This window comes from Pyrus communis, chromosome 15 (assembly GCF_041283825.1).
Source record: "Pyrus communis isolate YQ-2024b chromosome 15, ASM4128382v1, whole genome shotgun sequence".
In the NCBI taxonomy this organism is placed as follows: Eukaryota; Viridiplantae; Streptophyta; class Magnoliopsida; order Rosales; family Rosaceae; genus Pyrus; species Pyrus communis.
In genome coordinates this window covers 3,463,420-3,533,716 of record NC_142579.1, presented here as the reverse complement: position 1 = coordinate 3,533,716, position 70,297 = coordinate 3,463,420, and the positions used below count along the sequence as shown (strand labels likewise).

At 37.0% G+C, this 70,297-nt stretch overlaps 6 protein-coding genes and 4 pseudogenes across 13 annotated transcripts; 5 read left to right on the top strand and 5 right to left on the bottom strand.

Annotated features, from left to right (window-relative positions):
• Positions 1 to 8,664: 8,664 nt before the first annotated feature.
• On the bottom strand, positions 8,665 to 11,247 carry LOC137741597 (uncharacterized). 4 transcript variants are annotated; one of them, XM_068481293.2, is made up of 3 exons: positions 10,782 to 11,158; positions 10,596 to 10,632; positions 8,665 to 10,262 (listed from the first exon to the last, which is right to left on the bottom strand). In XM_068481293.2, the coding sequence occupies exon 3, from the start codon at positions 10,225 to 10,227 to the stop codon at positions 8,971 to 8,973; it is 1,257 nt and encodes a 418-aa protein (XP_068337394.2). In that variant the 5' UTR covers positions 10,228 to 10,262; positions 10,596 to 10,632; positions 10,782 to 11,158; the 3' UTR covers positions 8,665 to 8,970. The 4 variants fall into 4 exon arrangements, with proteins under 4 accessions (XP_068337394.2, XP_068337403.2, XP_088543018.1 ...); XM_068481302.2 differs by lacking the exon at positions 10,596 to 10,632 and having other exon boundaries at positions 10,782 to 11,247; XM_088686892.1 differs by lacking the exon at positions 10,596 to 10,632 and having other exon boundaries at positions 10,708 to 10,936.
• A 1,885-nt stretch (positions 11,248 to 13,132) lies between these two features.
• On the bottom strand, positions 13,133 to 21,168 carry PFI (tubulin folding cofactor E / Pfifferling (PFI)). The gene is made up of 16 exons (XM_068479503.2): positions 20,627 to 21,168; positions 20,215 to 20,385; positions 19,634 to 19,680; positions 19,148 to 19,294; positions 18,963 to 19,037; positions 18,135 to 18,244; positions 17,065 to 17,207; positions 16,925 to 16,986; positions 16,072 to 16,179; positions 15,958 to 15,992; positions 15,343 to 15,408; positions 14,564 to 14,655; positions 14,406 to 14,482; positions 14,214 to 14,291; positions 13,617 to 13,800; positions 13,133 to 13,468 (listed from the first exon to the last, which is right to left on the bottom strand). Exons 1-15 carry the CDS (start codon positions 20,913 to 20,915, stop codon positions 13,702 to 13,704), a joined length of 1,599 nt encoding a protein of 532 aa, XP_068335604.2. The 5' UTR covers positions 20,916 to 21,168; the 3' UTR covers positions 13,133 to 13,468; positions 13,617 to 13,701.
• A 9,365-nt stretch (positions 21,169 to 30,533) lies between these two features.
• LOC148690378 (uncharacterized) lies at positions 30,534 to 31,620 on the top strand (annotated as a pseudogene).
• A 6,130-nt stretch (positions 31,621 to 37,750) lies between these two features.
• LOC137709678 (uncharacterized) lies at positions 37,751 to 42,361 on the top strand (annotated as a pseudogene). Its single transcript, XR_015957030.1, has 12 exons — positions 37,751 to 38,012; positions 38,128 to 38,212; positions 38,300 to 38,370; positions 38,664 to 38,778; positions 38,875 to 38,954; positions 39,366 to 39,450; positions 39,550 to 39,630; positions 41,062 to 41,156; positions 41,318 to 41,406; positions 41,471 to 41,571; positions 41,677 to 41,754; positions 41,962 to 42,361. The product of XR_015957030.1 is annotated as an uncharacterized LOC137709678 (transcript).
• LOC137709689 (cytochrome c) lies at positions 42,276 to 44,813 on the bottom strand. Of its 2 annotated transcripts, none has more exons than XM_068448676.2 (3): positions 44,454 to 44,813; positions 43,424 to 43,557; positions 42,276 to 42,629 (listed from the first exon to the last, which is right to left on the bottom strand). In XM_068448676.2, the coding sequence occupies exons 1-3, from the start codon at positions 44,563 to 44,565 to the stop codon at positions 42,537 to 42,539; spliced, it is 339 nt and encodes a 112-aa protein (XP_068304777.2). In that variant the 5' UTR covers positions 44,566 to 44,813; the 3' UTR covers positions 42,276 to 42,536. The 2 variants fall into 2 exon arrangements, with proteins under 2 accessions (XP_068304777.2, XP_088542563.1); XM_088686437.1 differs by having other exon boundaries at positions 43,420 to 43,557; positions 44,454 to 44,692.
• Positions 44,814 to 45,130: 317 nt separating this feature from the next.
• LOC148690377 (CST complex subunit TEN1-like) lies at positions 45,131 to 46,083 on the bottom strand (annotated as a pseudogene).
• Positions 46,084 to 49,534: 3,451 nt separating this feature from the next.
• Positions 49,535 to 54,054, bottom strand: LOC137746384 (uncharacterized). 2 transcript variants are annotated; one of them, XM_088686483.1, is made up of 10 exons: positions 53,903 to 54,054; positions 53,650 to 53,786; positions 52,721 to 53,320; positions 51,911 to 52,285; positions 51,770 to 51,828; positions 51,603 to 51,698; positions 51,375 to 51,470; positions 51,151 to 51,244; positions 50,294 to 50,389; positions 49,535 to 50,100 (listed from the first exon to the last, which is right to left on the bottom strand). In XM_088686483.1, the coding sequence occupies exons 2-10, from the start codon at positions 53,707 to 53,709 to the stop codon at positions 50,062 to 50,064; spliced, it is 1,515 nt and encodes a 504-aa protein (XP_088542609.1). In that variant the 5' UTR covers positions 53,710 to 53,786; positions 53,903 to 54,054; the 3' UTR covers positions 49,535 to 50,061. The 2 variants fall into 2 exon arrangements, with proteins under 2 accessions (XP_088542609.1, XP_068342530.2); XM_068486429.2 differs by having other exon boundaries at positions 53,650 to 54,004.
• Positions 54,055 to 60,284: 6,230 nt separating this feature from the next.
• On the top strand, positions 60,285 to 63,803 carry LOC137708311 (pentatricopeptide repeat-containing protein At3g13880). Its single transcript, XM_088686523.1, is given in 5 exon segments — positions 60,285 to 62,192; positions 63,071 to 63,481; positions 63,483 to 63,602; positions 63,604 to 63,672; positions 63,674 to 63,803. Coding segments are annotated over 5 exon segments (2,499 nt in total). The 5' UTR covers positions 60,285 to 60,423.
• A 98-nt stretch (positions 63,804 to 63,901) lies between these two features.
• On the top strand, positions 63,902 to 66,824 carry LOC137709154 (agamous-like MADS-box protein AGL80; annotated as a pseudogene). Its single transcript, XR_015957072.1, has 4 exons — positions 63,902 to 64,040; positions 64,564 to 64,752; positions 65,675 to 66,427; positions 66,573 to 66,824. The product of XR_015957072.1 is annotated as an agamous-like MADS-box protein AGL80 (transcript).
• Positions 66,825 to 68,361: 1,537 nt separating this feature from the next.
• LOC137727632 (uncharacterized) lies at positions 68,362 to 70,064 on the top strand. The gene is made up of 4 exons (XM_088686489.1): positions 68,362 to 69,035; positions 69,615 to 69,661; positions 69,746 to 69,872; positions 69,971 to 70,064. Exons 1-4 carry the CDS (start codon positions 68,368 to 68,370, stop codon positions 70,062 to 70,064), a joined length of 936 nt encoding a protein of 311 aa, XP_088542615.1. The 5' UTR covers positions 68,362 to 68,367.
• The last annotated feature ends 233 nt before the right edge of the window (positions 70,065 to 70,297 follow it).

The following is a 70,297-nucleotide window of genomic DNA, read 5'->3' as shown; positions in this document are numbered from 1 at the left end:
CCTAATTGTGTCATGTAAACAGTTTTAGCGGACTCTGTCGGTAGAAGGCAAAGTAACACACAACTTGATTTTCGACGGATATACAACCATGCGATTATGCATCTTGACGAGCATGAATAATTATCTGCGGTTATAAAACCTCATATGATTGAAATTTGTACAATGCTTGAGTGCCAAGTTAGTGAGCATAAAAGTTTCCCTAGAATTACTTGTTGGTTCAATAAAATCTGTATACTTTATTGGGACCAAATTCAAAAAATCTGTCCACTTAAACTTCTTGTTGTTCCGTGAATGTGGCTCTTTAATTTAAAGACCCTCTTTCTGTAACATTTACTTGAAAACTGCACCATTTCTCGTGTGATATGGAATACAGTCAGCACTAAGATTGGATTGTGGACTTTTCTCACGAGTGACGATCCTCGTCAGATTCTTTTTGTGAGAATTCCGGAGATCCTTTCAATCACATCCGTTTATTGTACATTGTGCAACCAGTTTTTGTTAGGTACTGTTCATATTCAATTTTAAATATAAAAATTTAGAATGATTTATGACTGTACGATGTAAGATGAACATATGTGATTGAAGAATCTGGCGAGGATCCTCCTGGTTTTCTCACGGACCTGGAGACAGGTTGGGATTGTGTTTTGTTTTGTTTTGTGTACCCTAATTCTTTAGGGATAGGTAAAAATTGGCATACTCGGAAGCTTGTCAAATTTATGATCAAAGCCTAATTTAGTTGAACAAAATTTCAAGGGAAGTAAAGAGACTCGAATTTGGGGCCTCTTCCGACACTAGAAGGAGAAATATAACTATTTAGGTAAATTGATATTGCTTCTCAACTTATCCACCTAAACAGATAATTTAATTTGAGTGTGAGGTTTTTATTCTTGAAAATCCCCAAATGTGATTTAAGAAAACCTCCTACTTAAAATAGTACATTATGAAGAATCACTATCATATTAGATAGGTTGTGGGTTTCCATCCATACGTTCTGGATTTAAATCTATGTGTAGAATTAGATTTTTTTTTTTTTTATTTCATTGATTCACAATAGTACAAATATATAATAGTCACTTGACTTGGAGTACAAGTAGTCCTAAGCCCACTAGGATTTCCAAAACCTAGCCCATTACACTAACAGCTACCGCCAAACTTAGCGGTTGTGAAGTGACAAGTTTGGAACGAAAAAGTGAAAGTGTGGCTTGGAAAGGTCTTTGGTGAGAACATCCGCTAGTTGATCAATCGAAGGAATGAAGTGAACTTTGTGAGTGCCCAACTTTACATGAACAAAATGATTATCAAGCTCAATGGGCTACGTTCGAGCATGAAACACCAGATTAGCAGCCATGTAGGTGATACTCAAATCATCACAATACAAAAAGATAATAGTTTCGAATTTTCCCCTTATCCTTGATAATAGTAGGGTAGTGCTATTCACACACAACCTTATTAACTTTTGTCCATTGATCTTCTTCAATTCTTCCGAATCGACGACCGAAAATTGAGAGGAGTGTGTTAGAGGTAAAAATAGGTGTGTGATACTAACTAAATATCACCATCCTAATAGTAAAAAATGTCACTTTTTACTATAGCCAAAAATTATTCTGTTAAAAAGTCGGAGAAGATATCACTTTTTTGGTCCACACAACGAGTGTTTATTAAATATCGCCAAAAATTAACTCTTAATTTCAAAAATGTCACTTTTTATAAAAACTTTCAAATATATCCAAAATTTCATTTAAATAGACACAAATACCCTCAAATTTAACAATTAAATAAATTAAAGGTTTTTAAGCTACTGTCGCCTCAAGCTCGAGTCCAATTTTCCCTTCACTTCCACACTCCACCACCATAACCCTATCCCCTTCGACCCCTTCATCACCGACATTGAGTGCCGCCGCGGTTACCGCAAGTAGGAGCAGCAGAATTTCAATCATGCCTTCAACGCCTTTTTTCTTACTAATATCATTTTTAGTTATAAATATAAAAATAATTTTTAAAGTTAATCCACATGTCGTTATATGATTGTATTTGTGAGACCCACGTGGTGCCACATCATCACACTAATAGAGCAATTGACAGAATTTTCACGAAAAAAAAAAAATGATCACGATGGACAAATTCAAAGAAAGAATAAAATGATTCACGATAGACAAATTTAAGAACACTACTATTGATTATCATTAATTATTTAGGAACAGATTATGGAGTTATGTCAATGTCACGAATCATTTTGGCTAAAAAGCCTTTAATTTATTTGATTGTTAAATTTGAGGGTATTTGTGTCTATTTAGGTGGAATTTTGGATATATTTGAAAGATTTTATAAAAAGTGACATTTTTGAAATTAAGGATTAATTTTTAGCTATATTTGATAAATACACCCACACAACTCATAACACTAGCAAGTGGTAACTCAACTTGTTTGTTCTATTTTCTTTCTAATCAAAGTGGATTGGATGTGCTCTGGTTTTTGTTTGTTGTCGTTACTTTGGTTACATCCCATTCTTGTCTCTTGATATAGAACAAATGGCCAAATGAATTGAAGATGAAATGAAGTAAAGAAAGACAAAGGAATACAACGGGAATTTCCAAATTTGGTGCCCGAGTTCCAATTTGGGCTTACTATACCTTTCCAAAAAGAAAACGACGTCCTATTTCAAACACACTATTTTGCAGTGATAAAAAAGGGATGTTAGCTATTTGAGGCCATTTAGGCTTCCAAAAATGCATTTTAAGTTTTGTAATAAAAATCGAACTTTTCATTCCCGTCCAATTATTGTCGTTGTTTATTCCAAAGAATCTTGACCCTTTCCAAGGCTGAGTTTATATCTTTATAAGTGTGTTCAGTGTAAGAATTGCACACAACATATAATTATATAATTGGAGGCACACTTAAAAAAAATTCACGATTTATATAATAACAAGTAGCTACTACTTTGTGTTCTGAACACACTGAATAATCTCTCCTCCACAAGCATTTTTAAATAGCAGGTAAAATATCTCCAATGCACGTAAGATTTAAAACTCATATTTGAGTTTTGAGCTAAAGTTGGATTTAAATTTCCTAATTGTTGTAGGAGTTTGACACTCTCTTGTCTCACATTGGTCAACAGTATTTTTTCACTAGCTTTTATATAGGCTTATTCCTTTTTCTTAGTAATTAGAATTTGGACCATTTGGAAATTGATTGAAGGCTTGGGCCTTATGGTTGTGTGGATTAGGCTTGATGATTATACTATAAAGGGCCTTGGGCCTTGGGGCACTTGGGGCCAAGAAATTAAAATTAATCTGATCAATTAGTTTTAATTTCGAATTAAGTTTTTAATTAAATTAATTAAAAATGTTTTGATTAATAGACACAACTCTTTGGAAAGAGGTGTATCTCTTTGGAAAGAGTTGTATAACTTCAGATACATCCAAAAGGTGTATGAAGAGGTATGAAAGAGCCTATATAACTGGAGTCCTCAGTTCCATCAAAAATCATATTTTTCTTCCCCCTTGTCTTCTGTACAAAATTTCCAGAGAGTAAACACACAAAGCAATTCGCTAGAGTTCTATAATCCAGTGCGGGTTGTAGAATTAGGTAGTTGTATCCTGGTCGAGCAGACGTTGTAAAACCACAAGCACACGAGTGGGACGGAAATACTGCTCGAAGGACATAGCGTTTTCGCTAGCCTCTACCTTCAATTCATTCAAGTTAGTATCATTTTAATTGTTTGTATTTATTGTGTAATTGCATTCTGTATTACAAGTATTTTTGAATAATAAAGTATAAGTATTTCGGTTCTGTATTTCTATTATTTATTGTTTCTAAATTGTTCTCCAACAATTGTGTCATGTAAACAGTTTTAGCAGACTTTGTTGGTAGGAGGCAAAGTAACACACAAGTTAATTTTCGACGGATATATGACTATGCGATTATGCATCCTGACGAGTATGAATCATTTTCCACGATTATAAAACCTCATATGGTTGAAATTTGTACAATGCTTGTGTGCCAAGTTAGTGAGCATAAAAGTTTCCCTAGAATTACTTGTTGGTTCAACAAAATCCGTATACTTTATTGGGACTAAATTAAAAAAATCTGTCCACTTAAACTTGACGTTGTTCCGTGAATGTGGCTCTTCAATTTATAGACCCTCTTTCTGTAACATTTACTTGAAAACTGCACTATTTCTCGTGTCAGCACTAAGATAGGATTGTGGACTTTTCTCACGGACCTGGAGACAGGCTACTCTTTCACCCGCTCATGTCTGGGATTGTGTTTTCTTTTGTTTTGTGTACCCTAATTCTTTAGGGATAGGTAAAAATTGACATACTCGGAATGTAGTATCCCACATCGCCCGTGAGGGCGTGGTCTTTGGGCCTTATATATCCATTGCCAACCTTAAGTTTCAACTAGGCCTTTTGTGGACTCCCTGAGGGGAGAGCAGGCGCTGGCTACGGCTGAGTACCGGTCCACAGAAACAAAACCGTGCGGTAGCTCTGTCTTCGGGCAGGGAATGCCAAAGGGGACAATATAGTTGGAGCTGCGGGTTGGGATGTGACAATTTGGTATCAGAGCCAGACTCACGGTCGTGGTGTGCCGACGAGGACGTCGGGCTCCCTAAGGGGGGTGGATTGTAGTATCCCACATCGCCCGTGAGGGCGTGGTCTTTGGGCCTTATATATCCATTGCCAACCTTAAGTTTCAACTAGGCCTTTTGTGGACTCCCTGAGGGGAGAGCAGGCGCTGGCTACGGCTGAGTACCGGTCCACAGAAACAAAACCGTGCGGTAGCTCTGTCTTCGGGCAGGGAATGCCAAAGCGGACAATATAGTTGGAGCTGAGTCCAGTTATCTAATTATATGTTTTTATTTCTTTTATACTCATTTTATATTTTCTAAAAATATTAAAAATCAATTAAAATCTTCTAATATTATGCATTTTCCAACTCCAAAAAAAAATATTTAATATCTTATAACAAAAAAACTAATATACTAACATAAATTTATCTGCAAAGCATTCTATCCTAACTCAAGTAACAAATATATGAATGTATATAATACCTATATGTGAGATATGAAACCTAATTAAAAGGTAGAAAAAAACATAACATACCTACAAGCAAGACACATTAATCTGTGACAGGTTGATTATAAAAAAAGAATATGTCATATAGGTAGATAAATATAATTAACCTGTTATATAGGTTGATTATAAAAATTAAAAATAAAATCTATAAATGGGGTTTAAAGCCGGAGGAAGAACGAGAAATAACAAAAAGATAAATAAAAAGAAATAAGCAAAGAGATAATTGGGAAGAAATTTGATTTTTATAATAAATCTTATTATTGAACAGATAACTATTGATAATTAAATAATTAAATATAACAAATTGGACTTATTTTAATAAACTGGACTATTCCTCCTATTGGCTCAAAAAATTGGACTTATATCAAGTTTCCCCTCTTGAAAATCCCCAAATGTGATTTAAGAACTCCTACTAAAAATAGTCAAGTGTGAACAATCACTATCATAGTAGATAGGTTGTGGGTTTCCATTCATGCATTCTGGGTTAGGTTCGAATCTTTGTGTAGAATTATAATTTTTTTTTGGGAATTGTTATTGACATTCCAAATTTCTCATTATACACTCCAAACTTTCTATATTTAGAAAGAAAAATACATTTGTGAGTGTAGAATGAGATTTTTGGAGTGCCAATAACACTTCCCTTTTTTTTATTTCATTGATTCACAATAGTACAAATATATAGTAGTCAATTGACTTGGAGTACAAGTAGTCCTAAGCCCACAGAGATTTACAAAACCTAGCCCTTATACTAACAACAACCGTTTGGAACGAAAAAATGAAGTGTGGCTTGGAAAGGTCTTTGGTGAGAATATCCGCTAGTTGATCAATCGAAGGAATGAACTAAACTTTGTGAGTGCCTAACTTTACATGAACAAAATGATTATCAAGCTCAATGGGCTTCATTCGCGCATGAAACACCGGATTAGCAGCTATGTAGTTGATAATCAAATCATCACAAACAAAAAGATAATAGTTTCGAATTTTCCTCTTATCCTTGATAATAGTAGGGTAGTGCTATTCACACTCAACCTTATTAATTTTTATCTATTGATCTTCTTTAATTCTTCCGAATCGATTGCTGAAAATTGAAAGGAGTGTGTTAGAAGTAAAAATAGGTGTGTGGATACTAAATAGCACCATCCTAATAGTAAATTGAAAGAAAAAAAATCTTATCACTTATGGAAATATTATTTTTGGTCCACACAAGTCATAACACTAGCAAGTGACAACTCAACTTGTTTGTTCTATTCTCTTTCTAATCAGAGTGGATTGGACGTGCACTAGATTTTGTTTGTTGTCGTTACTTTGGTTACATCCCATTCCCGTCTCTTGATGTAGAACAAATGACCAAATGAATTGAAGATGAAATGAAGTAAAGAAAGACAAAGGAATACAACGGGAATTTCTAAATTTGGTGCCCGAGTTCCAATTTGGGCTCACTATGCCTTCCCAAAATGAAAACGACGTCCCAGTTCAAACACACTGCTTTGCAACGATGAACAAGGGATTTTAGTCATTCAAGGCCATTTAGGCTTCCAAAAATGCATTTTAACTTCTGTAATAAAAATGGAACTTTTCGTTTCCCGTCCAATTATTGTTGTTGTTTGTTCCAAAGAACCTTGACCCTTTCCAAGGCTAAGTTTATATCTTTATAAGTGTTCGCTCCCAATGTAAACTCAACATTCAACAATTAATCAAAATACCTTTGAGATTTCTCTCTAAACTGGTGCTCTAAAACTTTGTTCTTCAAGAAATCACGCTTGTAATTTTTTTTAGTTTCGTGTTGCTTCAGGACTAATGTGGAATCACATGTGATTTATCAAATAACTATATATCAAAATCTAACTCTTTAAAAACCCATGATGAGTCAATATAATATTATATATTTTACCCTATTCTTAGTATAATTTGATAATTATTTTGGTAGAATTTTGATAACTTGCTTTATATTTGTAATGTAGGACATTCGAATTCCTCTAGAGCAAAACGTGACCAAACGGACGAATTTTGGAGTGATTCAAATTGGAAGACGTTCGTGTGTCTCTTGGCTTGTTCGTGGAAAAATTTGGGATTTTTCTACAGAGCGGTTATTTTCTGACGATTTATTAAAGAAGCAGTGTGCATTGTTGGAAAGTGACAGTTCTGGGCTTGAATTGCGTTTTTGGAGCCCAAGATGACCTCGGATGGGTTCGTGGCTATCTGAAGAAATGTTCAGAATAGTTCAAGCTTTAAATCTAGCTATATTGGACCAATTTTGGAGCTGTTATGGGTCCAATACGTGGTTGTGCAAATTTTTGGGCGAATTTACCAAGTTAATTTAGGATTATATTTCCTAATTTATTTCAATTCATTAGGTTTCCTAGTCGTATTCTAAGACTTTTTACTAGCAGGATTTTATTTAGAGTAGTATAAATAAGCCTTTTGGCCGGCCCTAGGGTTCTTCTTCTATGTATGCAAGATTGGAGAGAAGAATTTAGGCAGAGCTTAGAGATTTTCATTCTTTTTCTTTTTCAATAAAGACTGTGTGATTTTTATTATGAGTATGCGTAGCTAATTTTCTTTTGCTAGGGTGAAGCCTTGAGCCTTAGCATGAATATGTAGTTTTTATTTAATTGCTTATGATATTATGCATGCATGCTTTGAATTATTATTAATCACTGTGTTTTAAACTGTCTTTGGTCTTAATGATTCGCAACCATTAGGATGTTTAGATAAATAATCAGATGCAATTTGATCGAAATGCCACAGGGGAATTGAGTATTGCTTCTTGTGATTAATAGTTGTAATTTCACCTATGGCAAATGCCACGTTTTAGGGGTTGCATGGTTTTTCAAAGGGTTTTCACAAAGCGTAATGAGCATGTTTATATTTGATCTGAACGCCACGTACGGATTGCATGTTTGATATACGTTTTAACTGGAATGCCACAAGTAGAATATGCATTAGGAAAACCTAATATTCAAAGTTGCATGGATAATTCATAAGTAATTAATAAATCTATTTATGATTGTTAAAGGGATGGCGGAACCCTAGTGCTTTTCCAAATTTGTTTCTCAAAACCTTTTCCTTTTGATTTGTTTCATTTTTAATTGGTTATTAGTTGCTTTCCCTAAATTACTTTTATTAAAATTCGTTTTTATTACTTTTAAATTCAAAATCAACCCTTTCCAATCTTTGTTTGCAAATAATCAACTAAGATTTTGGTTTTTCATTAATTGTTTTAAATAATCCCAACGGAAAACGACCTTGCTTGAGCCGTTTATATTACAACTACCTTATTCTCTTACAAGTATTTTGTGTGATTTTAACCTCTTTGAGCAGGTACCTATAAATCCTATCAACCCACAAAATATTAGTCCACAATACATCAGGTGTAGCTACAATGCCATGTATCATTCAATGCTACACGTGTTTTGGCCGTTAAATTTAATCTCCGCGATTGTTTAGATCTTCTATTTCTGATCTCCGCCATTCATTTCCCGTATCATTCAATACGGTGAAGTATTAAAGAAAAATCCAATCCAACAACCAAGTCGAAGTAAGTAACAAGGGAAGCTGGAATAGTAGCCCACAAGGCTCTCAAATATAGAAGCAGTAATCAGAGTGTCGAATTCCTACTAACTTAAAGCTACAAAGTCTAATTTCTGGAAGATCATATAATATAACATTCACTTTCCATCATTCAGTGGATACATTTCACTTGTTCTTGGTTCTAATCTGCTTAAACTTATTGCCATGATTCCTGATTAATTTATATCTTCATATCATCTACGCATCGGTGAAAGATGTTATATACAGTTGCTCATCTACCTTACCGGCATGTATGCTATGGAAAAGGAACACCCGAGCGGAAAACCTGAACTTGTTCGCCACAAACCATCACTCAGCTGCACCTTCAATATTGTTTGCTCCAGGTCTGACGATCTCCGCTAAAGTTTCCAGCATTCGAAGAATGGGATTCATTAACTTCAATTTGTACAGCACCAACATTTTCATTGGTTTCCAGTGCCATTAAGCTTCCCACTGATCTCTCCACCCTACCATATGCATTAGACTTCACATTGCCAACTTCATCATCTTTCTTACTGGTACTTCTAGGATTAGAGCCTTTCGCGAGCTTGGCAGTTGCTTCCGAAACAACACTTTCAGTTTCGGAACCAGTTGCTGCCACTTCTCGCTTGTTTGCATCTAAATTATCGGTTAAAGAGAGAGTCGTATTGGAACCTGACTGCAGATCCTTGGATTTGGGGCTTAGAAAAGCTTCCAAGTGCCTTTGGCCAGAAGCTTGACTTGCATCGCGATATAACTTTGGCAGCATCTCTGTTCCATTGAGAGAGTCAGCGGTTTCAACCAGTGTCCCCGTTGAATCATTACTCAGTTTTAGTTCTTCAACTGTTTTGACTGATGAATATATTCGAACGTCCAGATTACCACTTTCTTCACCACGCACGGCATTTTTAGCTGCCCCGACAACTTTAAAGTCGAGGATACCATTGGTTTTAATTTCTCTCTCGACTTCAATCTTTTCCGCCTTATATACCTCTTCTTCCTTCACTTTTCGCAAGCTTCCAATTTCAATTTCAGTGCTTAAAGTTTGGGTGTTCTGCTTCACAGCACCGGACGCATCATCAGCCTTGTAATGTTCCTCTCTGATCTCTTCAGTGTTCCTTGTATCTTCACTCCGGGATTGATCATCTAACAATTTGAGATTCTCCCCATCATCCCCCTTGTCTTCATCACTTTCTTGTTCCTCACTCTCCTCTTCCCTCTCCGTATCTTCTTCATCAATTAGATCCTCGACCCCCTCAGACTCTTCCTCGGCTCTCTCCAAATCATGTCCGTCTATTTCATCCAATTTACTCTCGTCCATCTCTTCTTCAGAATCTTCTTTTTCCTTCTGCCTTCCTATATCCGAGGAAGTTTCATCCACTCGGGGATATAGGTCGCGCCTCCCAAGTTTTATTATTGCATTCCCGTCCTGCATCTTTCCTGATATCGTTCCAGAGCTCTGTGCATATGCTTTCTTGTCATGGGAGTTCTTGAGTTGGTATAGCAACCAGATGCAAATGGCAAGCAACAGAGATATCTGAACGGCATGCTTCACCTTGAAGCCTTTTGACCTCTGGTTCCTACTCGGCGATTGCTTCAACATCGTTAATGTCTAAAATGTGTATGAACTCTACCAATCTGTACAAAGGAAAGTAAGAACGATAAGTGCATAACCACGAAACAATCAAGAGTAAACCGAATGACACATACTTTAATATGTCTAAATTGTAAGATTCAGAACCACACTTTGCAAACCAAATAGTTAGCGGGTTGAAAAAAAAGAATCTCCTAGTGTTCTGCCGACAGGCAAAAACAATAGTAAGAAAAGTAATCAAACTCACTGTGCTCACAAATATAACCAAACTTTGTCGGCACGTAAAAACTATTAGTAACAGAGTTTTATTTAGTATTCAGCACACTAAAGCAGAGTTAAAAGTAGAATAACGCTCGAATAAAATTAAAAAAACATACTTAGCACAGCGAGTAGTAAATGCGGAAGATATCGAATCTGCAGACAGAAAACACAGCTGAAAACAATAAACAAGAACCAAATCTAATTCCAATTTCAAGCATATCATATTACCACTGAATGCAAACAGAAACAGCATCATTTATTAGAAATTGCAACAACCCCCGTTGGAAAGAAAAACAACATACATTAGTGGGACTTCTATGTTCACAGCAATCCACAAGGCCAAAGCTCTCACTTGAAAGCTGAGTGGCTAAATTTGAGAAAAAATGAAAAGGGTTTTGAGCATTGGAACTGGCTTCATCTTCCTTACACAGATAGGGAGTTGTACCAATTGAGAAATATTCCTTGTGTTTTAGTTACCGACCCTTTTCTTTGGGTTTTTTTTTTTTTTTTTTTTCTATTGAAATATGTGGCTGGAAAGGAGAGGAGAACAAGGGGTAGTTGGGGGGGTGTGCATAATGTGTCCTCCTCCATAACGCCGAGGGAAAATCCAAACTCACGCACAACACATTTTCAGGTCGAGTGATAGAGGTGACAGATTATACTTTTACTGAGAGAGAGAGAGAGAGAGAGAGAGAGGCAGAGACAGAGACAGAGAGACAGGGAGACAGAGAGGACAAAACCATTTAAATAAACTTTGGACTCGCTGACAGTGTGATGGAGAGGACAAAAGCATTTAAATAAACTTTGGACTCTGCCGAGTTGCTCACTGTATTCTCATTTTTATTCGGAGAAAGTTTTGCATGCAACATGAGGATTTGCATGCTACAGATATTACGATGATATTTTGTGTCAATAATATAAGAATATAAAGAAAAAAAATTAATAAATATCTTTATATTATTAATATGAAATGTCACCGTAGTGATGTACCTATGACATACAATAAACGTCACGCATACAATATCTCTTATGAGACTCCATCGTATTTTGATTTCACCTAATCAAGAGAATAATTTACATAGAACAAGTACATTGCTATAGTGATATCCTATGCTAATGAAATAAAAACAAGTACAACTTTTTGTCTACATACAGGTGTATTTACCATGTAGGTTGTTCTTCCTAATAACGCACGATCTTACCATGTGTGAGAGCTATCCTAAGTGCCTAATCAAGGAGTACTACGGAATATCTTCATTATAAAGGAGAATAATACGTCAAATACGACATGCAAAAACACCTTCAATTACATAAAAAATTTGTTATGCATTTTCTGCCTCTTTTCTCTCAAAATTCGCAAACATGTTTAATCTATCGTGATTAGTCGCATGATAAGAGATTATGTACTTTTGTAGACATTTGGTGACATCCAAAAGTCTTTGCAAGCATATTGTTGGTGGATTTGAATTTGATCAAATGTAAGTGAGCCAATTTGGTTGCTGATTGAAAGTTACACTAATAAAAAACCTGAATGGTGTTGCAAGTGATCTTTTATCGTAATGGTGAAAAGGTATTGAACTCTCGTATTACGACGAACAATCCATAACTTACTACTAAAAACTAGTTAATTCAACCATGTTACAAATCTTGGAGTTATTACTTCTTCCTTTTTTTTTTTTTTTTTTCCCTAAAGCTTGTGGTATCCCACACTTCGAAGAGTAGGACTAATCCTCAATTATGCACGAAAAGACTACACACATTTCGGCCACTCGTGACCACAATCAAATGGCACACATTCTTCCAAAACTTTCAACCAAGGCACCACTTGTGTTACAAATCTCGAAGACAAGTAGCACAATTTTCCTTATAAACAAATATTCTCACATTGCACTCTTTTATTTTAATTTAATTTTTTGTTTATTTATAGAAATTTCAATAGACAAAGGCAACTAAGATGGCAACCCACATTTTCAGCATTCTGCTAACCCAAGGAATCAGGTTACTGTGTTTTTTCATTGCCAAATCCCACACTCCAAATGGTATGATTAAAATCCCAAGTGGGGCCCGAAAAGACTCCCAACCACAATCGACGTCTTCCCAAAATTTTCACCCAAAGAATCACCCGTGTTTTTGAAACCTAAGACCAAAGAACATACCTGACTTTGAATTCTACCGCATTTCAACCGAACCACTTGCCTGGTTCAAAGTAAGGCAAATGTCGAGAACCATATATTCTTCCTATGAAATGAAATGACGTATATACAAACAATTAACGAAGCTTCTAGCCCCTTTCCTAGCAACTTGCCTTATCCCTTGGAGGCTCCAAGTTGGAGCGTCCATTACATTCCTTTTTCATACTCTGCTATAGTTCTTCGACGGAATGAGAAACATATTAAAAAGGAACAGGAAGGGAACACACTTAGCCAAGAGGAACATAAAGCCAAACCCCTCAAAGACAGCAACCTAACAAGCTAACTAGTCTTGCGACTGAAAACAAACAAACTAGTCTATATAGCTAGGAGGCATATTTGAACTTCGAAGATAAGCGCAAAGGACGAGAAATGAAGGGATCATGCTAATCGAAAACAATTATACTGATATTTTTACGAGTTGAACTCTGCTTGATCAAAACTTCAACTCAAGAGGGGCAAACTTTAGGAAAAGAGAAGACCAACAGAGAAACTAATATTCCAAAATATTTGGGTCCACGAAGTAGTGTCGGTAAGCAACATAGGCAACGTTACAGAACAGATCGCCAATGTTACTCAGATATCTGGGCGATTTGAATAATTATCGATTCAGTTATCTTAAACAAAAACCAATTGTAAAACTCAAATCAAGTCACTTACAGCCTGCATAACTGTTTCATGGAGTGACAGCGGCAGTAGATAGTTTTAAAATGCTTCAAATAACACACTGGCAGTAACTATCTTGCTTCTGCAAAGCCCAAAATTTGATCTTGGCCGTTGAGCAGATGCGGCTTGAAAATCTAACAGTAGCAATCCAAGTTGTCAGGTAAATAATCAAAATAGTAGCGAAAATAAAGGCAAGGAACCTAGGGTGTGTCGAAAGTATAATACCATCCATATGAAAATAAATCATTGAAAGTCAGAAAAGATGTATACTTGCACAAGTACCTTAAATTCGCAACAGGTCATATCCTAACTGGTATGGGATTTATAGATCACAAAAACATAAGGAGTTTCGCTGCAGATACTTCTCTTAACTCTCTTCATCTACAAGAATGGTTGATTCATTTCCAATCCCAAGGTCCGTCAAAGTTGCCATTTCATCATCAAGCAATAATGGCAGAGGAGAACCCTGACAATTTAGGTAAATAAATATTTAACGCAGGAGCAAGAAAGTGATCATACTGGCAATAGATTTCGAATTTTTTTGAGCAATGTAGCATGAAAATTTTCAGCTTGAATTATAAATCAGTGGAAGTAGCAACTGGTACATGCATATTACTTTATACTGAGGGTAATTCAGAGTTTCTCTCTTTTGGTTCTAAATATGCTTGAGTATTAGAGTGCTTCATTATTGTTAACGATAAATGTCTCTTTCTCTCTAACAGAGAAGAATGTTCCAGAGTTTTGACAATTTTTCTCTCTATCAAAAGCAACCAGTAGGAATGACAGTCTGATGACATACTATTCTCCGCAATAGGAACTTATCAATCTTCTATAAATCAATAATGACAGAAGATATATTGTGTAATAAGGAGGGCAAACCTTTTCTTCAAGAAACAATTTCAGCTTGATAGACTTCAGCCTGAAAAAGCTTTCACAAAGAACTTTCAACTTTCCAACCTAAAAAAATGTAGAGTTTTAAGGATACAACCAACAAGACAGGTAATTTAGAGAGAGAGAGAGAGAGAGAGAGAGAGAGAGAGAGAGAGAGAGCGAGCATGTGGGACTATTAACTGTTGTGGCGCCTGGCAGTTTCTTCACCAATGATGGTTTCTCACCAATAGATGCTCCCACACATTTGAGAGTAATAGCTGCATAAATTTAAAAATCGGTTTGAATATCATGATTGCTAGTCCACGAAAGAAGAGAATAAAAAGTTATAAAGTTCCTACACAGAAGTCCTGAAGACATTTTCTGAGGGCCTGCTGTTCCAACCAGTGGCCTTTCATCCTCAATTCCATGAAAAACCTTAAGCTCCGCAAACCTGTAACAAAGCATAGGTTTATGAGAAGCGAAGGACTTAACTATTGATTCAAATATCAAGGAATAAGCATTCTTGGTGGTAAAGAATAATGGCATTAATGTCCCAAACCCAAGGCACTTGAATGCACGTATTCAAGGGGGCAGATGAATATCTTGTTGAAAGAGAGATTAGAAAGCGGAGAGATTGGAAAGCAAAGAAATTGGAGTGATTGGGAAAATTGTATTCGCATTCATTCAATTGATTCTGTACAATGAGTATATATATGGTTAAATACAAGAGACCAAATGATGCTGACTCATCATGAAAACAGCTGTAGCAAACTATCCAAAAACCATAACAACATTACAGTACACCCGGTCAATTAAGGAGTTTGGATAATTCAATGGCGTTTGAATTCACAATATCAAAAGACATCCAAAACCAGTCAGTTATGGTAATCCGAAACACTGAAACTCACAATGCAAGCAACAATTGCACAAGAAGTAATATGAGTCCACATAAACTGATATAGCCATTTTGCAAGCAACAATGCTCTTGCACAAGAAGTAAAGGATCTCAGGAACAACATAGAACAGAACAAAGGATCTCAGGAACAACATAGAACAGAACAAATAATTAGGACGCCACTCATGATCTTTTTTTCTTTTAAAACAGAATGTATAAAAGACTTAAAAGAGAACAAGATACCTGGGATGAAGCCACTGGATATCTTTGGTATTTCCTTGCATTTTTGACATAACTAATCGAACATACCTGCACTCCAAAATAATTACAGTTTAAAGAAAAGTAATTCACATATGAATAAATTGCTTTGCACATAGCTTACTGGGGTCCACTGATAACTAAATCATCTATTCCACAATCACCATCAAGACATCATAATTTTTTGAACCAGGATTTTAGTGAATGCTACCCTCCAATAACAACTTACTATACTAGTAAAACTATTGTAATTTTGTAACTGTAAGTTATGCAGTTTATGATCCCTTTATCAGCTATCACCAATGTGTGCATAGTACAATCGAAACCATATTAAGTTACTAACTGACTGTTTTAGTCAACTTTAAAAGAACAAAAGTAATCCATGCCTTTATGATGAAGATAAATATTCAGTCCGAGGCTCTCAGATATGAATCACTGAATACAATAAATAGAACTGACATGCAGAGAGCCTGAACAGGTCCTGACGGCTAAAGAAGCAATCTCCTATCATGAATATGCAGGAAACCTACAGTTCTACATGAAAGTGTGCATTACTGGTGTAACAAAAGCTGAAGGTGACATGAGAAGAATGAGACATACCGAATCTCTGACTCTTTTCTTTCACGAGGACTTACCTGAAAGATATGTTAGACAATCATATCAGATTATTGTATATGCGAAGAAGAAAATCTGCAGCACTACTTCAAGGTCTACCTCACTCCCATTCAGCATTTCAACTTTAGCTAAACGGGCGACCAAAACAAATCTTGGGATACCACCTTGTCCAGGATCGGCCACTGGATTGTCAGAGAGCCTGATATCCTTTGGAAACAGAAAAATAAGCAAACCAGAAAATATGATGAGATAGGAAAGTAGTCAAATTACCCATAACTTAGATTTGTGCGAATTATCTTATGTCAAAGATCAAGAGGAGAAGCAGATTGATTTTACTAACACAAACTCCAATGAAAGAAAACCAGTAATTGATATGAACTAAAAAGTTGCCCATGTTGAAATACGTGCACATCTAGGAGTCGTACCTCTCCTGTGTCTCCCCTTTGTTAAGTGTGAGGTTGTGAGTTCAACTCCTACAAGAATAGGTAGTTGAACCCAACCTAAAGGGAGTATGTTAAGTTGTTCCTATTATTTTTAGTAAAAAATACGACTTTTCTCTTTGGTAGTAAACTTCAAATATTAGGCTCAAGTGGCATGTGAGGAGCAAGAGAAGAAACAATCCTACTATGGCAGCACATAGCTATTTCCTTTTTTTTTCCCCTCAACCTGGTGTAGACCGACCTTGAGTATAAACTAAATACCAATCAAAAGAACCCAATATCTGTACATGGAAATTGAAGGACTTTGGAGGATATAGAATGGTAATGTAGCTAGAGGACATGGAATGAGTAGTGATGTATGTATAATCTACGGTGGCTCATTTTAATTCAATATAGCGAGCACATGCAGGACCAGTTTCAATTTATATTGCAGAAAATGTGCAGCATGCATCTCTGTGAAAGTCACCAGGTCTAATAACACAAATGATGATTGTTCTCATACAAAATCTTACCACTAGTTGTGGGAATGAGTTTAGCGAGTCAACAGAAGCAAGATCCTCAATATTGTTGCCTCCTGAAGCATATAATGAATCAGCAATAAATCACTACATGAAGGTTGCATGAGTGCTATAGAAAAGTTGTGATAAGTTACCAAGAAGAAGGCAACGCAAATTTTGAAATGGCTTATGGTTTTTGTCGGGTGATTCATAACCATTTAGCAGTTCATGCATCAAGCCATCATCAGGATAAAAGACTCGGTTCAAATTGTTATTGCTCAAATGAAGCTGCTCCAAGCTGGATGAAGAAACCACTTTGTGAAAATTGTAAAGAAAATATGGCAACATCAGAACTGAGGAACATTTTGCCCTTGTAGATCTTTTTGTACTTAAAGCTCTATATTCCTCTAGTCTACCAATGAATATAGGTAGCATCGTGTGTGTGTGTGTGTGGGGTTAGGATCTAGGGACAAATGCTTTTGATACACGTTTTTGTGGGGCCCACTCAGTAATGTATTTTGACAATCCAACCGTCTATCTTTTGTCTTACCTCAAAGATCATGTCTACTAAAAATACCAAAATTCAAAATCATATGACCGTTGGATTAAATTTAGTGTGTCTTTGTAGAACCGTCTAATTTTTTGCAAGGATGATCCATGAACGATGTACCAAAATATAGACCGTTCGGATCATTGTAATACATTACGAAGTAGGTTTAATGCTTTCTTGGCAGCCTCTACATTACACCTGAACCACTTTTTTCAAGTTTAAGGACTGTACCCGCTCAGCCACCAGAAGATGACTTTTCCCATTATGATGTGGAGTGAGGAACTAGCCCAGCTAACCCCAAAGTAGCTCATGCATAAACTTTTACTAAAAGGGGATCCTCGAAAAGATGTACATAAATCTATATTTCTCAAGGGGTGTGCTATCCACTCACCCCTTTTTACTTCTCACACACCCCTTGTTAATTTTTGTCCGTTGATCTTCTTCAATTAATCCGATCCGACAGCCGAAAACCAAAAAGGTGTGGGAGAAGTAAAAAGGGGTGTGTGGATATCACACCCCTTTCTCAATCACAAAGCCAAGACATCCTCAAACCTACCTTAAGTCTATATTCTTCATTTGTCAGAACCCGGACCAACCTAAGATTCATTCTCAACCCCAATCCCCCCAATTTTAATATACTTACTGTTGAGGAAGAAACAAGAAATTCTTACTAACCATTTTAGATGGGAAAGTTTCAAGATTTCGTTCCAATCAGCTATACAGTTGTCTTCCAGATTCAGAAGCCGCAAGTGATCAAATCCTTGAACTGCATAAGATGATGCAGGCTGGCAGATAAAGGAATCCAAAAGCAGAGTAATACAGTCAAAATGCATTGAGTTGTTTGAAATTTAAATAAACACAGTAATATAAAATATATATGCAATTAAGGAGAAAAGCTCTTGTAAAAGAAAAAAAATTGAAAGCCCTAAATTTTTTAGAAGAAACAAAATGAATTACTGGCTTAAGATGAACCTACCATGGCATCTTTTCCATTCCTCTTTACAGATTTACCGATTCATTCATAACTTACCATTTCTATTTGATAAAGATTTAACAAGTATTTTATGCTTGATTCGGATTTTGCAAAGCCTGACTGAGCTTGTAATGTATTCAAACGTTTTTTTCATTTTGGTTTTCTTTTCAACTTTTACATTCTGAAAATAGCAGTGTCACATCATACACTATTCTCAGCTAGCTGATACTCAGTGAGTCAGTATACATACATACATCCTTGCATCTATACATACATACATACATACATATATATATAACATAATTATATATATGTATGTATGTATGTGTGTGTATAAATATATATATTTCAAAAAATCACCTGTAGGTGATTTTTCCTCTATACATAGTTATATATATATAACATAATTATAACACTCGTAAAGGATATGACAGCAACATAAAATACATGTATAATAACTTTTCTTTTTGTGCTTTAGATCAAGCTATTAAATGAACATAAAACAAGCATCAAGAGTTCAGATGGCGTACCTCTATGGTGCTTATTTTATTCCCCATAAGATGTAGTTCTTCAATTTCTGGCAAAGAGTGTTTAAGTATTTCAACCTGTGACATTGCACAGACGATATGTAGCTATTGACATAGAAAAGCCAGTAGTAAAAATAAAAACAATAAGAGAAGGAATGGTAAAAGGAGAAATAAACTCAAATAGGCACCTGGGTCCAGTTTATGCCAATGTTGTTTAACACTAAAATGCGAATACATTTTAAATGTGGCAACCCAACAATATCTTGTGCCATTGAATTGTAAGATAAATTGAGGGCAAAAAGATCTGGCAACTGTTCACAGATCGTGCTAACATCCTGCAAGCAAAGATTAACTCAAATACAGTAGGTTAGCCCGGGGCAACTTAAGAAACAAATCTTTTAAAGAAAATACATGCATGCAAACATATACACCAGGGAAAGTCTATTAAGTGAGACTGGAAAAGCATACTAACAACCACGCACATGATCCAACAACAAATTGGCTGATTATCGAAAGAACTTAATAACAAGTCACTCAAATCAGTATAATTGCATTAAATGTATCTGTAAACAAACAAGTTGTATCCTCTTTTCAAAAGAATGTGCTTGCACACCAGAACTGATTTCCATTAAGGGGTAAAAGAAAGCTGGATTTGCATGATATTTTGCATATACCTTCCAATCTGAAATTAGATTTCCAGTCAAGTCAAGCTCCTTCAAATCTGCAATAAAAGCATAAACATCTTTCCAGTAAGTCTACATCTGTTGACGCACCCGCAAAGACAAGTATGCAGTCTGATTGTTTATTAGATTCTATTAAGAAAGAACAACTTAAGAAGATGGGACCAGGCTGGAACAAGAAACATATGGCAAACGGTAATAGGTGCGTGTGTATGGAATATTTCTAGGGAGGAAATAAATGCAAACCATCCGATCACAAGCCAATTTTAGAGAACCACTCATAAATCATGAAATAATTGGGACAAGGGTGGAACTGGAATAACCGGAAATGATGTATTTAGTTGTGGTGAACCTAAACACATAGGACTATTTCAAACCGAAAAACTAAAGCATATATTTTTGTGGAGGTCATATCTCAACCAAAAACAAACTTCCATTTGATTTCATAAGTAATTGGTCAACCAGTTAACCCTACAGTTTTGGGCTCCAAGGCTCCACAACTAATGCATTCGGATAAAGTATAGTTCTCAGTGGATTGAATCGTTAGGTTCACAGTGGATACAACTAAAACTTACTTGGAACATTAGTACGAATATCACACGGGTCTCCAGGAGAGCTAACACCCAGAAAAGATACAGATGCACTCGTCAACTCCTCTAATCGACTTAGCTTGTCTTGAATTTTGTCTTTTCCAACAAGTTGAACATTGACACGCTTGTTGCTCGATGAAAGGACATACATTTCATCTACAACATAACAAGGAACAAAATAATCAGACAGAATTTCGACAGTTTCTGTGAATGCTACCCATTTCGAGCAAACGGCACATAGCAAACATTGTCTCATTACCTATCATATCAACTAAAAATTCGTACTTCCAAAAATCGAGGGATGTTATACGAGTTAACAACTAATGTAATAGCATTAGCCGCTGTTTTCGGAGCAACGGAACAAGTGAGAAACGAAACTGATGAAAGAGAGACATACCCTCTTCTTCTTGAGTGGTGTCACCTCGGTATCGGAGCTGGATAGCTTGCAGCAACGTAATGCCAGAGCTGAGATTCTGGGACCGAACAAAGGACCCGGATCGTTCGGAAGTTGCCTGGAAGTAACGAACCCCGTTGATGGAGCCATCGTGCTTGCCCTCTCCGCTGTCCCAATCGACTCCGACCCATGTGCCCGAATAGCCTTGGACAGGCCCCAAGTACCTGACCGTCCCAATTCGACGGGGATCTCCCGCTGAGTGGACTCGCTGCCCGAGTCTGAAATCGAGCATTTTCTTGTCTATTTTTTTTGCAATGTGTTGTGTTTGTAATCGATCTCGATTTCAATTTTGATACTTGTCTGTCAATGGCTATTCGCTGTTTGGTTTCTAGGAAAGTGAGGAAAAGTGAGGGAAAGTTGAATATCGGGTCCTCGACAAACCAACAAAGTAAGCATAAATTTTTATAATTTTATTAAGTAATCGAAATACGAATACATAGCTTCCGGCCCCCCGGAAGAAATACGACTACGTAACCTAAAAGGTTACATTGTAAATGACTTCTTTTATGAATAAATGCAAGCACCACGTGAAAACTAAAGCAAAACCTAAATCTTTAACGGGTAAGAAACTCTTATATCATTGGTCCACAAGAAAACCTTAAATAATAAAATAAATAACTAATTTCCAACAAACTCATGGCAACACATCATGAATTTGTCTACAAACAGATGCAGATACAAGCTCCGTTAAGCGAACACTGCAAAACAAGCAAGCGAGCAAGTAAACAAGCGAGTGAGCAATTCAAGCGAGTAAACAAGTGACCAATTCTAGCAAATAGGCAATCCAACTTATAATCAAGTACACAACGTCACTCGAACAGTCACAGTATAAGCACTCGAGTGATCGTAATTGACTTTCTAATAAAAAAGTGTAGGCTTCAACCCAACAATGTAGACACAGTCCAACAGTAGGCCCATGTGGGCCTCAGTCATAACCAAATCGAATGTCTTATTTTCCTCATTTTTCTTTCCCTTATCCTTTTTTTTTTTTTGGAGAAACTTGAAATGCATTCCACAACAAGGCAAAAGCCAGAGTACAACAGTAAAGCCATAAAAGGCTAACAAGATTAACAAAATAAACAGGAGTAGAGAACACAAGGAGACGCTAACACGCCCGTCCCCAATATCCTCTAGACACCAGGGTAAGCATGTGTTGGCCGACATCCGAAGGTAATGAAGCCATACTAACATGCATGAGAACTATAAAGAAAGAACAAACATAAATAAAACTTGTAAATTTAACTATAATGAATATGCAATTATGGAACGTGTTCAGAGCATATAGCTAAACTAGACCATTGAAGAAGGAATAATATACAAATGTACGAACAAAGGAAATAGGTCCCACATCGAGAGGACTCGAAGCTACCAATACGGGAGTGCCTTGACGCCAGAATTGTACGCCTCGATTATAAGTTCTAAGGGGCGCAAAACAAAACATGAGTGGACCAATTTATATATATGTAATACTAAAACAGTTAACCTCCAGTTTAAAAAACTCATATAGCATAATAAGTAATAAGTTATTCGAAAACCCTAGCATTTCGTAAAACATATATCATATATAATGTGCTTAGTAGTAGTATCTCAAAGGCATATATATATATATATATATATATATATATATATCCCAAAGGCTCTTCATTTTCCGCCCGTAGGCATATATAAATATCTTCCTTCTTTATTCGCCCGAAGGCCCTACATTACCCGACCAAAAGCCATTCATAAGTATCATTAGCCCATAGGCCTTACATCACCCGACCAAAGCCATTTAATAATATCATTCGCCCGTAGGCATATATATAAGCATAGAAAATCATGAACATAATATTTCCAACATATATCTCATCGGAGCTTAATAGCTAAAACGTCATATCATAAATCATATTCATAGTATATAATCATAAATCTTCCAAAGTACTTAAATATGATAAAGCATGATATTTCAATAATCATAAATCCAATTTACTCAGAAACGTTTCTTAAAACATAATCATAAAATCATACTTTTCATGTATGCATTTCTAGTAGTAAAATAATGCATTTTGGAAGGGGTCTACTCACAGATATTCCGTCGTCGAGGAGCTATGCAACTAGCGAGGACGGAAACGCCACAAACAAATGCACCTAAGCACATAAAGGGGTCGATTAATAAAACTAAGGGGGGACCTGAGGTCCCCTCAAGTGCCGCCATACACGCCGCCACTGGGCATTGGCCCGGGAGGCCACGCGTCACCGTACCCGCCACCGTATGCCGAGTAGAGTCGCCGAAAAGTTGGTAGGAAAAGTCGTCGGCTCTGCCATGGACAACGGAGACGCATATGCTCCACGCGCCAACCATGGAACTGGGTATTCAACTCGGGTCAGGTCGGATCAAGTTAGATCCTGTTTAGATCTGGGTTCTAGGTTGCTGGGTTAGGCCTGGTTTATTGAGTGGGGCCTAGGTTAAAGGGTTGAGCCCGGTTTCTGGGTTTCGGCTTGAAGTTAGGTTTTGGGCTGGGTTCGGATCCGGTTTTGGTTTTGGGTCAGGTCGACCCGGTTTCAGGCTGTGGGTTTGGTCAGAAACTAAGCAACACTTCCCGAGCTTCGTTCAAGCTCATTTCTACACCATTTGCAATGATTTAAAAGCCAAAATGAAGCTTAACATGATAGGAAGAGATTCATACCAATTTGGAGCCGTGTCGTGGCCGGAGTTGGTCAAAAAATGGGCTGCAAGTCACAGCATTCCTCCCTGGAATCTGGGGAAGTCTCCCTGAGTTGTTTTTTGTGTCCAACAGCCACATAAACTACTCAAAATCATCCCAAATGCACTTTTAAACCCAAACCAAGAGATTCTAAGGCTTACCTACATTGAGGGTTAGCCAAAGAAGGAAGTGAATAGTGGCGCAACCACGGTGCAACGAGATACAGGGAGGTTGAGGGTGTCATTCCTTCATTCCAGGTTTCGCGGAACTCGCAGGGCCAAAGGGCGATGGTGGTGAGTGGTTCGTTGTCGTCGTCATATGGGTGTGTGTGTGGTGCTCGGGGGAGGGAGGGTGCAGAGATGAAGCTAAAAGGAAAGAAAAGAGAGAAAGATATAAGAATATTGTGAGATTCTCAAGGAAAGAAAGGAAAAGTGAGAGGGCAAGTGGGCCGGGGGACTAAATTGTAAGGGTAGGCCCTACATGGCACACCAATTAAGACCCAAAAGCAACATAACAAAATATCTCCCAACCAAAGTGAAATTACAACTTTACCTTGTTCCAAAATCTGTAAAATTAGGGATGGGTTGTTACAGATGCCAACGCTACAAACCAAGCGTCATTCCCTACTCCAACAAACTGCCTAAGAAGAAGGACATGGTAATCCATCATTGTTTAAGATTCTAACTAACAAAGATGGTGGTCTGTCAAGCCAACATTTATCACTCATCTCTGTACCATTATAGGTTGCGATGAGATGTACCGCTTCATTCCCTAACCTTGGCAGCCAAAACCAGCTGCAAATCTGGAAAGATTTTCCAATATCCAAAATACGATTGATAATGGGAAAAATCTTCCAACTACAATTTTCTTTTCCTTCATTAAGAGATGAAGTTATTTGTTTTGAGTCAAACTCCACAATTATGCGAGGATAATTCCTTTGCTTTGCACTTAGACAACCTTGAAGCACTGTCATAGCCTTCACCATTAAAGCATTCGAAGCATGGACTTCCTTTCTTTCAATGCTCTAACATCTTCCTTGTGAGTCTCTAATCACAATTCCCATATATCCTTTGTTTCTCTTAGGTTTCCAACTTGCAACAAGTTTCACTTTTATCATTTAAGAAGTGCAAGAAGACCAGGGTGTCACTCGCCTTTGATTTTCCATTCTCAAGGATTGCTGGTCACTAATCAAATCATTCACCTTTCGAAAAATTGTGCTCGCACAAGTGATAACATGAATGGTTTAAGAAGGAGATGGACTTTGATGATTACAAATAGCTTTACACCGAGCTTTCTATATATGCCAATACGTGAAAGCCATTAATGTTATAGCTCTCTTCTTATCCTCTTTTGTTGCATAGTTCTTTTTAGCATTTTCACCAACCAAGCATTGATATTTGTCACAGAACATCTATCAATCTTGTAACCAAGCAGACTTCCAAACCAAACTAGCCATACCCATAGACACGTAAGGAGCATGTGTTCCGCTATCTCCTCATATTCATTGCAAATTGGACATAACAGTGGTGGGGCACACTTCTTCTTGAATAAGTTTGCCTGCGTTGCAATTGCCCATTTTGCTACTCTCCAAAGAAAATTTCTAATTTTTGGCGGAGCCTCAAGACCCCAAATACCCTTCCACACTAAAAGATCAGTCATACACGAAGAGGATGGACACTGACTCTGGAGCCTCATTTTCTTGTTTCTAATCCATCTATATCCCGACTTCACGGAAAAAATTTCCTTTCTTATCCATTGGTCATACCAATCTGCCATTAGTTCCAGAATCCCATGTATTTGTTGCTGTGATTGCCAAGTACTCCTCTTCCGGAATTAAATTTCGAATATAGTCTAAACACCAATTTCTAATGTCTTCCTGAATAATTGATGCCACGGTCTGATTTTTATCAACACAAACTTCATTTAAAGGATTCAGATGTCCATTTGTAATCTCTGGCAACCATTTATCAATCCACAACTTGGTTTGACGTCCACTCATGACCTGCCAATGGGCGTCTTCCAGAAGAATATCCCTACCTTCCAATAAGCTTAACCAAATCCAAGATGCACACCCACCTTCAAGCTTTGTTCTTGGGACTTCCTTCAATCACGGAAACAACCTTACATTTTTTCCCTTTTATTTTATTTTATTTTATTTTATTTTTTTCTGTTTCTTTCTGGGCGAACTGAGTGCAACAATTGTAAGACCAATAACATACAAACAAGAATTTCAAAACTAGCAGAATTAGTAGAACTAAGGCGATTCAATTCTCGATTATGAAGGACAACAGAGACAACGACTACGAATTTAAGTACGGGTGTAAGTGGGTTTAATTCATGGTGCAATGACGTGCAGGTCAAAAACAGTGGCAATGGTCTAAGGTCAAGACAAACTTAATCCAAGTTTGTAGTTCACGGGTTTGGGTTTCGTCAAAACTAGTGGCGGGTCGTGGTCGAGCAGCAACGGTGGTGGATGGTTAAGTTGAGTATGGCCAAATGCGGGAAAGAAGGTGGTGCTTGTGGGGAGGCAAGGTAGTTCTACTAGACGTGAGATGGTGGTGGATTCTAGGGACAGGAACAGCAATGAGTGACGAGACGAGGCAGCAGGCAGGGTCGAATCTGGGTCAACGCGACTTTGGCAGCTTGGTGCAACAAAGCTTCAATTTTTTTTCTTTCAAACTACAAAAACCTAACCTAAGTGACAATGAAAAAAAAACCATAACGAATAAGAGAATGTGATAAGAAAAACAAACTAGTTACCAAGAACAAATTCAACCCCAATTGATCAAACTTGCTTTGATACCAAGTTGAATATCAAAGTGTGCCACTAACAAATGAACAAATTAAGTATACACTAACATAATTTTATTAAGTGAACGAAAGATTGTCATGACGACTACATTACATGAGTGGCTACATTGTATATGACTTCTTTTCATGAACAAATACAAGCACTACTATATATAGTGAAAACTAAAGCAAAACCCTAATCTTTAACGAGTATGAAACTCTAATATCATTGGCCCACAAGAAAACCTTAAATAATAATAATATATATAACTAATTTCCAACATGAAACATTCTACTCTACCTTTTGTTTATTGGAAATGTTTAGATCAATTTGACCGAAATGAACTTTCATAGATAATACAACACAAGTAAAGATTTCTCTTTGCTGATACAACAAAAGAAAAAGGGGTAAATTATACTTTACCCTCTCAGGTTTGAGGTCTATTGCAACCTCATACAACATCTTCGAAAAATTTCACTTTCATACCTCACGTACTATTTTATTTCAATATAATACCTCCGTTACATTTTCCATCCATTGGTACGTTAAGAGGTGACGTGGCAGTAGTGGACCCCACCACGTGGCCCAATTCTCCCTCCAAAACTTGCACACATAGGATTTAATAATCCACATGGACTGACAACATGGAAAATTTAAAATTAAAAAATTTATTGAATTTCTAACCCTCTATTCCCATCCTAGTAACCAACACAACCCCACTATCATCGAGCACACCATTCCCAAACCTAAAATCAAGAAGCTTGAAGTTCTGGTAACCCTAGCCCCGTCGGTGAAACCCTACTTCTGTCGTGAAACCTTATTTCCATTACTCACTAGTCGTTGATTCCCTATCGCCATCGTACCCACTACCCATAACAACTCATAATCCATGACATGCAACCCATAATCCATAACCCACAACCAACCCCTGATTGCATTGATAATCTAGTGCTTTGAAGTGAAGGATTCGAAGGCTGAAAATGACCTAGGAAATGAGGGAGGATGTAATATCCCGAAAATTTTAGTGGTGATTAAGAGTGGATTACTTGTGGCCATTGTTAGAAAAATAAATTTTCCTTATTTGAGTCTTGTATCAATTGGCCTTTGGTCCATTAAATGATCTTTTACTTTTGAGACCAACCCTTAGATAGAAAATAAGAAGTAGAAGAAGGGAAAAGTAAAAAAAAAAGGGATGCTTGCATTAGTAAGTAGAGAAAAAAGGGGAAGAGGCTTTCTAGAAACCCTCTTTCTTACTGCTCTATTCTCCAACCAAGAGTGAGAAGGCTTTTTTAGTTCTTTTGGTTGCCAAATTCTCAAGGAAGAAGAATTTAATATCCGGTTGTTTTGCTTGTGAAGATTAGGACAAGTGAGGATCCTTCCTTTGTCTCCACATAGAGGTATATATTTCTTACTTTTGAAATCTAATTGTTATTTGGGTTGTTAACCCATGAATTAGATTGGATGGGAGTATGAAAATTTAAAGTATCATATTTCATGTTAGTTTTAAAGATGAGCACCAAGTGTTTGGCTAAAGTCCCCAATTAACCTAGAATTAGGATTTGTTGTTTGGTCTTTTGTGTAAGCAGAGTGTGATGATTTTTCTTACTTATAGTTATAGATAAGGAAGAGAAGGACAAGGTGACTACTGAACAAGTCGACGAACATCATGGGAAAGAAGTGAAGCAAATGTTTCTCTATGGTTTGATTTCTAATGATTTTAATCTTCTTTTCTACAACTTTGGTGAGTTTAAAGTAATTGCAAAGGTTTGTCAAGATTTCATTTTTAACATACATGCTTTTTATGTTACTCATTATGAGATTTTGAAGCATGTTGAGATGAACGTTTGATTTTGAAAGTAGATGGAAAGTAGTATAATACCTATGCAGTTAAGAAGGTTGAGAAATGTATGAATGGGCACAATGACCCAATGTTCCCCAGGGAAAAGCTCCATGTGTGGGCTACAAGAATGAGTTATCAAGTGATAAATACATGTGATATGTATATTGGCCAGGTATATTATGGATCTTTCCAATCTGCTGTCACTTGTTTAGGATAAAAGAAAATCTTCGTGATTAGTTATGCTATTGTTTCTTTAAATGATAATGGCTATGTTGTCCTTATGACAAAAAAGTGCTTTTGAACTGTGTGTTGTACCGTGTTGCTATCAAAACTATTAATGCTCTGAAACTTTGGTTTTCCTACCATATGTTACTTCAAAGCATTTTTTAGCATAATTCTGTTGTTGGATTACATAGTAGTGGATGTAAATGGTTTTGAATCACTCTTATCATTTCTCGGCATGCACAGAAATTTTAAATGACTACGGACTTATCGAAAAAACCTACTAGGCATTTTTCTGCTCACCTGTTTTTCTAAAAATGTATTTTCAGGTGGTGTAGGGTTAACTAGCTGAATTTCGAGTTGCAGCTCTAATGTGGACTAGTAGAAGGGAGTCCAGACGTATAACTTTGGGGTGAGCTGCCAAAGTATTTGTATAGTTAGTCTTAGTCTGTAAATGATCCTTTTGTTGCGTAGTAGACTAAGAAGACCTAGGCCTCAATGGGTTGGTGTTTCTACTTACCTAGGCAATGAAAACCATGTATTTATGATCACTTGTCTTTTGTCTTGTATAAATTATGCTTATGTGCACTTTCATCTAATGACCTGAACATGTTTTTCTTGTACCCAAGAAGCCTTGAAGTTCTTTCGTGAACTCTTTATGATCTATAAGGCTTAACGAATTGCCTTTGAAGGACCATTATGGACTTGGTTGTATTTAAATCTGGGGGTGTTTATTTACTACTTAGGTTGCATCTTGCAAAATTTCAAAATTTTACCCTTTGGAACATAACTTTATTTCCAAAGTGACTTGATACTGCTGAAATTTGTTTGTTTTTTTTAAAAAAAAAACAGCAGCATGCCTGTTTTAGATTTAAATTTTCCTATACTTCCCGAACTCGAAAATACATGAAATTTTTAACACAACTTAGTTTTATGTGTCTACTTTTGATCTGGAAATTTTCATATTTTTTGGTTAAACAAGTTATTTTCAGTGAATTTTACGGTACAGGTTGTTTCTGCAGTTTGTATTACCACAATAAGTCTTTGACTAAATCCTAAGCTAATATTTGTTTTACACCCTTAAACAACCACTTTGTTCTATTTATTTCTCTTAATTTCACACCTCGAGATTTGGGGCATGATACAGGATCCGTTGGATCCATTCCCAACATACGGTCAATGCTTTTTGGTTTCTTTATTTTGTGTTGTTTGATAATGCTTGGACTGTTCGAAAATGTTGGGGACCTGAAATTGTTTGTACTTTGTAATTTTGGATCTATATTTCCTATTTTTAAACTGCTTTGTTTGAAAATGGTGGGGAACTGAAAATTGTTTGTTGTTGTCGGTTAATGGAGGACTTTTGTCTTTGTTTAATCATGTTGGAAAAAAGTTTGTGGGTTATGTACGTTTGGCAGTGCTTTGTTTATACCTTTATCTGTGCCTTTTGTGTATGATGCTTTATTTATGCCTCTATCTGTGCCTTTATTTGGGACACTACATTGTCATTTGTGGTGTGCCTTTATTTGTGAATTGTTTTGTGGTCTTGGGTCTTAAATTTTGGGTTTCATCACTTTAAAATAGGATTTTTTTATGCAGAAATTTGGGTTTCATCAATTTATAATAGGGTTTTCTTATGCTGCAATTTCAGGGAACAATGAACTATTCACAATCAAAATATATCATGGTGGAGAACTCATTGACGACTTCTATGTTGAAGGGAAGGTGGATTTCTTTGACTTCTATGACAATGATTTCATGTCATTGGTCGAGGTTGACAATATGGTTGAGCAACTGGGATATGAAAATGTCATCATGAGTTACTAGTATAGGATCCCAAGGATGGAAATTCGAAATGGGTTGAAGCCTTTGATGACAAATTTCGATGTTATCAACATGTGCAAATTTGTGCCAAACCACACTGTGATTGATGTGTATATTGAGAAGACAACAACTGAATAATGTGCCTCTTAAGAGATGAAGTTTATTGAGTCATTTGAACCAGTTGATCAAAGTAGTGTAGTTATTGAAGAAATTAATGGTGATGAGGATGACCAGTGCAAGTTAATAGAGGAAATGCCAGTGCAAGTGAATAGAGGAAAAGCTAAGCTAGCCTTAGAATATCCAGTCAGTGGCCTTGGTGGTGATTTTAGTGTGCCTTCCCAATGTGTGACTTAAATTGTTGGAGCGGCTGAAGGTCCACTAAGTGTGGTTGCTAACGAAATAGTTAGTGATGATTTTGTGGCTGATGAAGGAATGGGCGAATGAGTGCTTGATGAAAAGGTGGCTGATAAAGGAGTGCCTGATGAAAGGGTGAAGGATGAAGGAGTGGATGATGAAGGAGTGCCTGATGAAAGGGTGACTGATGAAGGAATGGATGATGAAGGGGTGGATGATGAAGAAATGGCTGATGTGGGTGATGAATGAGCTAAAGAAGAAGATGAGAATGATAGTGACTTTATAAAAAAAGAATTTCCTGCTGATGAAGATCACTTAGAGTTTATGAAGTTTGTAGATGATCATGTGGATGCACATGAGGATGCAATGTTGGCTGGCATTAGGGAACAAAATAACCCACAGTTAGGGGAGGGATCTCGACAATAAAGGGAATGATTTGAAGAAAAGATTGATGTAAATGTTGTTGGTGAGCCAAATTACAATTCGGATGGCCTTCATAGTGTGCATGAAGATGAAGACGGTGGTCCAAGCAATAATGAGCAGTATCTTGAGTTTAATGAGAAGACTGACATGAAGAACCCACAATTGCCATTAGGGTTGATATTTAGGGATGCTACACAGCTCAGAAAAACAGTAGTTATGCACTCTATAATAAATGGGTATGTGGATGTCCATTTTCCACGAAATGAAAAGTTCAAGGTTGATGCAGCTTGTAAAGAAAGTTGTTCGTGGTTTGTCAAGTGTGGGAAGATGTGCAATTCAAACAACATGCAGATCAAGAAGATTTTAGATCATCACACGTATGGTAGATTATGGATGAATAGGAATATGAAATAGTCTTGGCTTATTGAGCAGTACTTGGAAATGATCTAACTTAATCCAACATGATATGTTGCTTCTTTTATGAACATCATTGAAGCTGAATGGAAACATGGTTGCTCGAAGATGAAAGCTTGTAGGGCAATGATTTCTGCTATGAAGATTATTGAGGGTAAACATGCTGAGCAATACACAAAATTGTGGGATTTTGCCGAGGAAATCAATAAGACAAACCCAGTGAGCACTGTGAAAATTATGTTGGATGAAGGAAGGTTTCAAAGGATGTATGTTTGTTTGGGTGCATGCAAGGAAGGTTTCAAGTATGGTTACAGAACCTTGATTGATTTAGATAGTTGTCATTTGAAGTCTCAGCATGTCGGTTAATTGTTGGTTGTTGTGCCGATAGATCCCAATGATGAAACTTGGGTGATAGCTTACCAGTTATTAAGATGGAGAACAAAGATTCCTAGATTTGGTTCTTGGAGATTCTAGCCGAGGATATTAGGATTATAAATTAGTATGGTTGGACATTTATTAGTGACAAGCAAAAGGGTTTAATTCCTGCATTCTTGACGATTCTTCCAGATTGTCACCACAGGTTTTATGTGCGGCATTTGAACACAAACTACAGAGAACAATTTAAGGATAAGGCATTGAAGGATGCTTTATGGGTTATTACCAAGACCACTACAATTCCACACTTTAGAAGAGCCATAGAGGAGATTAGATTGTTGAACGAAGATCCATATGATTGGCTCATGAAGAGACTTGTCATTCATTGACGTAGGTCTTATTTTCAAACGCATACCAAGTGTGAAATGTTGTTGGACAACTTGTGTGAAAGTTTCAATGTCGTGATATGAAGGCAAGATCCAAGCCAATTGTAACCATGCTTCAGATCCTTCATACCATGTTGATGAAAATGATTCAAATGAGAAGAGACATTATGGTGAGACAACCTCGAGATTTGTGCCCTAAGAATAAGGGGAGGATGCAAAAATGAACAGTGGTTGATGCATTGCTCAATGGTCTGGTGGGACTAAATTCCAAGTGGATGCTAGAGGAGGTAACCAATATGTTGTTAACTTAACTGAACGTACATGATCATGTCAGAGATATAACTTCACCAGAATTTCATGCAACCATGTCATTGATGCCATTAATTACAAGAGGGAAAAGTTAGAAGACTATGTGGATGTTTGTTATTCCAAGGTCATGTACTTGGAAATATATGGACGCTTAATCCAGCCAATGATTAGGATGTCGATGTGGGATGTCACTGAAAATCCACCTATCCAGACTCCTCTATATACTAGACAACCTGGAAGACCCAAGAAGAAGAGAAACAAATAGGCTGCAGAAATGGAGAAAAAAGCTAATCCTAGACAAAGTGAAGCCACTAACAAAAGTGGAGATATTCCACAGACACAACAGCTTTCAAGGAAAAGCCAAGGGACCCTTAAATATGAAATTTCTAAAAAATAGGGCCACAATACCAGGATCATCACAGACATCTTCCTACAAGACAAGAGGTGAAATATAACCCTTTACAAAGTTATGATTTCTAAGTTGATTTAAGACTTTGTTAATCCTAAAATCCTTTAATTTGTTTTAGGCATCAAGTTCTACACATGGAGCATCTAGTAATCCAGGTGGTGTACCAAGGAAGTGGGGAAGGAAACTCAAGATAAGAATTGTTCCACTTGTTTGATTGAGTTAGGATTTGTAAATGAACTTGTGGCCTATATTGTGATAACTTAGGGATTCCTTTGTATGCATTGGAGGTGGATATACTTTTGTGATAACTTGTGGCCTATATTGTTGTTGATTTGGATAATGTTGTACTAAACATTGGATGTAGGCATCAAGCACAACTAGAGGAGGTAATTCAAAGGTTCAAATAGATGGAGGAGTGAAGAAGAGAAAGACAAAGCAACCAAGAAAGTGAAAAGTGTTGTCATACAAGAAGAAACAGGGTTTTTGTTTATGTTGGAAATTTTTGTGAATGTTGGTAGCAGCTAGGAACTGTTATTTTGCTCCCAATTGGATTTGTAGCTTATTAGGAACTGTTATTTTGCTAGTGGCTGGATATCCTTTTGGGAACATGCTAGCTTTTTAGGGTTAGGAATTGTTATTTCCAGTTGGACTCCTAGATGTTAGGTTTGGTTTCCAATATATGGAACATGCTTGTTATTTTCAGTTGAATTCTTGTGAAATATACTGCTAATTTAGTTGCCTATTTGGATATTAGAATGCATTTTTGCCTATTCATTGATTATCAGGTTCAATTATGTAGGAATATGCATTTCTGCATTTTGGATTGCATCTAATGCAATTGTTCATAATTTAGCCACCAAAACCCATAAAGAAATAGGAATTTTAAAAAAAAAATATATATATATATATATATTGGGCGGGAAATTTGAAAATTTGCCCACGTGGCACTTTTCGCTGAGTTGGCATGACATGGCAGATAGATATCTATGTGTCCAAGTTTTGGAGGGAGTGGGCTGACGTGTAATGGGGTCCACTACTACCACGTTAGCTCTTAACAGACCAATGGATGAAAAGTGTAAATGAGGTATATATTGAAATAAAATAGTACGTGAGGTATGAAAGTGAATTTTTTTTGAAGATGTTGTATAAAGTTGCAATAGACCTTAAACATGAGGTGGTAAAGTGTAGTTTACCTAAAGAAAACACTTGAAACTTAGAAAACCAATGGCTGAATTGTAGCAAAGTTTATTCATTTATACCACGAGTTTAGTTTTCGTCCATGAACTTTAGTAATAGTTTATCTTGTTCTCGAATTATGCCATTTGTTACACTAGTAATTCTTTTTGTTAACTCCGTTAAATTTTTTGTTAAGTTGAAGGGTAAAATAGAAATTTCATCCAAACAATAAAATAATTTTTTTAAAGAGAAATAATTGGGTTCTCAAGGATTGAAAGGGAACTCCTCCTTAAAATATTTCGTGACCTATTCACAGAACTTCGTACTTATGGTTGAAACTTCTTAAGAATTGACTAAACAATCTTAGTTTTAATTATTTTTTACATAGGTGATCTTTTCAAAGTGATTTATGATATAAACGGTTTTAATCATCAACACAAAATTATGTGAACAAACCACGAAGTATTTTAAAGAGAAACTCACCTTTAACCTTAAAATTATGTGAACAGACCACGGTTTTGATCAAGCTCTTCTCCTTTTTCAATAAACTAGATTTTTTATGTAATAGACCAATGTACCTTTAAATTTGACGGAAGAGAAAGAGAGATTGGACTGAAGAACCACTCATGCAATACAAAGTTAAGTTGGAGGATGAGAGAAACTAATAGAGTTCTAGGACGAAAACTAAACATGGGGTAAAGTTCAGGGACCTTTGCTACACGAACCCAAAACTAATTAACAAAGGTTTCTATCAACATCATAGGACACTATAAATGATAGCAAAACAATCTATTCGAAACTCAAATGTGAATACAAGAGAACAATTGGAACAACAATATTAAGAAATCGAATTTTGATTTGGATTTGATCCAAATATGGTTTGAATCTTATTTTGATAATTGTCATACAAGCCCCAAGCAAGCGTAAACACATGCAAAGGTGCGAAATCGAGAAAGGAAAATATTCACAATCATGCCATGCTACGGTAATTAAATTGGACGTTTGTATAAATCATGCAAAACTCATACAAATCCACGCATACTCGTCACACCAAGCTCTATCATGCTAACTACTATTCACGCTACAATAAGCCCAAGTCACATGCTTGGGGCTTGCCAAGATTATGGAAGACTTTAGGCTGCTTGGGAGCCCAAAAATCCAAGCCCACAATCTTTGAAGTCCATGTAGGTGAGTTTGAGAGAGAACAAACCTAGTTTCCTTATTTCCCTAGCAAGTCAACCAATCCATAGGTGAATTGTGATCCGAAGATCGACTGACCCAGGAAAGTAGCACCTCAGGAAGAAGGCGCACCACAGACTTCATGAGAACAACAACGTTCAGTTGTCTTACACCAAAAATGAAGGTGGCAATAACGCAGGAGAAAAGGAAATGAAGACTTAGCCATAACTATAGATTCCTTAGGAAGCTTGGAAATGAATCATTCACCTATAAAAGAAAGGTCAGAAGTCTTAAAGGGGAAGGGAGTGCAATACAGGTAAAAAGAAAGGAGATATATAGAACGTTAGGAGGAGGATCCAAGGTTGTGTTGCACCAATCTAATTAAATCACTCTCTAAGTGCAAAGGACCTTGAATCTTTGGGATGATCACCTTCCCGCAACCATATTGTCTTCCTTAACTTCCTTCAATCCTATCAGTATAAAGAGAAGCCTTCTTAGAATCCTAGGAAGATTAGATTGTCCAACCTAGAACACCATGCAATCATGCATACCCTCTCTCATGCTAAACTGATAAACTTCTAGTTTCCACACCATGCCTCACTTGAGCAAGCCATTATTTACTTAACCACACCATCTTTTGAGCCATTAATCTAACCAGGGTATTTCATAAGACGTGCTAATTTTTCTGAGATATTCAGGAAATTGGTATGAAAGCGAACCAAGAGAGGCACTTGCAAATCCTAAGTACACCTCGACCTAAAAGTCCCCCAACAAGAATAAACTCCCATATTAGTGAGATACCTTTATTTTTTAGGTATCCAATACCTAAAATTTATGAGACTTACATATTTAATATTTTTTTTAACTATGTTTTTGTTATTGTATATAACGTTTAGGAAAATACTAGAGAGAATATGTTGCTGGACCATATTTTGTAGATTACATGATGTAGCGGTTAGTGATTTAAATCGGAAATCCAATCATCAACCGCTATATTATGTGGTCTATAAAATATAATTCAAATAAATGGTTTGTCTAGCATCACCCATTTACGTTTAGATTTATTTTTATTTTAGTAAAATCTGGAATTTATCCTCAATTTTCACTCTAATCTAAAGGGGGTGTAGTCAATTTGGATTTCAGAGGATTTTAATGGATTTTTTTAAGTGACAGATTTCAAAGGATTTTAATAGATTATACAATTCCATATGGATTTTGACAGATTATTATGGATTTCTATTATAGATTTTTATAGATTTGTATGGATTTCTTAGGATTTCTTTTTTGACTCCTACAACATAAATTATTTTCTCAGTGCACAATCTGAAAAAGACGTAAGCATATGTATATTGATATGGAAATATAAACCAATCAAATATGTCTTTTCTTTCTCTTTCTCATTTGAATTGTGATTTATTTAGGAAAAATAATTTTAACTAATCAAAACATGTAGTGCTTCTTAAATTAAATGTCTCAAAATTAGCCATTTTTCCTCAACAATTTATTAGTTCATAATGTGTTATTCAGTATAAAGTACAAGTTACCAATATAAATAGGCTTTGGAAGATGCTTGCACCCTTACACAAACATGATTACACGAAAAAGAACAGAAAGCTTGAATTGGCAATAAGATTCTTAGTAGTTCCAAGAGTTCAATTAACATGGTAAAAAATTAACACATTAAGATAAAACACATAATCATTACAAGAACTGCTAGTAGCTATTAACACTTCCCATCAAAGCATTGCAAGAACTACTATTACACAGTCCAAAATAAAGGAAATAAAAAATTCAAAAAATATTGTACAATTCAAAAAATTCAAGTTTGCAACTAGGATGGTTACAGATGAACGTGAAAGGAAATCAGGTTGGCAGGTTCTATGTTTGAAAGAAAATGGGGAGTGAGAAAGAAAAATCGAGTTGCAGAATGGAGAGAGAGAGAGAAAGAAAGAGTGAAGGGGTTGAAAAGAAATCATAGGAGTGGAGGAGGATTTTGTTATGCTTATAATCCCTTTTCAAGTCTAACAAAATCTCTTATTGAAAAAAAATCCTTCAAAATCTTTGAATTTTTTAATATCTATAGATTTGCATGGACTTTATAAAAATCCTTTAAAATCTCAGTTGACTACATCAGGATTCTAAAGTCATTTAAAATCCTTTAATTGACTATCCTGTATTTGAATGGATTCTTTTAAAATCTTTTAAAATCATAGTTGACTACACCATGATTCTAAAGTATTTTAAAATCTTTTAAAATCCTCATTTGATTACACCCCTTAAATTTAGTTCGTAAACCAAAATCAATTAATTAAGGTGAAAGTTAACTAAACCTAAACTTTAAACTCGGACTTGAGAGGATTTTAAAAGACTTTGAAATCCTAATGTAGTCAATTAAAAGATTTTAAAGGATTTTAAAATTCATCCAAATCTAAGTGTATTAAAAAAATTAAGATTTTGAAGGATTTCAATAAGTTGTAGATTTTGTGAGATTTGAGAGCAAAAAGTATATATAACCAAGACTAAAAAGAATTCAACCTCCTAGGATTTCAAATCCTTCCACTACAATCCATTCAAATTATTTAAAATCCATATAAATTTTATAAAACTCTTTAATCCTCTTAAATCCTATAAAACCTATTATTTTTAAAATCTTAATTTGACTGCGCCACTTTATTTTTTTGTTCATAACTTCATTGTTAAGTTTGTGAAACTGTGAAAACAGAGAAAACAGTCAGTAACCGGCGCATCGAACGGGGAGTTGGGTTTGGTCTGGTTTTTATTTCGTCCCACACTGACCTCAGCAACCGAACCGATCTATTGCAGCCACGGCCATGGATTCATCAAACCTCTCCTCGCTTCCGGAGGACACCCTCGAAGACAATCAACAGCAACCGCCACCCCAACCCCGACCTTTGCCTCACCTCGTCCCGATCGCCCTCCCACTCAGTGAGTTGTTCTTCTCAACTCGCCTCCCTGCACTTCCAGTTTTCATATTTTAGCTTCTGGGTCTCGAGGGCATCACAATGCAATGCTTTCTCACGTGCTGTTGTTGTTGTTGCAGGACTAGTTCAGAAAGGTACTCAGCTTTGGATTGGAAGGAGTATTTCGACAAAGAGGATGATATCAGCATTCTGGACTCCAATGATGTGAGTCTACCTGTGTAGAATTTTGAATTTTCCGATTCCGCTACGTGTTTATGATCTTCAAATGTGCTTACCCTTTCGTTGTTTCAGATTTTTCATATATACACGGCAGGAACTGATGGACCAGTTGTATTCTGTCTACATGGAGGTGGTTACTCAGGGTATGTTTGAATGAGTATTTGGTTTTTCGGGTTTCAATTGTTCAGGTTGAGCTGAAACATCTTCTGTTTCTTTCTGGGTTTGCATGTTTACAAGTAAAGCAATCACATTTTGATGTAATAATCTAATTATTGTGTTGCAGTTAATTGAATTAGCTCATAGTTTCATGAACATTGAATGGTAACTATTTTCGATGTATCTGCTTTAGTTTCATCAGCACATTGTATTTATTTTTATGCTTGGATACTTTGAAAATCTGGTATGCTATGGTAGATTACATGATTTATTTGCCCAGGCTCTCATTTGCCTTGTGAGCAAGTAAAATTAAGAAGAAAGCTCGGGTAGTTGCCATGGACTTGAGAGGACATGGAAAATCAACCACTGCAAATGATACCGATCTTTCTATTGAGGTAAAATACTGTCAAAATAGGATTGATGAACTTAAATTATGTTGGTTGGACCATCTATTCCTCTATTAGTAGGCTTATCTGTTCTCTTATTTGCAGACTATGTGCAATGATGTTCTGGCTGTTGTGAAAGCAATGTATGGAGATTCCCTGCCTGCAATTGTGCTTGTTGGCCACAGGTTGTAGTCTTTTAATAATATACTTTCCGTTGAAGTTTTCATAGTACATTTCGTTCAGTTTGGATGTTTTTCTTGAGAGAAGTGAATTTAACACTTACTAGGTGTATAAAAAATATCGGTAATCAACTTTTTGGGTTCTCTCTTTTTAATGACTTACATTACCATACTTATGAAATACTCCTGAGGTTTTGGGCTTGAAAGCATGCAACATTTATGAAATAATCTGTAGCTCATTATCTGAATACTGCTATTAGCTGCAGGAATAGACTTTTTTTTTCTTTTTTTTTTTTGGTAGAAGAGCATATTAATGATTATTGAAAAAATCCCGATTGCATTTTCTTAAGCTCTATATAGTAACCGTGTTCCAAATTTTCACATTAATCATTAATGACTTATGTCACTGTCGTACAGTATGGGAGGGTCAGTTGCTGCGCATATCGCCGCAAAGAAAGCATTATCTAGCTCGGCTGGGCTGGTTGTTGTTGATGTTGTAGAGGTTTGGTTACTGAAGAATTAGTTTCAGCATTGTTTGTGACTAGTTGCCTTTAGTGGCATACATGCAGTCAAATTACACTGGCATTTGTAAATATTTCAGGGAACAGCTTTGGCTTTGTTGGTTCATATGCAGAAAATCCTATCAGGCCGGGTGCAACGTTTTTCAAGCATTGAAAAAGCGGTATATCTTCAAACCCTAATGACTCTAACTTTTTGTACCTTCTTGCATGCATGAGTGGCTTGAAGCACAATTTTGTTCAAAAAATGCGCTGCAATAGAGGCATCACACTTGAAGATGAACAAATTAAAACAAAGATTCTTAATGGCAGGATGCACATATGTAAATGTGATCAAGGCATATATGTCTTGTTAGGGAATAATTAAAGGGGCATCCTTGAACTTAGGGGTCAACCTAATTTCTTCCTGACCTCCAGTGTCATTAATGTAGGGCCTAATCATTAAATCTTACTGCCAAACAAATCCATTCAACTACCTTTGTGCAATTTCTTTCCGAATTTCCTGGACAGAATATTGATTAATGAATTAAAAACAAAAATACAAAACTTTTAGGACCCCATAACTACCATGAGCTCCACATCCACTCTTGTACATTAGTTCAATGGTGCAGATTATTATTCCAGCAACTGATTGTTACTGCAAACACATCCTCTACCACAAATGTAGTCCACTCCAATCCCATTGAATATGATTGGAGATGATCATGTTCTTGTGGTGATCACCTTTGTCAACTTTTACGGCGGCAACTTTTTTTCTTCAAATCTCTCTCTTTCTTTTTTTATTATTTTTAAATTTAAGGGGAGTGGGGGGGAGAGTTTGAAACTTTTACAATAATTAAGGGGAGGGGGGAGTTTTGAACCCGGGACACATAGGTAGAAACCCAACAACCTATCCACTAGGATATTAGACCACATGCCATTTTCTCGTTTCAGGGCCCCAAAATATTATAAATCAGGTTACAAATCTCTCTCTTTTATTCAACTTCATCTCGTAGCAGTGTTGATGGTGCTGAAGATGTCAGTGCCAGCTGGTTGTAGGCTATGGTAACCATTGCAAGATAAAAGTTTTTTAATATATTATTTTATTTGGTATTTTCCATATTTTTACGTGGAAAATCATGAGCATGTTACAATCATAATGATCTATTAACAAATTTGGTTGAGGAAAAGGGCTTTTTGCAATTTTTAGTTTCGGGGAAACAGTGTTTAATTGAATTTATTGGTAGCACCAAAGAGAAAAGGGTTAAAGGTGGACACTGGAATTGGCCCCAATTTCAAGGAGGGATTTTGAAGTCTCCCCTTCTGTTTTATTGTGGACTTCACTCTTATAATCACTTTTTGTTCTTGTTTGGTATGCCCACAATGGAAAGTAAAGTTGTTTAAATTCCTTGGATTACGATCATGGCATTCGTTATACTTTTTCATGATCAAGGGAAGTAAAGTGATTTGGAATAAAACTTTTGAGAAAACTAGGAAAATGGAGATTGTCAGAAGTCAGAACCAAATGGCTTCCCTCATATACATGTTGTTATGAAAAAAAGATAATAGATTGGGATGAATCCTTGTGCTGAATTTGAAAATTTATTCCTGTGTAGATTGAATTGAGTGTGGGGGGAGGTTCTTTGAGAAACATTGAGTCTGCTCGGGTGTCAATACCTTCCACATTAAAGTATGATGATTCAAAGAAATGGTATGTATTTATGTATTATGTACCATATACTGCTCCTTTACAATTACTGTAAGATTACGATAATTTATCCACTTGCATGATCCATTGTTGTATTCTTTTTTCAGGTCTCTGTTAATCCTAGTCCTGTACATAACAGGCACAGTTTTGTTATTGTTCTGCAGTTACATTTATAGAGCATGACTTGAAGAAACAGAACAATATTGGAAAAGCTGGTATGTCCAATATTTCTTTGGTTTTCTTTTGTGCGTGTGTGCTTGCTATGATCAGAATTAATTTGGGTCAAGAAAAATGACTGCAATCAAGGAATGATGTAGGCTGGGTTTTTCTTTTTTTTTGCAACAGAGCTCTCACAATTGGTCAAATGCAAGGCAAGTTCCAAATGGTTGTCGTCAGACATACCGGGCATGCCATACAAGTATGTGTTCTGTTTATCTTCCTTGTATTTTTTGCCTTATGAAAGAGTTACTTTTTTCCAATCTATAAAAGGTAACTAGAACTTTGATGTCCCAAATTTCTGCAGGAAGATGTACCGGATGAATTTGCAACACTAGTAACTAATTTTGTATCTCGTAATCGCATAGGCCCTCGTGGAGTTGAGGTTAGCATTCGCATCCTGATAGAAAATGTCATACAACGTATGGAGATTTGTTGTACTTGTGATATTTTCGTTTCATGAAACCTTTCTGATTCCTTCAAAATCAGAGTATCACACCCTGAAATATGTTCGCCATTTGCCACCTTCAACATGTCTCGTTTTTTGGGGTCAATTTTAACATGTCTGTTTATATGATACATCGTGTTGCAGATTCCAGGACTCCGTCGGCCATGTCAGTCCAAACCTTGAATCAAAGGCTGGGTGACTAAATTTGGGACCTCCATTGTTATATTTGGGAGAGCAACGGGTGAAATATTCAATTTCTTTCGGCCAACGATCGACATTTATATAGGTTACTCGAACAAGGAGCAAGCCAAGAGGCCACCCACAAAAGAGAACTCAACGCTCAATAGTCGCCGTCTTTTGTTCGGCCATTTTATGAGTCGCCGTCTTTTGTTCGGCCATTTTTGCTCGGCTAGACGGAAACCCGTTGCCTATAATTCAAACCTTATTCTACAGTGTGATTTGTATCAACCAGGAAAATTTATCATCATTAAACTGGCATTTTCGCCAAGTTCACATAATCTAGTCACGTCTTAATTGAATTGAATATGTTGTGTTTGCCAATTACAGCAATTACAGCAACCCCTTCCTACAAAAACAAAAGCAAGCTCGACATGCAAACAAGAATTGCAGACATTGAACGTCCGTTTTAAATTTTATTGGCAAAAAAATAGTACCGTCCGCCTCGTATGAAGTGACCACCTCTAACTACTGCAAAATGTTTATGCAGTAGATTGCTTCAAATATGAAATGAGATCAGCACGATCCTGCGGCTTCTTCAATCCAGGGAACACCATCTTGGTTCCGGGAATGTACTGCGTAACAACAATTACACCCGATCAGGATATTGTAGAATAAACTCAACTGCACAAGTTAAACATACACCGAGATTCTTCACTCGTTATAAAAGTTATAAGAACATTGGATTGTCCACATCAATGAACTGTCACTACCTAACACATGCAAGGGGATCCGATAGCTTCCAAACAAAACGGGAAATTTCTTGAAAAGTTTTTAGATCTAGAACGAACACTGAATTTACGTAAAATTATACATAAAGAGACAATTGTAGTGTACGAATAGAGAATGTTGATCGCAAACCCGTCTTATTTTCCCACTCCGGATTTAATGACAATGTGATGGCAATGAGGACACAGGGTGAGTGGGCAAATAAGATAGTTGGGAACAGCACTCAAATAACAATTTACTGAACAAAAGAAATCCTTCATATTTTGTTAGTCCACCAAAACTTTTCCCAGCTGCTCTTTATATAGAGCAACTGTTTTGTATATGTTAACCAAAACTTTATTTCATGCTCGTATATCAAATTGTCAATTGAAAAAAGAAAACCTCTATATGTATACTCGCACCCGTTCTTTTATGTGAACATACCAACACGCTTACACTTCATGCACCTAGATGTCACACGGATTCAAAATGGAACCTACATGCATGAATGATTGATAAGTGCAATTACCAGTCAATGACGACGCATGTCTACCTCAAATGCTAGTATGAACCTAACCGGTTAAAGGTGTTGTAAGCTAATGCTCTAAGTAACTGTGAAATCGCCGGTCATGAGGCATGGCAAACAGAGAAAATTGCATACCTTCTTAGGGTTCAACAAGTAATCATACAAGGTATTTTCCTCCCATGTCACAGCCTTGTTCTTGTTAGCAGCAGAGTATGAGTATCCAGCACCCGTACCAGACTGCCTCCCAAAAAGTCCATTCAGATTGGGTCCTGAACGTTTTAACAATTGTAAGTTAACAGCTTTTTTAAAATAAAAAAAAATAACTTCAAATTGAACTGAAAGCCAACAAAGACCGCACGTATCAATATCAATAGATATAGAAACAGAACAATCAAGTCAAAAGTATAAATGCAAGTCTATGCAATCACCAAGCCAGGGTTTCATTTTATATACGGATGCTAAGAAGCATCAAAACTTAATAAAAAAGAAAAGCATCAATGATGCAACCAAACTTAATCAAAATTCGTTGAAAACATAATAAACAAAGCTCGTCTCATCAACCTAAAGCAACATATACAATTTCCTAGTAATGTCGAGAAGCATCAAAACGTTTTATATATTAACAATCACAAAGCACGAAAACTCATAACAAACAAACATAATTTTCCTTCAGATTATGAAATAACAATCACAGATCAAAGAGAAAAATAACCTTTTTCGTCATTGATTTATGAATTACTCGCATAACTCACAAAGCAATTAAATCATTTCTAACCAAAATAAAAAAACTCAAGAAAAATTGATCAACATTTGGACCTAAAACTACTTGAACCGCTCAATTCCATTGGCATAAAACCACAACAACTGAAACTCTAGTTCTAGTCGATTTTCTCAGGCACCAAAATGTAAAAACTAATATAAAAATGGAAAGATGAACAACCTAATAACGTAATCCATCAGATCTAAACAGATAAGCAAGAATCGAATCAGCAATCCAAATAAACAAATCGAAACAAAAATCAAAATACTCAAATCCAAAAACCAGATGCAAAAAAGGGATTATAATTGTGAGATCCGAAGAAAGATCAAGAAAATCATCGAAATCAAAACCAAAACTTATCAAAGGAAAATCGAGGTTTAGTGAAGGGAGAGAAGATGAGATTACCCTGCTTGTGACCGGCGCCTTTCTCGACGGTATGGCACTGAGCGCACTTGGTCTTGAAGATTTTCTCTCCGGTCTTGGCAACTCCGGGTGGAGCTTCGGCAAACGACGCCATTTCTCGAGAAATCTAGAGAGAGAGAGAGAGAGAGCGGGAGAGGAGAGAGATCAGGATTAGGGTTTGCAGACGAGAGCTTTTGATTTTCGACAGAGACGCACCGAAACGAACTCTCTCCAAATTTATTTATTTTCCGTGGAATCTTCCAGACGAAGAAGCGAGGAAGGGAACGTGGTGTGCCGCAGGCCCTAGGTTTTGGTGACGTGGCGTGTTTTGAGTGGAGCATACTTTTCGTAGCGTGATGATAATGCGGACCGTTCGTGTGGAGGCCTCGGGCCTTTTCATGTTGAACGAAAAAATGTAGGGCTGGTTTGGAAAACACTTTTAAAATAATTGAAACTTGTTTTTTTGTGAAAATGATTTTATAATTGATTTTTAGTAAAAATTTAAGTAGATTTTGAAAAAATATTTTATGTATTTTTTGGAAGAAGTATATATTTGTTGCTTTTTTCAAAAAATACTTAAATCGTTTTTTAATTCAAAATTCATTTCATCAAAAACACTTTTAATCATTTTAAAAATCATTTCAATCATTTTAAAAGTACTTTCAAATAAGACATTGGGTCTAGTCCTGTTCTATCTAATTACAAGATTCGGTCCAACATATCAAATCAAGACTACAACTATGTATTTAGGGGTGGACGGGGTTCAGTTTGGTGCGATTTTGGTGAAATCAAAACCAAAATTGCAAGTTTTTGCGGTTTGGTTCGGTGCGGTTTTGAAGTTAAAACCAAAATGAAACCAAACCATTTGGTTCTGTTCTGTTTGGTTTTAAACGGTTTTGGTTTGGTTTCATTGTTTGGACAAACTATTTACCTACTTGTATATCATTTCATCCAATTCAATAAAAATGTTTTGGTGTTTGAAAACACTATTATGGTTACCTAATGCATTATGACATTACAAAAAATAAATTATTCATCCAATTCAATAAAAAAAAATTTTGGTGATTCAACTTACTTTGCAACTCGTAAAAAAAGATTGGCACCAAAATACTAAGTGAAAGTAATTGTAATTTACCACTAACCTCATTGTCCAGTTGAATAAGCAACTCGCCAATGAACTGGTAGACCGATCCAACTCGAAGTATAGTTATGAGATTTATGATATCAAAGAATTGAATCTACACGTTTTGAACCTTCCAATTTTAAAACTATGAAAATTTCCGAACTGGAGGTCCAAATAAAACTTAGGGATTTAATTTGTTATAGATGATTGGAAAGCAAATAAAAGAGGAACACAATCAATTTACACAACGCAACATAAAACTACCACTAAAAATGGGAAAGGTAGAAGTCTTACTTTCCGGTTACTCGTAACGAAGCTCCTTGCTTGAAGTATAAGGAAGATGGATGCAGGTCTTACAGTGTAACCAATGCCCCAGATTCTCAGTGCATTTAAAACACGAGCATATACACTATATGTCATACACAAGTGAAAGAATACTTGAAAACTTGTAAAATAACACACGATGTATCAACCCGTATTCCGAGCATATTGAAATATCTCTTGTGCCATTGCTATTTTATATGCTCCCATTTATACCAAAATTATTGAGGAGTTACTCAAACGATTTATAATGATTAATTTATTTTATTTTTAAAAAGTCAGTTTTATGAAAAGGAAATCGGTAGAAGTATTTTTATTAGGGGCTTTTAATTCCGGTCCACTTCATCCAAATTACATTGGGTTTAGTCCTGTTATATCTAATTACAAGATGCGGTCTAACGTGCCAAATCAAGACTAAGACTATGTAAATATATCTAAGAAAATATTATTGACACTTTAAAAATCTCATTTTACACTCTTCACAAGTGTTTGGAGTGTGGAATGAGATTTTTAGAATACCAATAATAATTTTCTAGATTTATTGAAGTTAAATTGTAATCGTGGTTGAAGGTGAGTGAAGTCGACCGCGACTGGTAATGTTAGAGTTAAGTTGATGAAATATTCTGATGTTTTTAGGGAATATTATGTCGCCGTTACAAAATATTTCATCGTCTCCTTCCCTTTTCACGGGTCGCCGGAGTCGCTGTCAAATTTTACAATAGTGTCACTTTTGAACCGGTTGCTCATTGTCTCTCTGTCCCTTTCACTGCTCGTCCTTCTTTCCGTGAGCATCAAATCGGCTGCCACGGAAATGTGACAATTTGGAATTGAATTGGAATATTATTCTTTTTTTTATAAAACTTCGATGGTACGAAGGGAATTTTATTAATAACGATAAAATGAGTTATATCTAGTCATGAAGTACATAAACTTAACCCATCATAATACAAGGAAATAAAAACACATGAAAATAGAGGCGGGAACATAAACCTTACTCTTCTAAAAACAAAAACAGTAATGATACAAGGAAAAAAAGGAGGAACTTAAAACCTAACTCCTCTATAGTCAAACCTAAACGTCTAAACCTGCAAAACAAATCGAGAATATTTGAATTTGTTAGAAATGTCAATGTCCAAACATCAAAAATCATCGATCTTCGTCAATGTCGAAACTTGGATAAGTCTGCATTCGTACAAAGTTGATGAGATTGGTATATTTGGTTGAAGGTTGTGAATCCCAAATTGGGATGTATAATATTCTGGTTGGAATGAATTCATATGATTTTATAAAGGATAAATCACCAAAATTGTCCCTGAGATTTGCATAACTCATCACTTTGGTTTCTGAAATTCCAAATCGATAAAAGTGGTCCATGAGATTGTCCACCATCTATCATTTTAGTCATTCTGTTTAAAACTCCGTTAAAGTGTCCCGAAGCTCTTGGCCGGAAGTTTGGGCAATTTTCAAAGTTTCGTAACTCAATCGTTTCTTAACCAAATTTGACCCATAATATATCAAAATGAAGATAGGAAAGTGTAGAATAAGATTATACCATTTCAAAGCTCAATAGTTGCCGAAGATGGCCGAAAAATAGCCTCAAAGTTGACTAGTCCGAGCAAAAACTGGAAAACTCGCCGGAAACTGGGTAAACTTTAAACGTTCATAACTTCTTCAATACTCAACGAAATCAAGTGATTTAAAAACGAAAATCATACTTATCGACGAGACAAAGAGAATGGTACCTTTTTAGATTGCTAGATCGCCGTGGTTTAGCCAGAAAACGGCTCAAAAGTGGCTAACTCGAGACCAAGACAGCCACTTCGAGCCGTTTTCTGGCCAAACCACGGCAAGTTAGCCATTGAAAAAGGTACCATTATCTTCATCTTGTCGAGAAGTATGATTTTCGTTTTTGAATCACTTGATTTCGTTGAGTATTGAAGACGTTATGAACGTTTAAAATTTACCTAGTTTCCGACGAGTTTTTTAGTTTTCGCTCAGACCAGTCAACTTTGAGGCTATTTTCCAGCTATCTCTGGCAACCATTGGGCTTCGAAATAGGTATAATCTTATTCTACACTTTCCTATCTTCATTTTGATATATTATGGGTCAAATTTGATTAAGAAACGATTGAGTTACGAAACTTTGAAAATTGCCCAAACTTCCGGCCAAGAGTTCCGGAACACTTAACGGAGTTTTTAATGGAATGACCAAAATGATAGATGGTGGACAATCTTAGGGACCACTTTTATCGATTTGGAATCTCAAGGACCAAAGTGATGAGTTATGCAAATCTCAGGGACCATTTTGGCGATTTACCCTTTTATAAATTTTCATCCACTAGTTGTTATTAGGTTTTCTTGGTTAATTTTCAGAGATCTATTTACATGTTGGAATGAACCTAGCAGTGATCATCACCTACACACTAATATGAAACACAATTAGTTTTGCTCTTTAAATGTGAATATATAAAAGCTCGTTTTGATGTGCTTTCAAAATGATTGAAAGCGCTTAAAAAAAAAATGTTTCTAGGTTTCAGAAGCACTTAAAGTGGTTTCTGCATTCAAGTGTTTTTCCAAAATTAAGTTAGAAGTCCGGTCATGAACTCGACAACTCCGCCACTCTGTTTCGAGGCAATGGGCGAAGTTTGAGCGACTTCACTAGACCGACCATACTTGTTCTGCAAGACACGGGATCTGATCCGGGTATGGAATCAGCTAGATCTCGATATACCTTGCAGTTCTTACAAACTATGAATTGACATGCGCTACAAGTAATCACAACTCCGGATGCAATATATACTTCTTGATATCATATAGGATTCTCCCAACTTAACAAGGATTCTATTCTAAAAAGATCTCTTTCTCGACTGTTATAAATACACTCATCTAGGGTTCGTCTCTGGTAACGTAATCTACACTCTAATTCTCTTGCCCACTACTTGAGTCTTATACTTGCTTACTAACTTGACCATCAAAGTACGTTTGGGCTTGCTCACAGTTGTTTTCTGTTTACTGGTTACTCAGATGATGCACTATATACTTCTAGATATCATATAGGATTCTCCCAACTTAACAAGGATTCTATTCTAAAAAAGATATCTCTCCTGACTGTTATAAATACACTCATCTAGGGTTCGTCTCTGGCAATGTAATCTACACTCTAATTCTCTTGCCCGCTACTTGAGTCTTATAGTTGCTTACTAACTTGACCATTAGAGTACGTTTGGGCTTGCTCACTTGTGCATCTCCACCACTTGCGGCAGTGCGCGAATTTGGTTCCGACAGAGAAGAGATTTTATTACATGATCATGATAAGAGAAACTTGTCGGAGAAGACATTTTGGCAGAATTGTTGATATGCTTGATGAGATGAGGCAAGCGGGTTGTGAACCAGACGTCAAAACTTACAATTATCTACTTGGTAGCTTATGCAAGAACTATAAGTTTACCGAAGCTACAAAACCATATGAACAACTGCCAGAAAGGAATTGTCAACCTGATGGCATAACCTTTGAAATATTGATTTAGCTGTTAAATACAGTTGCTCTAGCACTTCAGTTTACAGCTTGCTCGCAAGAAATTGTAAACTCAAGCTAAAATGGGGGGTCTTTTGCCATGACAATATGAAAGACTGGTCGCAATTTGGGAAGGGAAACATGTCCATAATTCGTGTCTTGCGGCGCAAACATATCTTCAATGCGTTACATAGAGCCACTAATTTTACACTAAGACTTACTTCTCCAGAAGCTTAAAAGGCACTCGCAGTTTCTGTTCCTTTTTCTTTTATTTACACACATTCTTTAAATTACAAATCAACTAATCTAATTTCGGGATCTCATCTGACGTCAGCCTCCAAAATATTTATTAGACAGACATTATATTCTTATCCAGTAACTGTTTCAGGTGCATATTATGATATGAGGCTAATGTATCAGACATTTCAGAAGGGCTTACATTAACCTCTCGAGCTGCTCATTTGGGTTTCTTGCACTGGTTCTCGCCCGTTCTTGCACTCTTTTGCATTATCAATCTGATGACACATTTGTAATCCTGCTGCGTGCGCCCAACTGATTTCGTAGAGGACATTAATCACCACTGCTTTGGAGATTATTGTCCCGGCTCAGCATCTTGAGTCTACACAGTAACTCGAACTGTACCTTGGTTCCTTTCAAGTATGTGGGAGAGTCCCAGACCTTGATTCTGCAATCTGAAATTGATGACGGTGTTTTCAAATTGGTTACTTTGCTAACTAACAATATGCGTGCCCACTATCTGGTTGGTTATCGGAAGAAACAAAAAGACTGAATAAATTCAATTTTACGGGAGCAAAACTATTCGAGTATTATCAATTCCGAGACACGAATAAGTTGTAAAATAGAAAACTGTGATTGAGAAACAACCTTATGCACAAGTTTTACATTCTTCCGAGTATTGGATGCCACGCTTGCGGCAGATTTTGAATATCTTCTGCATGCAGCGTTACTTTCCTCATCTCCCTGCACATTATACAACACTCCCATGAGATTTACATGGTACTGAAATTTAGAAAAATAGAGAAAAGAAAAGCACATTCACTAACAACTATCAACTTCAAAACCAAATATAATAAGATCTTGGCTTGTTTCATAATATTCACAAGGAGCTGCTGTGCAGGAAGACTTTTTTGCAGTAAATAATGATTCCCCATTTAAAAGTTCTTAAACATTACAATAGGATGTGGCGTCTAGCTATTTGTCTAGTTAAGGTCCATCGTAGTAACAAGTTAAACACGCTAAAAAAGGAAAAAAATTATATTACTCATTTGTTATATTTTCATGCAAGGTTATCATGAATACATGGATAATTCAACTATCTAAACTCGTAAACTTGGGAAGCATCACGGATAACATTTAACCAGAACTGTATGTCAATTGAGAAGTTCCAAAATCCTGATATCCAAGTCTATGGTTTCACCACACATTGACAAAACAACTTCATAATTCATGGTAAAGAAAGATAGGGCTAAAGTCAATTGGCTTTTAGCTTTTTAGGGGAACAACATTATATGAAAGTTCACAGAAAACAAGAACATCTTCCAAATAATGAAAGAAATGTTCACAGAAAAAACTAGAAGAACATATTCCAAAAAGTTAGACAAGAAAAGCTGAAAGTAATATGGGGCACTCTCAAGTTACTCATCCCAGTGACAGAGCATGTACAACTTTCAAGTGCAGCAAATAGTTCATGCATAAACTAACCACATCCATTATATGATTACCTCTTTCTGCTTTCTTTCTTTTCCACAATTCTTGCGATCATAGTCAGCACCAAAATTTTTGTTCGATTTATTTTTGGTAGGTTTGTATGTGAACCTGTAATTATTAACAGTGCAACTATTTCATTTTCAAACCTTTGTAAGCATCAATAAAAACACATGAACGAATAAATGTGAGAAACTAGAGGAAGCAATGGGTCGACAAATAACAAAATAACATGCATTACATTGATTTTGGTCTCTGGTTCTCAGATAGGCCAACCTTCGGTCGCATTTGTTGATTGCCCAAATCTAAAGGCTTTCTAGAAACTCCAATACAGCTCCTGAAAATTACCAAATTTACTAGTCAAATTAATGAGAGAGAGAGAGAGAGAGAGAGAGTGAAAAATATAGATACAGAAGAATAAATGTGAAATACTAGAGGAAGCAATATGTCAAAAAATAACATGCATTACATTGATTTTGGTCTCTGGTTTTCAGATAGGCCAACCTTTGGTCGCATCTGCTCACTACCCAAGTCTAAAGGCTTTCTAGAAACTCCAGTACAGCTCCTGAAATGGCCAACTAGTCAAATGAGAGAGAGAGAGAGAGAGAGAGAGAGAGAGAGAGAGAGAAACCATACCGTTTCTCTATAGCCATGTTCTTCAAACCACCAGGAATGGATTTCTGTTCTGATGGACTCTGCACAAAAAGATTAAAAGAGACAAAAAAAAATTAAAAGCTGCTTGAAATTATAATTCTGAATGAAACCCAGATGGCCAACCTGGACAGATCGTGAATGAACTGGTGGATTTGTTCGTAATGTATCAGCCAAATTTTTGCCATTCGAATTTTCCTTTTTTGGATGACTTCTACCACTAGGAGAAAATGACACCAATCTACTTCTTGTTGATGCAAGGTGAACAGTGGCACTGGAGCATACTTCAGTGAGCTGTTTACGTATGGAAACATGGTTGAAATTATTATCAGTGGCTGAGCTACGAGTGTTACCCTTGCTAGGAAGAAGATTGTTATCTCTTTTGGCAGTAGAATGATGAGGCAGACGTGGTTTTGACTCCTCTGATGCCTTAACATCATCTCTGGGTCTAGTAACTTTGCAGTCCAACTTTGGTTTGTTCCGTGGTAAAGCAGCATTACCCTAGGAAAAAAACAAACCAAAATTACCCCTCAGAAGCATAACAAGAATTCAAAGAAAAAGTCTGCACTCAAGAAAGCTAATTCAGAGGTCAATACATAGGATACTTTGGCACAATTAAAAACGTACACCACGATTTAACAGGTCAATGAACCTTGAATCCTGTCTTTCTTCTTTCCAGAAGATAAAATGACTATGAGAGTGTTAATAACCCTGTCGTAGTACCTGTCTAATTCTAATATGTTTTGTGTATGCCCTTTTTTTTGTGCCCAGATGATGCTTTGACTGTGGAGACCAATTGACATTTAACGCTCCACTAAAAGATCCACATTCAAAACTAAACATTTTAAGATAGATGTAATCTGTGTTCCTTGGCCTAGTTGACAAAGATTGGGTTGTTCTACAAATGAGATATGTATATCAGAGACCAGATAATACCTTAGACTTTAATACAGGAGATCCATGTTTCTTTGGCTTGTTAGCGTCATTCTTGACAGGGTCAGAGACAGGGCTGTCAGGCTGGGAAGATTTCAAGCTCCTAGTGACCGATGGAGTGGGTGATAAGGAAGCCCCAATTCTATCATGTTCCGGTTCAATTGATAGAGTCTTACTGGTTTCTTCTGTCACAATAACCTTGTTAGTACTGTCATTACAGTCACTCAAGTTTAGTTGTACTGGTTTATCCGCTACGCTTCCCAAGTTAGCGACTGTCTCATTTCCTGACTTTGTCACTTGAGATAAGTCATCACAATTGTCATTTTCGGACTGCGAGGCATTGATCTTCCCATCCGGGCAAAGATCAGGTTCAGTGGTTTCTTGATGCTCCGCCTGCAGTACCTTGAGGGCTCTAATTTTTTTGTAATATTCTTCAAAGTAAGCCTTCTTTTGAGCAACCAATCCATTGGACTTGTATTTTTCGAGCTCCTTCTGACATCTGTTGTGCCGAAAGACAGAACGTTTTTTCCACGCAAGTGTTTCTACAGAAAATCTTCCAAAGGATATTGAACCATGATCCAAAATTTGAGAGAAAGATACATCCTGATTTTATATGAAAACAACAAAATCATATGGTAGCAACCTTCGAACGGTTAAATCCCACAAATCACATCTACAACACATAATCTAAAACTCCAACATCTACAAAACATAATTAAAATAGGAAAAAAAAATGTCATAAGAAATCTTAAGCAACAAGTCAAACAATTCACGTACTAAATTCAGATTTCCAATTTCTCAGTAGCCAAACAGAGAATTCAAGTTCAACAAGATCAACGTTAGAGTTTACAATTCATGCACTAAACTTAAAATTTCAATTTCTCAGCAACCAAACAGAAAATTCAGGAAGTGAAAGTATATATAATTAGTACCCGGGAGTGTTGACGGTCTGAAGGTACATCAGACTGATGAAATTCACTATCAGTCGCCATTTCCGAACTCCAATTTCTCTCCACAGTCTACAGTCAGTTATTATTCCTGGAACTAAATCACGTTCTCCGGTACCAAACTCCAACAAAACCAGAAAAAGAGCAAAGTTACTATTCCTGTAAATAAATCACATCTTCCTTCACTTTCCCTCATTTTCTCAGCAACCAAACAGAAATAATCAATAACCGTTATCACTTGCCAACAATTCAGGCAGAGATGTTCTCCAGATCTGAGATTTAGCGAAACGACTCCGAGCCAAGAAAACGCACCGTTTTGAGAGTTGAGTGCCTTGCTTGCGGGGTTGTGGCAGTGAGAGAAGTTACGCAGAAGGAAGAAGAAAAATGGTTACTACGTGTCCAAATAGAAACAGACAGAAAGGAACTACCTTCCCTTTGTCTGACGTGGCTTCTCTGCGGTGCGGCACAGCGGTTTTTGCTGCATCTGGTGCTAAACCCGCCACGTGTGCTCCCAGACGAGTTTTTTCCGTTGTTTTACGACCTCGTTTTGTCTTTAATTACAGAGAAGCCACGGTGGGTTTTGGTAGTGCGATCGGAATTGGGGAGTTTGATAAAGTGTCGATATGCTCAGTCGTAGAGGGAATTTAATTGGTACAGTATAGTTTTATTTAGAGATCGGTGTGGACCCATGTGAGCCACGTGGATGGAGTTTAAGTTAGTAGAATATGGGGATGCCATGAGGGCCACGTGATATGAGTATGGGTCCTCAATGAGGAACCAGGAACCTCTCCGGATTCATTCCCTAAGAGCAAGTCCAGCCCGTGCCCAATGGACTGGCACCAAGTGAAGAAAATGGCCCGGCACCAAGTGAATCAGCTCCAACTCGCAAAACAGGCTGGCACCCAGCCCGTGCCAGTCAAGAGCCCAGCCCAAAATGGACAGACCCAGAGGCCGGTCCGTTTCACTAGCGCGTGCACAACACGCGTGAGTGGCGCGAGTAGCCGACAACATCTGCAGGCGGTGGGGCCCGCGTGTCAGCGCAAGTTGAGTCCGTCTGTCAAAGGGCTACGTGGCCCTCCTCAGAGCCGTTGGATTTCCAACGGCTAGTTTTTGTAGGCCGTTGGATTTTGAACAGTAAAAAAAATTTAAATTTCACTTTTAAATTGGACCGTCCGATCACAAATCAACGGTCCACGTGTTTTTCACCAAAAATTAAAAAAAAAAAAAAAAGGCCCAACGGTCAGAAATTTGACAGTTGGCCACGTGGCAGAGTGTTGGCTGTTGGATTTGATTATTTTTCAAATCCAACGGTCCAGATTAATTACAACATTAAAATTTAATTAAAAATTGTCAAATTTTTTTTAAAAAATACAGAAAAATTTTAAAAAATTAATTTTTTTTTCTATAAATACCTAACCCTCATCTTCCACCTTACACCACATTTCAATATTTTCTACACTTTCTACACTTTCTACATTTGAATATTTTGTACACTTTGAGAGAAAAAAATGACTTCGTGGAAGCTTAGTGAAGATGTTACGTTGTGTGAATGTTGGGTTCGCACTACTCATGACCCGATTACGGGTAATGAGATGGATAAGCGAGAAATGTGGAGTAAAATTACGAAATCGTTTTGCGATGTACATGGAAAAGATGCCAGATCTAGTCAAGGTCTTCAAGGTTGTTGGAAAAAACTCAACGCATCCTTTACTTGTTGGAAAAACGCCCTCTCTCATGCTTCTGGTAATCTGCGTAGTGGGACAAGTTTAGCGGATGAGGTAACAATATTTTTATTTATTTATATGCATTCCACCCACATCAATATTTTAATTTATTTAATTTCTTATGTAATTTTTATGTAATATGCATTCCACGCCCATCAATATTTTATGTAATTTCTATGTAATTTCTTATGTAATTTATATGCATTCCACGTCCATCAATATTTTAATTTATTTATTTGTGTTACACCCGTATTTTTTAATACTATCTTATCCCATATTTTTATAGACACTACAAGCACAAACATTCTACAATGCAAAGAACCATAACAAATCATTCAACAAATGGGAATGTTGGCAAATTGTCAAAGATTGCCCTAGATACAAAATTGTGGCAACCGGTCCAGAAGTTGTCATGCACGGTATGGGTCTACACAGTTCGCCAGAAGCAGACATAGCCGAACAAGAAGCTAACACATTTGAAGACACGGAAGGGACGCCTGAACAAGTGCCAGAGACCCAACCGACTCGTCAGTCCCTCAGGCCTCAAGGTAAAAAGGCATCAAAGAAAAAAGGTAGTTCTTCCAAAAATGACTACACTAAATATATGGAGGAACTTACTCGTCAAGGTGAACTGAACATGGCATGGGAAAAGGCTAGAGATGAGGAAAAAGCTGCTGCTATGGCATCAATTATTGCAGCTACTGAGGCTCGTGATGCGGCGGCTAAGAGACAAAGAGAAATAGTTAATCGAGAGAACGAGATGATTAGAGAAGCACTTCATCGAGAGAATGAGATGCTTAGAGAAGAAAGGATGACTCAAACAGATCGTGACACTATGAACAAGTCTCTAGTAGGACTGTCTCCGAATTCAAAATATTTTTGGTCATCAGAAAAAAGAGATGTCGTGCGAATGAGGCGTGCAAGAGATGCCGAAACAAGTCAAGGGGGTTCCAGCTACAGAAATCCTAGCAACCAAGATCCTAGCACCACATATCCTAACTCCACAGACTTTATTTAATTTCTTATGTAATTTCTTATTTATTTTTAGAACTTTATTTAATTTCTTATGTAATTTCTTATTTATTTTTAGAACTTTATTTAATTTCTTATGTAATTTCTTATTTACTTTTAGAACTTTATTTAATTTCTTATGTAATTTCTTATTTACTTTTAGAACTTTATTTGTAATTTCTTATTTATTTTTAGAACTTTATTTAATTTCTTATGTAAACTTAAAACACCAAATAAAATTACATAAAACACCATTTAAACTTAAAATTACATAACCTCACCATTTAAACTTTAAAAAAAAAAAGCAAACACACTAAATAAGATTACTTAAAAAACAATACACTTTATTCTTCAACCACAAGCCTTATTTTAATTATCTTCGCCTTCGTGCAATCTCCACTGATGGTCAATCAAGTCATTCTGGCGGGCTATGTGCCAGTATGGCTCTTGCAATGAAGTGTATCGTTGAACGATCAATTCATTGTAACGTCCATCCCGTTCCAACGGCTCGTGTTGCAAGGGATCTTCGGTCCGGTCATGAGCATAGTAGATTTGTGTTCTTGAGTTGTTCATCGGATCCGGCTCGTATTCATCGATGACATCATAATCATACTCGTCTTCAACAATCATGTTGTGGAGAATAATACACGTCATCATGATGGATCGAAGAGCCTCGACATCAAACATTCTAGCTGCAGCCCTGACAATGGCCCAACGAGCTTGCAGGATACCAAAACAACGCTCGACATCCTTCCTACACCCTTCTTGACACTTTGCGAAGTGTTTCTCTTTTTCACTCTGCGGGTGTGGCACTGTTTTGACAAATGTTAACCACCTTGGGTAAATACCATTTGCAAGGTAGTATGGTCCCTCGTATTTATTACCATTAACCCAATATGTGCATCTCGGCCCACGCCCTTGTAGAAGTTTGTCAAACACTGGAGATTGGGCAAGGACATTTAGGTCATTCTGAGCTCCTGGAACACCAAAAAAAGCATGCCAAATCCATGTATCAAAAGAAGCCACCGCTTCCAGAATGATGCTTTTGGCTTATTTTCTGTCACCATAAGCTCCTTGCCATGCACTTGGACAATTTTTTCATGTCCAGTGCATGCAGTCGATGCTTCCAATCATGCCAGGGAAGCCTCGCATCTCACCCTTCCTCAGAAGCCTTCGCATGTCCCTTGTCGTGGGTTGCCGAAGGTACTCATTGGTGTAGAGGGCTTCAATTGCAGAGCAAAACCGCATCAGGGACTCCAGAACTGTTGTTTTTCCGCATCAGGGACTCCAGAACTGTTGTAAACAGGAAGTGACACGTGGGTTGTCGGGATTGGTTGAAAATCTTAGCGGAAATCTATTCAAAAAATAGTACGTTCGGATAATGACACGTGGCGTGACGAGATTGGTTAAAAATCCTATCTGAAATTAAAACTATTTTTTTTATATTATTTTATAAAAAAATTATTTAATATTTTAAATGGACTGGGTGCCAGCGCATTTTGTAGGGGTGGAGATCGTTTGTGCTAGCGCATTTTTAGACTAGGTGCCAGCATATTTTTTTTGGGGTGGAGATGCTTTGGCCTATTACTGTTCATTGGGTCTATTATTGTTCAATTAAGTGGATAAATGGGTTGGGTGCTGGCGCAAAATGGATAGGGGTGGAGTTGCTCTAAGAATGCAATCTTATTTATTTTATATCGCACGGTCAGTTTTCGTTAGGTAGTATTCATATTTGAATTTTAAATTTTAAATAATTTCAGACTGCGCGATAGATGATGAATGGACGTGATTGCGGGATCCCTAGAGATGGATCCGGAGAGGATCTGGTTCCTCAATGAGATAGGAGGACAATGATTTATTATACGGTAAATTACATTTTACCACCTTAGTTTAGGATCGATTTCAATTCTTTACAATATCTTTAAAACATTTTACTTTCATACCTTAAATACTATTTTATTTCAATATAATACATCCGTTACATTTTCCATCTATTGATCCGTTAAGAGTTAACATGACTGCTACATTTGTGGCAAGTGGCCGCCAAATTGTGTCACGTGGCAAAATTTTTTTTTTTTTTAATTTAAAAAAAAAAAAAACACAAACTGAAACCGACCTCCGTGCAAACCCCTACCCTAGCAAACAAACCCCCCGACCCACCTCCTTCTCCTCCACTCTCTTCACCTCCCCTCTCATCCAAAAATACACCCCATCCCACCCCACCCCCACCTTCCCCGAGCCCTTTCTCCTCTTCACCCCCACCCATCTTTCCTCTCCCCATTCTCCTTCACAGCCTTCACTGTCCCCACTAAACCATCTTGTCTTTTTTACATTCAATCTCCTCATCTAAACTACAATCTCTTACACGTGTCTTACTTTCTTTCTTCCAATTCTCAATAACCGAGTCATTAAACCGGGAAGGAAGTACCTGAACTCGGCCCCGCGACGTCCTCACCAGTGGCGACAGCTAAACCTCCGTCTTCGCTGTGGCACTTATCTTTGTTACCTTCAACTAATGTAAAATGGTACTTATCTTTGTTAATTCAAGAAGGTAACAACTGTTTGTCATTCATTCAAGCTAACATTAGTATAGATTGTAGTAAACTGATAGTAAAACGAAGTTTGAAAAATATAAGTTTTTTCAGGATATGCAAAAACTACGAAAAATAAAAAATAAAAAAATTTTATTCAATTTCTTGGTGGAACAAATTGTGTTTTGCTGTGGAATCACCAATCTATATGTTTTTAGTTATTTTTATAATGCTTGAATTATGCTTTATAACTTTTCATAGGGTTTTTCTGCGCTGAATTGGATAAATGGTTGATGGATTTGGTGCCATATTTATTAAAAAATGAAAAACGGGGGCAGGGGAGCAGAACACAATTATATATAGCATTGCTTAATTTTCTTTCAAATCAAAGATGTGCCAACGGTGTTGAGAACAATGGCTAATTTAAGTTGATTGATTGATAGGTTTGTTTCTGTACTTATTGGGGGAGGCCAATAGAGAAAAAAAAATTTTGTTAGGAAAAGTGGTTCATTTGAACGTGGGAATTGGGAAAGTAGAATTGGAAGGGGAAGTGCGGTAAAGGAAAGAACTCCATTATTTTCTTTTCACGAATAAGCTCTTTCCGCTTTTCATTCCTCATGCACTGAGAACGCTGTAAATTGATTGACGTTAATGTAATTCATTGGATAACATTGTTTATAGTTGAATTAAATTTTGTGTCTTTCAGTAAGTTTCTATCATTTGAACCAAGTGAAAAAAGAAGTTAAATTGAAATAGGCAGAGAGAGAAAAATTAGAACTTAAACCTCAATTGTGCTATCAATTTATGATTGGCTATGTGACGGTAACTGTGGTGGTATAATGAAGTTTTAATTGTGCTATCAATTTTAATAGTAAATCAATTTAATTTCTTTGGTTATAAAGTTTATAGTCTGGAATTTAATAGTTTTTTATTTTGTTTTATACTGTGAAATGTTGGTTGGTGTTTTTAAATTATTGTACTTTTTTTGGTCCTTTTTTTTTCTAGGCGGACTAATGCATGTGTCCAAAAGTAGGGTTTTATGGTTATTATGCTTTTCAAATTTATCATTGGTGTAAAATTTTTAAGCTTTAAAATTATCTTTATCAGGCCTGATTTAGGCTACAAATTCAGAGGCTTTTCAATAGCCCAGTTTGCAACATGGAATTCAGAGGCTTTTCATTTTTCGCTTTGATTAACGTGTGTGTCTGCCTTCTCAGTACAAAACTGGGTTACATATCATTTTACACTATATTCTCATGTTTTTTTATGCATTTTTACGTTTAGTAGTTTTGACACCCGTAGCAACGCGTGGGCACCATTGCTAGTTTTCGGGCTAAAAAGAAGTCCTTTCGAGTTTCGACTTTGGACCATGGGTCGAGAAGAGAAGGCTAAATTTGAAAAGCTTTGTAGAGCGGCTGATTGAAAAGCACGGGAAAGAAGACGACGGCCGTCGCCATGTCGTCGTAGAACCGCAATCATTGTCGACTTGAATCATGTTGCTCCATAAATCAGGGCCCCCAAAACCTGAGTGTCCTCTTTCCATTCAACTTTTCGACCCTCTGGCTTCCAATGGTCAAGTAAAAGAACCTAGTATGTTGCCTCAACCCGCACCTACTCCACAGCAGTGCTCTCAACTTTGCCATCCCAACTATGCTCTTGACAATGTTGCCTATACAAAACTTGTCCAACACGCTACCAAAACTGGGTCTTCACTCCATGGAAAACTTGCCCACGCCCACATCATCAAAACCTCCTTTAAGCCCTGTATGTTTTTTCTCAACAATCTTCTCACCATGTATTCCAGGCTCGGAGAATTCGACAGTGCACGCCACCTGTTCGATAGAATGCCTAAGCGGAATCTCATTTCGTACAACTCCTTGATTTCTGGATATAACGAGGTGGGTCTGTTTGATAAGGCAATGGGTGTTTTTAACGAAGCAAGAATGGCTGGTTTAAAACTTGATAGGTTTACTTATGCCGGTGCTTTGAGTGTGTGTGGTCAAATCGGTGATTTTGAGCTGGGTAAGCTGGTTCATGGATTGATAGTCGTCAACGGGTCGGGCCCAGAAGTTGTTCTCACCAATTCTCTTATTGATATGTACTCTAAGTGCGGCCGAGTTGATCATGCTAGGAATTTGTTTCAGAGTTCAGATAACTTGGACCATGTCTCATGGAATTCCTTGATTGCTTGCTATGCTCGAATTGGTGCTAACGAGGAAACATTGACCACTCTAGTGAAAATGCATCAGTGTGGGTTGAGCTTGAATACCTATACACTAGGGAGTGCCCTCAAGGCGTGTGGCAAAATTCTTGACAATTCAGGACTATTTGGGAAAATACTTCATGGATACAATGTCAAACTGGGGTTGGACTTGGATGTTGCAGTAGGAACGGCATTGCTTGATATGTATGCAAAGACTTGTGGCTTAGGCGAGGCGATACAAATATTCAAATTCATGCCTTACCGCAATGTTGTTTTGTATAATGCCATGATTGCAGGGTTCCTCCAAATAGAGACCTTTTCTTATGGACATGCAAATGAAGTGTTTAATCTTCTATCAGAGATGCAAAGGCTAGGAATCAAGCCATCAACATTTACTTTCTCAATCATATTGAGAGCTTGTAAATCGGTTGAAGCTCTTGAGTACGGGAAACAAGTTCACACTCAAGTCTACAAGAATGACCTACAGGGAGATGAATTCATTGGAAGTGGGCTTATTGATTTCTACTGTTCTTTGGGTTTATCCAATTATGCGTTGAGATGCTTTAACTTAACTCCTAGGCCAGATATTGTCTCGTGGACATCCATGGTTGCAGGTTATATCCAAAATGGGGAAATTGAAAGTGCATTTGATTTATTTTATAGACTTTTGGAATCTGGAATGAAGCCTGATGAATTCATAATATCAAGCATGCTGGGTGCGTGTGCTGATTTGGCTGCAGCAAGATCTGGAGAGCAGATCCAAGGATATGCTGTAAAAGCTGGATTTGGGAAATTCACTGTTGTTCAAAATTCACAGATATGCATGTATGCAAAATCTGGAGATATTGATTCTGCTAATTTTTCCTTTACAGAGATAGAGAATCCTGATGTGGTTTCCTGGTCCGTGATGATATGTAGCAAAGCACAACATGGATGTGCAAATGAAGCCTTGAATCTTTTTGAGTTGATGAAGATTTGTGGAATTGCACCCAACCACATCACTTTCCTTGGAGTTTTGACTGCATGCAGTCATGGAGGGCTAGTAGAAGAAGGTTTGCGGTAGGTTATAGAAACTGAAAATTTAAATTTCATTGCTTTTGTTTGATTTGAAATAAAAATCGTAAATATAAGGAAACAAGATTAAATCACTCCATTTTCCTTCTCAAGGTTTCTGGGAAAATATATGAAATATGATACGAAGTATTTATATTTGTAAGAATTTCCGTACGTATTCTTCAAGGAACCAAATACAGTAACATAAACAATTTCCCTCCATTTTCCTTCTTCACACATCTCTTGTTCTTTCTTTTAGTTCAAATCTTTTTGAAAGTGAAACAAACTTCATCTTATGCTTCTCGCTCCTTGTTTTTGTTCACAATTCACCAATGGTTAATATTCTGCTCTTCAGTTTTTTCAGTAAGTAATTTTCCTGAATTTGGGACTTGGGAAAGTAAGAGGTGATAAGTTGCTGGGAACTGAAATTAACAGTAGCGTAGGTAATCCATCTAAGAAGTCATGAAGGGAAGAAAGGGTGGAGCATTTAGATGTAATGAGGAAAATGTATTGTTTTGTAGTGTTGAACTGCTGGGAATCAATTTATAATTGAATAGGAATCATTTGGAGAGGTATGCCATTTTGAAATTTATTTTGTTGTTTCTAGGTCATCATGTGACTTTGGAAGAGACTCTAAGAAAAGACTTACTTGGATCTAATGAAAAACGTGGCACAGAACCGAGCGGAATGGCTTTCTAGGATTCGCTGACCCCACTTAGTGGGAAAAGGCTTTGTTGTTGTTGTTGTTTTGTTTCTAGGTCATCATGTCAAGCCTTTTCAATTGCAACCCAATATTTTGGTTTGTAAAAATGAACACTTGTGAATGCACTTTAAATGCTCACTTCTAGGGTGTGTTAATTTCTTGACTCTTCTTGTTAATGCAGATATTTTGAAACAATGAAGAAAGATTATGGCATGTCAACCAATGTAGAGCATTGTGCCTGCGTTGTTGATCTCCTAGGTCGTGCAGGAAGGCTAGCAGATGCTGAGAAGTTCATTTTCAACTCATCTTTTGAGGATAATCCAGTTATGTGGCGAGCCTTGTTGAGTGCTTGCAGGGTTTATAAGGACACTGTTGCTGCAAAACGTGTTGCAGAAAAGCTAATTGATCTTGAACCTCAAGCTGCTGCATCATATGTTCTTCTGTACAACATTTACAATGATGCTGGGATAGAGTTACCGGCCAAAAGAATTAGGGAACTGATGAAAAATCGAGGAGTTAAGAAGGAACCTGGGCTAAGTTGGATAGAGGTAGGAAACAAAGTTCATTCTTTTGTTAGTGGCGATCGGTCTCATGCAATTAATTTATACTCGGTTGGAAGAAATGTTGCATAAGATGCAGAAAATAGATTGTATTGTTGGTAAGTTGATTACTCTGAACTGGAACTTAAGGACAACAAAGTGAACTACCACAGTAAAAGTTAGCTGTAACTTTTGGAATTATCAGCTTGCCACCATCAGCTCCAATTAGGGTGATGAAGAATTTGAGTCTGCTGTGATTGTCATACAACAATGAAGCTCTTCTCTGAGGTGGAAAAAAGAGAAATAATCCTAAGAGATCCTATTTGTTTTCATCATTTCAGAGATGGTGCTTGTTCTTGTAGAGATTATTGGTAGCTGCATTGTGTATGTAATATGTATTGAGAATTGAGATTATTACCTGGATACCTGGATAAATGCTCTCTTGTGGAAGTACAAGAGTCCTTCGGTCAAAACTCAAGGACACAGAATAAATGGATCCTATTTGGAAGAAGGTACATGGGACGAAGCTAAAACAGATTTGGAAACATCGTATGGGAAACTAGTTTGGATTCATCGGTACACAAATATGTCAAAGGAGCCTGGTATATTTAGGTATAATTTACTGGTCTCAATGATTTAAATTTAGTATAAAGGAAAGTGCGACAAAGTTATTTGCCTTGGCTCAGTTTGTTTTGATAGAAAATAGTACACTAAAAAGTCCTGAGTAGACTTTTAACTTTATATTTATTTGAACATATCAACAAGTTCTTAGTTTTTCCAGGAAATATTTGTCTAGAAAAAAGTACGAGACTATATAATTTGTTCATTATGTTGAACTGAGACCATTACTAGACCACAATAAGACAAAACCGTGGAATAAGAAAATCCCTAAATACCCACCCCCAAAAGAAAGATATATCCTTAAATCTTTACAGAATTGATTTTTTAGCTTTCCTTCATCTGTTATACACTTTCATCCTGTTTCCTTTTCCAGCACTTTCATTTATTACCGGACATGCTAGGTAGAGAAGCAATTGATTGACTGCTTGGTAGAGAAGCATTTGACCTTGGAACAGTATCATCTGTGGCAGGTTTCTTCTCCTAAATGTGTCGGTTTTTGTTCTTCCTCGTTCAGATTACACAACTTTACTCAAAAGTCCTAAACTGGAGATGGTGTTTTCCTTAAGATGCCAAATCAGTTGCAATTCCTCCTATGGGATTATGATTGTTAAAAGGAAGGTCGATATTGTTTATGATGGAGACGCTTGTTGGAGATTGATCTTCAAGCCAAGCAATTGACCTCAGAAACTTATCTATATTTCAGGTAACTTTTATTGGCTAAGATAGTTCTCTATTTACTTTGGACTTTTAACTGAAATCTTTTATCAGTATAAATCGGTGTAGCAAAGGGTTGGAAATTCACTTCTTTTATTAATTTTTTTTTATTTGTTGATTCTTAGAGTTCTATTATTATTAGGATCAACTACAGAAAAACTCCCCAAACTCTTGGATCGTTTCCAATGTACTGCTTCACATTTCAAACTTATTCCCGAAATAAAATAAAACCTACAAATTGATCCTTCCATTAACCAGCCTGTTAGTAAGTCTTTTTAGTGTCTGCGTGGACACTGTGAATCCCACGTTTTACGCTTATGTGGACTCTAAATCTTTGCTACTTGGAAAAAGATATTATAATATGCATAAGCCTTTGAAAAGAAAATGAACACCATGCATTAGAAGAGCAAAAGAAAATAACAATGAAAAGCAAAACAAACAAAACAAAATCTCTCTTTCTCGGATGCAAAACCAACATGTAAGACTTGTAAGAACTCTGCTTTAAAAAAAAAAAAAAAAGAAAAAAGACCGGAACTCCTCAAAACATTGTCGAAGTTTTTGGAGAGGATAACGAGATTATAAATAATTCCACATTCGACATGAAGGTAATAATCAGTACTTTAATCTAGTAAACAAGGCTTATGCTGGTTACGCAAGAGTATCGTACAACAATGATCAAATGTAGATACTACCACCACTTGTGCGAGTATCATGTATTCTACAAATGCACTCGGTCATGCAAATAATCTTAGTCGTATGTTGAATATCCTTTTAGAAGGTTGTTTACTCTTAAATGAAATACAAACGTCATTTTCCAACTGAATTTGGTTGACAAATTAAATGCTGAAAGTCTTGTTTAGTAATCCTATTCAAAATTATACCATACTTACTCTTTTCCTGACCAATTATAGGTGATACCTATATCCTTGAAGATGCTACAGTTAAGAGCAATATTACGGTTGAGTTGACTGCTTGCAGCCACCGAAGTAATTCCCTATATAACCATCTCATGTGCAACTTCCGGAAGGTACCTGCTGCTTCTTTGTATTCCCAACCATGGCTAAAAATACGACTAAGCATGAATTGATTTCTCATGAACCAAGCAGGAGAGCAACCTTAAAAAAGAGGAAGGCTAGTTTCTTCAGAAAGCTGAATGAGATCACAACTTTATGCGGGGTTATTGCATCTGCTGTTATTTACAATACTTCTGATACCAAGGTGGATGTGTGGCCTTCCCACAGGAAGCATTTTATGTACTCGAAAAATTCAAGAATTTACCTGAAGAAAGGCAAGGTAAGTTCATGGTGGATCAAGAATCCTTTCTTAAGAACAATATATCCAAGCTGAACAGACAATTGGAAAAAGAGAGATTAAAGAATCAAGAACTTGATGAGAAGCTGCTTTTGATTGAATACCTGGAACTGGAAGGTAAGAATTTTCTTGATCCTGGTCGTCTTGAAAGTTTGATCGGACTTGATCATCAATTGGATAAAAGAATTGATTTCACTACTAAGCGGATTGAGTTCTTCGAGGGTGTGGGGCGCAACCAAGTTGATGCAGGAGTTGATTCTGATGAGATGGTGGCTATTTTGGTGTCTGGAGGTGTAGTAATTCAGCCAATTCAAAATAAACTTTGAGCAGAGAGCATAGTGTTGATGATACAGGTAATCCTATAAACCTTTAGCATTGTCCCAAATGTACTTTTATTTTCGTTTACCTGAATAAACGTAGTTTTCATCTTTCAGTTATGCTCATAGCAAAGGTGTTTTAGGTTAAGATAATTTTCGCTTTGATGTGTAATTTAAACAGGATTATGACTCTTTGAACGGCTTACAAGGGCAAATCACTCGTAAGATCACACAGTATGCTGCTGTTCATTCCGAAGCTTAGTTGCCTTCTATGGAAGAACTAACGGCTTCAAATGATCGAAGGCTAGTCCTTTCTTGTAGGCATATTTTAACAGTAGAAGGTTCACTGAGAAGGTACAGAATCCTTGATGTTTGCATTCTTTACACATGAGCCAATTTTTTGGTTCAGTAAAACAAGCATTCTTTTGGTCAATGACACATCTCAACATCTTTTATTTGGTTACTAAACGGGATCGATCCAAGAATGATTCTAAATGAGAGTAAGCCTTGACGTTACGAACATGTTGTTCCTCTGTGAAATATGTTGAAACAGCCTATTTGCAAAAGTGAAGTAAGACTGCCTACAATAGACGTTACCCAACCTTCACAATGTGGAGAGCCTTGTTAGTTTAGGGTGTTGATTCATTCACACGCAGTCTGTGTTAGTATCTTGACTAAGATGAAGAATCCGATACCCTCATCCAGGCGAAAATGAAAGGAAAAACACAGAAGATGTAGCCAGCGTTAATTCATGTAACTTCACACAAGAACAAGTGCAGCATTCTGACTCCATATCTATCATTATAGCCATGGAACAAGTATTGTATCAAAAGTTACCAAAAATATCAACTTTACAAACACAAAAAAGAACAGCGTTAAAACACATAATTATCTGCGACAAGCAAAGAGATTCTCCGAATCTAAGTCCTTATCAACAACATGAACTGGGGAGGTGCTGGGCAAGATACACAAGATGCCAACGAAGAGTCATTAGGCCATCTCCAACCGAAGGGTACAGAGGGTCAGAGGGCTCGTGGGCCCAACATAATCTAAAAGGGCTAAATGGCCAGAGGGCTAGCTCCTTCCAGCCAGCCAGCCCCGGGTTGGCTAGAATTTTGCTTAAAACTGTCGGATTTCTTATCGGATATAACCAACAGGAATAATTTACTGTCGGTTATAACCGACACGAATAATAACGGCTAAACAGGAATTATGTTTATTAATTGCAATTGTGTCGGTTATAACTGACACGAATAGTAATTTGAATTGCAATCGTGTCGGTTATAACTGACACGAATAGTATGAAAATTTTGAATACAACAGCCAGTTGAGTCTTTTTTTTCCTATAACTTCTATTTCACAAAATTTGATTCATATTTTTTTCAATTCTTTTTTTTAAATAATAAATTATATTTGGCCCTATGGCCCTTCGACCTTCGGTTAGATACGGTTTTTTGTTACAGGGCTAAAACAAGCCCTATAGCCATTTGGCCCTCGGTTCGAGACAGAGGCAAATATGACCCTGTACTGTTCATTAAAATATTAATCTCTTGGAGGGCCAGAGGGCTAAAATGAACCCTCTGGCCAGTCCTTGGTTGGAGATGGCCTTAGTGACACGGTGTTGAGGAATGACGAAAATTTATTTAGCTTCTTCAGCCTCTCACGCATCTCGTTAAGCCTCTCAATATCAGGCTCAACCACCTGTTGCTCCCTCCTCGAGACTTGTGGAGGCGTCGTGATTGAGGGTTCACCTTCAGTGGTAGTCTGCTGCTGCTGCTGGTGGCCAGCCTCCCTGCTGATTCTGGCACCAACATGTACTCTCTCTCTTCCTCTTCCTTCTTCCTTCTCGATCTTCATTCTCTCAAACATCACCTGCACGCACATTCTATGCAATGAGAGCAAATACACACGACCAAGTACACGCGCAATGCCATAAAAGAATTACTTGGAACACTGCAGATAGAACAAGACTGAAAATGAAGGCGAGACAGTGCGAACACTTGGCGGAAAAAGCGAAAGAAGGGAAGGAGACTGCGGAGGAAGCAGTTGGTAAGGTGAAGGCTGGAGCGGGGGAGCTCAAAAGTGACTTGGCGGAAAAGGCAAAAAAAGCTAAAGAGACTACGGAGGAAGCAGCTTTTAAGGTGAAGGCTGCAGCGGAGGAGCTCAAAAGTGACTTGGCTGAAAAAGAGAAAGAAGCGAAAGAGACTGCGAGGGAAGCAGCTGGTAAGGTTAAGGTTGGAGCGGAGGAGCTCAAAAGTGGGACCCAGAAGAGGCTGCATCAGTTGAAGGACAAAGGAAGAGAATTCTGGTACGGTGCATTCAGGTCCATAGCATCGGGTGACTTACTGGAGGGTTTGATGTCCGTGGCGCATCTGTTCGGGCTGGCTACGGCTTACGAGATGTGCATGTGGATTACGTTGGTGTCAAGCCACGTGTTGGCGGGGAGCCTGCCGCCGCAGCAGTTTGGGATGGTACAGAGCAAGATTTACAAGGTTTATTTCAAGGCCATGGCGTATAGTGTTGGGATGGCATTGTTGGGTCATCTGTGGAGACATAGAAATTCGTTGTTTCGAGGGAAGTCGGCGGATATGTTGCATAACTATAACCTTATCGCTGCCCTTTCCATGATCTTATTCAATATGATGTACTAGGAGCCTCGATCCACTAAGGTAATCGTCAACAAAAAATTATTTAGAATCATATATAAGTTGTATGTCTAGTGTATTGACCACTAGCTTTTTATTATTTTGTATTTCGGAATCACGGAACAATTAGTGCTCTGACATTCTCATGATTTTACGCTGATGTAGGTTGTTTTGATATAATTACTTTGTTTATGCTGTGATATCGTTCGGAGGATTTTGTCTTCTAACAGATTTGGCTCTGGTGCGTGTCATTGCCTGATCCCCTTCACAGGCATGATTGTCAATTGTCAATACGTTCTTTTGGTTAAATGTGGGTAGTATGTGTTTATTGTTCGACAAGAGCACTTGAAACAACTCGCGAGTCTAGAACCCTATATTTTTCACAGTTTGTGCATTATAATTATTTGGAGCCATCGGCATAGTTCATTGTGTTGAAGGTCTTTCTACTTTTTCTACTTTTGTTACTGATTTAATAACAGAGATTTCTATAGCTACGAGACATAATTTAAAAGAGCCTTGTATGTTAATTACTTGGCGTTTTGGATGGAATTTGGTTGTCCGTGTTTTCTTGTTTTTAGTCTCCTAAACTCGCCTTCATTTTCAGTCTTGTTCTGCAGTGTTCCAAGTAATTCTTTATGGCATTGCGCGTGTACTTGGTCGTGTGTATTTGCTCTCATTGGATAGAATGTGCATGCAGGTGATGTTTGAGAGAATGAAGATCGAGAAGGAAGAAGGAAGAAGGAAGAGGAAGAGAAAGAGTACATGTTGATGCCAGAATCAGCAGGGAGGCTGGCCACCAGCAACAGCAGCAGATTACGGCCTGGTTTGGTACTGAGGTGATTCTGAAAAAAGCTGGTATAAAAAAAAGCTGGGATCTGTCGCCTCCACAAGTCTTGAGGAGGGAGCAACAGGTGGTTTAGCCTGATATCGAGAGGCTTAACGAGATGCGTGAGAGGCTGAAGAAGCTAAATAAATTTTCGTCATTCCTCAACATCGCGTCACTAAGGCCATCTCCAACCGAGGGCTAGCTAGAGGGCTCGTTTTAGCTCTCTGACCCTTCAAGATATTAATATTTTAATGAACAGCACCATATTTGCATCCGTCTCCAATCGAGGGCCATAGGGCTTGTTTTAGCCCTGTCACAAAAAACCATCTCTAATCGAGGGTCAAAGGGTCATAGGACCAAACATAATTTATTATTTAAAAAATAGAATTGAAAAAAAATATGAATCAAATTTTGTGAAATAGAAGTTATAGGAAA

Coding starts and splice junctions, on each gene's coding strand:
- LOC137741597 (XM_068481302.2), bottom strand. CDS start 10,227: ATGTTGAAGCAATCGCCGAGTAGGAACCAGAGGTCAAAAGGCTTCAAG.
- PFI (XM_068479503.2), bottom strand. CDS start 20,915: ATGCTCGATTTCAGACTCGGGCAGCGAGTCCACTCAGCGGGAGATCCC. Junction 20,386..20,626: donor CACCACTCAAGAAGAAGAGG/GTATGTCTCTCT, acceptor GTTATGTTGTAG/ATGAAATGTATGTCCTTTCA. Junction 18,245..18,962: donor ATAAAATAAGCACCATAGAG/GTACGCCATCTG, acceptor TTTATCTGCCAG/CCTGCATCATCTTATGCAGT.
- LOC137709689 (XM_068448676.2), bottom strand. CDS start 44,565: ATGGCGTCGTTTGCCGAAGCTCCACCCGGAGTTGCCAAGACCGGAGAG. Junction 43,558..44,453: donor AGGCGCCGGTCACAAGCAGG/GTAATCTCATCT, acceptor TAAAACGTTCAG/GACCCAATCTGAATGGACTT. Junction 42,630..43,423: donor ACTTGTTGAACCCTAAGAAG/GTATGCAATTTT, acceptor GTTGTTACGCAG/TACATTCCCGGAACCAAGAT.
- LOC137746384 (XM_088686483.1), bottom strand. CDS start 53,709: ATGGCGACTGATAGTGAATTTCATCAGTCTGATGTACCTTCAGACCGT. Junction 52,286..52,720: donor CTCCTGTATTAAAGTCTAAG/GTATTATCTGGT, acceptor TTTTTTTCCTAG/GGTAATGCTGCTTTACCACG. Junction 50,390..51,150: donor AAGAAAGAAAGCAGAAAGAG/GTAATCATATAA, acceptor TATAATGTGCAG/GGAGATGAGGAAAGTAACGC.
- LOC137727632 (XM_088686489.1), top strand. CDS start 68,368: ATGAAGGCGAGACAGTGCGAACACTTGGCGGAAAAAGCGAAAGAAGGG. Junction 69,036..69,614: donor ATGATCTTATTCAATATGAT/GTACTAGGAGCC, acceptor TCTTGTTTTTAG/TCTCCTAAACTCGCCTTCAT. Junction 69,662..69,745: donor CTTGTTCTGCAGTGTTCCAA/GTAATTCTTTAT, acceptor GTGATGTTTGAG/AGAATGAAGATCGAGAAGGA.